The sequence below is a fragment of the Giraffa tippelskirchi genome, chromosome 2 (assembly GCF_054371585.1).
Source record: "Giraffa tippelskirchi isolate mGirTip1 chromosome 2, T2T-mGirTip1v1.2.pri, whole genome shotgun sequence".
Taxonomy (NCBI): Eukaryota; Metazoa; Chordata; class Mammalia; order Artiodactyla; family Giraffidae; genus Giraffa; species Giraffa tippelskirchi.
In genome coordinates, this window is record NC_137276.1 from 216450738 (window position 1) to 216522826 (window position 72089).

The following is a 72089-nucleotide window of genomic DNA, read 5'->3' on the forward strand; positions in this document are numbered from 1 at the left end:
CATGGAACAACAGACTGGTTCCAAATCAGGAAAGGAATATGTCAAGGCTGTATATTCTCACCCTGCTTATTTAACTTATATGCAGAGAACATCATGAGAAATGTTGGACTGGATGAAACATAAGCTGGAATCAAGATTGTGGGAAAAATATTAATAACCTCAGATATGCAGATGACTCCTCCCTTATGGCAGAAAGAGAAGGACTAAAGAGCCTCTTGATGAAAGTGAAACAGGAAAGTGAAAAAGTTGGCTTAGAATTTAACATTCGGAAAACTAATATCATGGCATCTGGTCCCATCACTTCATGACAAATAGATTGGGAAACAGTGGAAACAGTGACAGACTTAATTTTCTTGGGATCCAAAATCACTGTGGACAGTGACTGCAGCCATGAAATTAAAAGACCGTTGCTTCTTGGAAGAAAAGTTATGACCAACCTGGACAGCATATTAAGAAACAGAGACATTACTTTGACTGCAAAGGTCCGTCTAGTCAAGGCTATCGGTTTTCCAGTAGTCTTGTATGGATGTGAGATTTAGACTATAAAGAAAGGTTAGCGCCAAAGAATTGATGCTTTTTTGAACTGTGGTGTTGGAGAGGACTCTGAGAGTCACTTGGAATTCAAGGAGATCCAACAAGTCCATCCTAATGGAAAAAATTCCTGAATGTTCATTGGAAGGACTGATGTTGAAGCAGAAGCTCCATTACTTTGGCCACCTGATGCGAAGAGCTGAGCCATTGGAAGAGACTCTGGTGCTGGGAAAGATTGAAGGCAGGAGGAGAAGGGGACGACAGAGTATGAGTTGGTTGGATGGCATCACCGACTCAATGGACATGAGTTTGAGTAAACTACAGGAGTTGGGGATGGACAGGGAGGCCTGGCGTGCTGCAGTCCATGGGTTCATAAAAAGTCAGACACGACTGAGCAACCGAACTGAACTGAATACAGTTAGATTCTTTATCAGAGTCTGCATTCCTTACTGGGACAATTTAAATAAATTTAATACATTAAGATTTATTCTCTGTAGTTTACATTTCTATAGTTTCAACACACACATAGTAAAATGTATCCACAACTACAGTATCATACAGACAATCTCATCATCTTACAAAATACTTTATGAGTAAGACTTGTTCAACTTCCCCTCTTCCCAAATCCCTGGGAACCACACTTTATTCAATGAGTGCAGGTTCTTGTTGCTTCACATCCATACCAACAAAGAGTATTGTAAGTTGTTTTTGTTTCTTTTTTAAAACTGTTTAAGTAGGTATATGTAGTGCCATATGAATTTAAATTTTCTTGATGACAAATGACATTGAGCATTATATTACATATGTATTTGCAGTCTATAGCATTTTGGCACAATTTTGGTAAATTTCAAAGAACAAAAATTAAAAAAAATAACAGCTAATATCATTTAGGTACAATGGCATAAATTAGCTTTGAAGCATAATAAGCAAAGGCTCTTAATCAGACATCAATTTTATTAAAAATAGAAACATGTAAATTAGTAGTTTCAATCACATGAGATAACTAAAAATAGGAGATGGTAAATTTGTCCCACTTTATTGAATCTCTACAGAGTACTTCAATGTGAGTAAATCTCACAGCCTTTGTAAGACATACTTTATAATATAGTAACTATAGTTATTTTGAAGGTCAAATGATCATTAAGTTACTTTCCTAAGAGATGTCATGTACTGCTACGATAAAGGACTACTTCAGTTGGAACATAGCCTTTGTCTGGCTACTGATCTGTTTTTAACAAGAACTATTAAAAACTACTTGGCCTATATTAAGTTAAATACATATTTATAGAAGGCCAACAGCAAGGAGAAAGAGATTAAATAAAAGTCAAACTTCCATATAACATTTGAAAAAAGATCTCTTTATGGATTTAAGTTGTTCATTCATTCATATTTTACTTAGCAAAAATATTTTAAGTGTCTATTTGAATTTAGACACATTTAGAATTCTTTTTTAATGACTAGGTTATCCAGTTCAGATATTATTGTATTTTTATTTCTTAAAAAAAATAGTGTCATTCAATTCATTATATAGTTAAATATGTGCATTTAACAATAGATTACACAATATACTGTGTATCTAGTCCTTTTCTCCTGGAGGAGGACATGCAGCCCACTCCAGTATTCTTGCCTGGATAACCCCCATGGACAGAGAAGCCTGGCAGGCCACAGTCCATAGGTTCACAAAAGAGTCGGATATTTGGCATGCACACAGGCAGTCCTGGTCTAGGTCCTAGAAATTGACAGTAAAGAGGACAAACCCCCCACTCTTGGAAGTTTACATTTTAGAGGAAGAATAAGGACATAAATATGATTAATACATAAAATATGTATTATGCTACATGGTAATATATGTTAGAGTGTGGAGTTTGTATGAAAGATTTTTGTCCTGTTAATATTTATATTTAACATGGTGTCATGGGAAGTGTTAATCCAAAAGTTAAATTTTCAGTAAAGACCTAAAGGTAATGAGAGTGCTATCCTTGTAAATATTTAGAGGAAGAGGAAGTGCAAATGTCCTGAAGCAGCAGTGTTTCTGAGGCCAGTGTAACTGATGTAGTCCTTCATGAGAGGAGATCACTGCTGCTAAGTCACTTCAGTCCTGTCCGACTCTGTGCGACCCCATAGACGGCAGCCCACCAGGCTCCCCCATCCCGGGGATTCTCCAGGCAAGAACACTGGAGTGGGTTGCCATTTCCTTCCCTAATGCATGAAAGGGAAAAGCGAAAGGGAAGTCGCTCAGTCGTGTCCGACTCCTAGCGACCCCATGGACTGCAACCTACCAGGCTCCTCTGTCCATGGGATTCTCCAAGCTAGACAATGTCAAAAGGATAAGAGCCCCACTATTTCCAAAGTGAGAAAGAAGACATTAGACATTTTAGTAGATACCTGTTGTGCTCAGATATATGTCTATACAATAATCATGCAGAGTACTTTCCTGAGAACAGGCTGAAGGATACAGAAGAAGACTATGAGAGATCAGATTATACATTACTATACTAATAAGGAAAAATTGAAATGGCCCACAATTGTGGGGTGGGGCTAAGAAGAAGCACCCAAATATTAGATATCTTCTAACATTTTGGCCTCTTTACTGACAATTTCCAGTACCTAACCATCAATTTGATAGAATTTTCAAACAGATCAATCTAAGAGAGAGATTTAATAAAATCACCAAGGATTTTAACCTGAGTAATTAAAAGAATATATATGCCTTCAATGGAGACAAGAAAAATTGAAGAAGAAGGTGTGGGAAAGAATACCTTTGACCACATTATTGAATTTAAGATGCCTATGTGTTACACTATTGGAGATGTTAAATCAGACATACATATTATACATACTTGCAGTTCAGGGAAATTGGGCTTGAAATATGATTTTGGAATAGTCCATATATTTTAAAATTAAATAATTGTATAAATATATAAAACAATAGATATAAAATAGTGTCTCAGCTCTGGAGAGACTGAGAGCTTATTTCAATGCCAGGAATCTTATCTTTCATCCCATAATGTATAGGCATTTAGACTTTCGTGGTATTTTTTTAATAGATCCTATATGTTTCTCTCATTACTACACATTTAATGCTTTGGTGATAGATGTTTTCTGGGCCAAAGTTACTAGTGAATGATAGATTCATATGTGAAAAATCCACTCCAGAACCAGTGGAGTAGCTCATTCGTGTCTGAGTCTTTGCGACCATGTGGACTGTAGCCTACCAGGCTCCTCCATTCATGGAATTTTCTAGGCAAGAATACTGGAGTGGGTTGCCGTTTCCTTCTCCAGGAGATCTTCCCAACCCAGGGATTGAATCCAGGTCTCCCGCATTACAGGCAGACACTTTACCATCTAAGCCACCAGGGAAGACAGGAGTGCTACCGATTTGTCTTTGTTTCTTCCCTTTGTATTACTGCAAGCAGTTTTAGCAATTATACTTCACTGATTTGAGAGAGTCAATTCCTAGGTAGGTTGATAAGAAGTCCAGGGTACCTGAGGAGGAGAAAGAGGTCTGGGATTCTTAAGGAGGAGCTAAGGGTCTGGAATTCTCAAGGAGAAGGAAAGGACACACATTTTTTTTTTTTCTATATTCCTTAGTAAGGATTATATAACAACAATGTATCCTGCTTGAGAACAGTTTCTCTTTCTTGAAAATCTTCTCTGACTAACCCTGTTATCTTAAAATGTATATTATGGCAGTGGGTCTGGTAAGATTTTTACAACCTTGAGACATTCTTTTGATTTATTTTAATAACTAATTTTAAAAAGTATATAACTCCCTTGCTTAGACTAGCAACGAGGACACTCCTCCCTCTTCTGATATCTATGTCCCTTCTGATGTCTATGTCTTTCTCTGTCCCTTTTCATACTTTAATAAAACTCTGCTACACAAAAGCTCTTGAGTGATCAAGCCTGGTCCCTGGTACCAAAACTAAATCTTCTTCTTTGGAGATCGCAAATCTGACATCATTCACTGTAAGCTATCAGAGTCTAAGCCACAATTATATCTAGATTTTAATTAACCAACTGAAGTTAACTTTATCCATACCAATAATTATAACATTGTGTACATTTTCAAGCAAAATTGCAATCTTTGGGGTATAAAGCTGATGAAAGGAACACTTAATGCAGGCATTAAAACAGGAAAGAAAGAAGATAATAGTGGCTATGGAATAAGAAAGCAACAAGAGCAACACAAATGTCCCCTTTTAAAAACTGTGGATACTCCATCTGTGATCTGTAGCTGCCAAAGAATATATGATAATTTTATGTAAATGTAACACTACATACATTTAGCCTGTAGCTGTCATATGTTCTTTGGTTCCCAGAAGGGCAGGCATCCAAATATGGAAAATTAGGACCATGATGAGAATATGGTAAGTGTAGAATTTTTACAGTTCCTTGACCTTCTTAAAGTTGATTGTTTTCACAATTCTTAAAATAATTTAAAGTCACTTTAATAATTATATAGTGGCAGATAGGATGAGTTGTCTAATTTCCTGTCTATAGACAACAGACTTTTTTTTTTTTCCTATCTAATGAGGACTTGTTAACAATGTGGATATATAGAAGATAAACTTGATGAAAGTACAATATGGTGATCCTACTTAATATTCCATAAGTTCTGAAGCTGGAATGAAAAATGTCCACAACCACTGGATATCAGGGATTTGGTGGAATTGAGAAAATAACTTCCTCTCTTCTACCCATGCTTCAACCTTCTTTATGGAAAATAATAATCATAATCATAATCATAATAAGGTGTGGATGGAGTGCTCTAGGGGCTTCCCTAATGGTTTACTGATAAAGAACCTGCCCGTCAATGCAGGAGACACAGGAGACACAAGTTCAATCCGTGGAAGATCCCCTGGAGGAGGGCATGGCAACCCCCTCCAGTATTCTTGCCAGGAAAATCCCATGGACAGAGGAGCCTGGTGGGCTATGGTTCATGTGGTCACAAAGAGTCGGACATGATTGAACATGAATGTAGCATTTCCAAACGTTGTGGCTTCCCTGGTGGCTCAGACTGTAAAAAATCTGTTTGCTATGCACAAGATCTGGGTTCAGGCCCTGGGTCGGGAAGATCCCCTGGGGAAGAGCATGGCAAACTACTCCAGTACTCTCACCTGGAAAATCCCATGGGCAGAGGAGCCTAGACGGATACAGTCCATAGGGCCACAAAGAGTTGGACACAACTGAATTGACTTAGCACAAAGGGTGCTATGATTCATAAAATATCCTTGACTTGAAGATTAAGAACATATGATTTCTTGTGACCAATGTGGAGTAACAGAAACCAGATTTATTTATCCACTTGAATAATAAATAGGACAAAACATATAAGTAAGTAGCTCTTATGTCCTTGGTTATTAGGCAACAAAGAACACTGAACCATGAGAGAAAGGAAACAGACAAAATATGCCTAATGATTGTCCAATTGTATTGCCTAGAGAAAGTTTATAGGCCAAGGTACAGAAAGGTGGAACCCAGGATGTCTCTGGAAGTCTACCAGAGGTGAGAAGACTGAGGTGAGAGACCAAGGAAGCCAATACAGTGAGCATTTACAAGGAAAAGTACAGGAAGAAAGAAAGCTGCAAAGAAAGAAAAGTCCAGATTTCTCTATTAAAAGCACCACCCAGAGTACTCAGTTGAGTATAAATCAACACATGTATGTGAGGAAATTCCCTAAATTGAGGAAAGAACCACCTGAAAAGATTAGAAGGAACAAAGTCTGAGATTTAAAGAACAAAAATAAGCTTTCTCCCAACAGCCAGAGAAATTCTCCCTGGTGTTTTGCATTTGAGAATTTCTATCTCTTAATGACAAGTTAACTGAGCACAATATACATGGATCTCCCTTCAGTTTAGGCTCTATTTCACTCTCTTTTGTCATGTAATACAGCTGTGAAACATTAGGGAAAAAAAAAAAGCCATCCTTTATTCTGTGAAAAATAGGCATTTCTACATGATATATTATAACTCTACTTATGATTTACTTTCTATAACTTCCCCAGGATATATATTTAATTTGAAAGTTCTAATTCAGTTTTACATGCTATGTGCTAAATTCTTGATTTGAATTTCATTTTAGATGACTTCCTTCTATTATATAAAAATCATTGTATTTTCTATGTCATTTATTATACTGAAGACTGTTGGTCTCTCTTCCATAGCACTTTCACTTGTCTGATTTCCTAGTCTTTTTCTAGTTTTTCTTCCATATTAACTGTATTAATATGCATATCCCCCTCCATGCCTTTGATTAGATTTTTGCAATGAATTCTGCATTTTTTGTGGTTTCTGTTTGGACTGAAATCTCTATTTTCATCTCATCAGATCTTTGGGTTAGTATGCATGTTAGCATGCACTTCTAATTTTATTATAAGAGGCACCTCAGGGAACTTTTCTGTCACTTGACCCTTCAAAATGTATTCTTAGTCCTTCTTTTGCAAATTAATATATTTTTTCTTTTATAGTAAGTGTCTATAGTTGCCATATTATTTATTTCCAGACTATTTACATTTAATCCAGAAATTTTAAAAGACTATGCCTAGATATAATATTTACTCTAACATTGATGCACTAACATTTCCAATGTATAACTATTTTACTTACCTACATTCAGAAGTATACATTTTGAGAAATAGTGTTGCTTTTGATTTTTTCTGTTTCTTAAGAGTGGGAATGAGACTGGGAAGAATTCATTGGGAAGTACCTCTAAATGTTACTTATAAATAGGGCTCTATTTTCTCTTTTTAAAAATCTTATTAAAGCACCTATAACAGTGATCAATGGGAAAATCTATCTTATTGCTTTGACTTTCCACTTGCATTCACAACTCAACATAGTGCTCTGTAAGATAAAGGAATCACTTTATACCATCACAAGTTCTAAAAGTCTTTCTGCATTTGTTGACATTTGGTATAGTCTTATTTATATAACAAAAGAAGTCTCAACACTTAAACTTATAAATAAATACATATTACCTCTAATATTTAGAAATATGGATAAGGATGAAATATTTGAAACCAAATAATATAGTACATATTGGAAACTCTTGACTCAAGAAAAATCTTAGTAAAAGCAAGCAACTACATACAGTGGCTTGAACATGGAGATGTAAAGGAATGAATGGTATATTTTTCATTACAAGAAACCAATGAAGTATAATTAAGCACTTATTTAGACCTGAGTGTCAATGCATTTGTATCTTCCCTTTGAGTTTTAATAGGGAGCTGATGCTGTGGACCATATGTACATATTTGTAAATAGCAAACATTAACTTGCTTTGCAGAAACTACTACCATAATGTTAAGTATAATTTTTATTAGTCCAGGCTCATTATCTTAACAATTTCTCAGAGAATAATATTCTCCATGAGATGATAAGAGCCTACATCCTATTAATATCAAAACCTTAAAGATTTAACATATTAACTGAGCAATACTGCTGCAGATATTTTTGTTGATCTTTCCTATTGACAATCATAGCCTCAGAAATTTGATATATAATGGAACAGTGTCAAGAGCTTAGCAAAACTACTCCATGGTATTGCTGCCTTGGCAACAATTTTATTTAACCAGTTGGGCTGCAAGAACCTTAAACTGACATTAACAAACTTGTGTTAATGCATGCATGAAAACACAAGCAGAAAATAATAGCCTGCAGAATAACAAACAAATGTAAGTTCTTGATATGACTTTCCCAACACCCCTTATAATCAACAGTCTCTTCACCCTCCCAGTGCCTTCCCTCTCTCATCCCCATGCTCTCCTTAGGTAAGATCCTTAGGGGACCTGCTGAAACCCCATTATTTTGGTTTGAATTGACAATAAGGCCTTCCATTCAAGAATCCCAATCAAAGCATGTGTCCCAGGTCCTGCTCTTTTCTCTGTGGGTCTTTTACCTGGACCTTCCCATATGGTCCCTCAAGATATGGTGGGTACTTCCTCTAGAATCTGTGACTGATAGACTTCTCTATTTCAAATTTACTTCTGGCCTGATGATGAAAAATGACTCACCATCCTGTACCTTATGCTCCACTTAACAAGTGTTAATTTGACAGATTCATAGCAAACATAGAGTAGTCAAATAAATTATAGTTTTATGTTCTAAATTTAATAATAAATTTAGTTTGTGAGAAATATGAACATATATATTTCTGGTTATGAACATAAACTGTCAAAATGTATATATATAAATATATATATGTATATACAGCTAAAGGGCAGTGTCCCTTCTTTTTGAAGCTATCTTTAATCTGTCTGAGATTAGCATTCATTTAAAAAGCATTCATAAAGATTAACACACACATATAATGCATGGAAAACACTGTATGTTAGAAAACTGAAATAAAACATCAGTTCAGTTTAGTTTAGTCGCTCAGTCGTGTCTGACTCTTTGCGACCCCATGAATCGCAGCATGCCAGGCCTCCCTGTCCATCACCAACTCCCAGAGTTTACCCAGACCCATGTCCATCGAGTCGGTGATGCCATCCACCCATCTCATCCTCTGTCGTCCCCTTCTCCTCCTGCCCCCAATCCTTCCCAGCATTAGGGTCTTTTCCAATGAGTCAACTCTTCTCATGAGGTGGCCAAAGTATTGGAGTTTCAGCTTCAACATCAGTCCTTCCAATGAACACCCAGGACTGATCTCCTTTAGGATGGACTGGTTGGATCTCCTTGCAGTCCAAGGGAATAAAACATCAGTATTTACTAATTTGTATCAAATTTCCATTTATGAAGAATTGAAGATAATAAAATAAAGTAAAACAAAATAAATGTGGAGTGTAAGTAGCTATATTAGTAAGAGAGAAAATATAATGTCTGAGAGGAAGAATAATACACAATTGTAAATGTCTTAGTGAAGATGGCAATACTTGGATTGAACACACACACACACAAAAATAGGAATAGGATGTGGTTAAATATGAAAGTAGTGGAAAAAAAAAAAGTGTCTCCTGGTATTTGGGAACTGATCTGACCATAGCTCCTAGACCTTGGTGTTGTTAGAAGGTCCTTGGCACCCATGGATAGCCTTTAGGGTTCTCTTGTTGAGTGTGGACAATTTCACAAAAACTGTCAACTAATTCACAGTGTGCAACATTAATGAAATGAGACCAAAGTTAAAACCTCAGATAAAAACAAAGTCACTGTTCAAATGCCTGAAGATATCAAACACTCGCCTCTCCTTAAACTCTCCCCCTCTTCTTGATAGCATACACACAGAGCAAATCCTGCTTTAGGAACCATTCCCAAAATCACCTCACACAAGCCCAAATTCTATAAGCATTTCAAACAACGTATCTGTTACATTTCTCATTATCCTCTGTGGTGCATGTTCTTTCTTGCAGTGAACTGCTATACCCAACTTTGAATATAGGTATTGTTCCAGTGTTTTTATGTCCAGAAGACATTGAGGGCACCTGGGAAATATTACTGAAGCTTTTAGGATGCTTTTGATTTAACAATGAGCATGGTATCACAGGGGCTTCCCTGGTGGCTCAGATGGTAAACAATCTGCCTGCCAGTGCAGGATACACAGGTTTGATCCCTGGGAAGGGAAGATCCCCTGGAGAAGGGCATGGCAACTCACTCCAGTATTCTTGCCTAAAGAAACCCATGGACAGAAGAACCAGGCAGGCTACAGTCCATCGGGTTGCAAAGAGTTGGACATGACAAGTGATTTAACACACACATACGCATATGGTATCACTAACTGCATCACTATGGATTCTAAAACCAAAGGATGAAACAGTTAAGGATTAGAAAAAGTTAATGAAAGGATCATTCACTTCTGGATGATAAGAGTAGAGAAAACCAGATAGGGAATTGCAAGGCGCCCTGGAATAGTAACATCAGAAAGCATTTATCACCTCGAGACTTGAAAGGGCAGAGGAAGCTATTTCTGGTCCCTAGTGCCAAGGATATAGGAACTGCCTATCTGAAGCTGTAGCCTTCAGTAGAGAAACTTAGTCATTGCTAAATAATTCTTAGGTGACAAAGGAGAAGGGTAAAAATATCCCTAACTCTCTTCTCTTATACACTGTAATCACTGTCAGTACTTTTCATTGACCAGACCCTGGAGAAGACAAAGCTAAGAAATTATTGGCAATTCTGTATGTAAATCATTAATTAACAGGGGTACATGAAAGTTTGGATGAGATAGAGATTGTAGATATTAGACCTAGAGGATAAACAGAGAATACCCAGCAATCTAATATAAGAGGCTTAAACAAAATATGTTGATCTTTTCACCTATGTATAACTTTTCACCTATGTATAACTCTATTCATTGGCGGACCAATTTTCCTGAGTTTGTGACCAGTTCAATCACATAAGGCACAAAACTGAGAAGGGGACAGATTTGGTTGAATGCTATGATGTCACCATCTTACAGTTCTTAATAGTATTTATTTTTTTCTTTAGAAAGTTTTGCTTTAAAGGTGAAGCTCTATGGAACATGAATCATGCAACTGACTGGTGAAACCACACAAAATATGTCTGTCTGTCACTCTGCCACTGCATTCTTTGTCACCTGTTCCCACAAGACATTTGTGATGTACCACAAAGTATGGAATTCCAGTGCATCCACAATATGTGAGAGCAGGTAAGACAAGGGAAACCTAAAGTATGTTAGACTACAATTAAGTGTACAATTAAAGTATGTTATGTCTACAATTAAGTAAGGGCATTAATAGTCCAAAGAGGCTATACTTTCTATCCAGGCAAGAACTTGCTTCAAACGCAAAAAGAAAGCAATGATATTCTAAGCAAGATATATGCCTAAGGAAACCTATCATATCTTTTCTCACTCATGTCACTTTTATGATTAGCCAATTATATACAATGAAACCCGAAAAGTCAAAGCTATGTTTTTTTCCAGTAGTCATATACAGATGTGAACATTGAAGCATAAAGTAGGCTGGGTGCTGAAGAATTGATGCTTTTTTGTATTGTGGTGGGGGAGAAGACTTTTGAGAGTCCCTTGAACTGTGAGGAGATAAACCAGTCAATCCCATAGGAAATAAACTCTGAATATTCACTGGAAGAACTGATGCTGAAGCTGAAGCTCCAATACTTTGGCCACCTGATGGGAAAAACCAAGTCATTGGAAAAGACTCTTATACTTGGAAGGATTGAAGGAAAGAGGAGAAGGGGGCAACAGAGGATGAGATAGTTCAATGGCATCATCGACAAAATGAACATGAGTTTGAGAAAACTTTGGGAGATAGTAAAGGACAGTGAAGCCTGGCATGCTGTAGTCCATGCGGTCAGAAAGAATCAGACACGACTAAGCGACTAAACAACAACAACATACAATGAAAATGGTAACATAGAAGGAAAGGGAAAGACAAGATGAACCATAGTTCTTTTCTTTCAGTTCTCTTCTATTTATTAGTAAGATGAAGGGAGAGGGTATTGGTAGAGTGCACACATATCAAGAAGTGAAGTCCAAATTACTGAGTTAGTTTTATGCAATGTTTTCATTTAAATGGTAAGAACAGAATAACAATGCATGTACAAGTTATGGGACATGAATTATGTCATTTTAGTGAATGCAAATGCTAAATGCTCTTATATTTGCAATTAAAACTGAAATTGTATAAAGAATAAATTGGATATGTCATGCTAAAAATTTTAAGGTTTTTCTTTATGTTAAGTTACAAGTAGAAAACCTCAAGACAATAATAGAGAGAGACTAGGGGGAAAGAGAAAACTTTGTATTTTATTACTTTTAACAACACCTTTTTGCTATTCTATGAAGAAGGTAGTCTCAATTTTTTATTTTTTTAAATTATTCAATTATTCAGTTGCTCAGTCACATCCGACTCTTTACACCACAATGGACTGCAGCATGCCAGGCTTCCCTGTCCTCCACCATCTCCTGAAGCTTGCTCAAATTCATATCCATTGAATTAGTGATGCCATGCAACCATCTCATCCCCTGTTGTCCCCTTCTCCTGCCTGCGATCTTTCCCAGCATCAGGGTCTATTCCAATGAGTCAATTCTTTGCATAAGGTGGCCAAATTGTTGGAGCTTCAGCTTCAGCATCAGTACTTCCAATGAATATCTAGGACTGATTGTCTTTAGGATTGACTGGTTTGATCTCCTTGCAGTCCAAGGGACTCTCAAAAGTCATCTCCAACACCACAGTTCAAAAATATCAATTCTTTGGCACTCAGTGTTCTTTATGGTCCAACTCTCACATCCATACATGACTACTGAAAAAATCATAGCTTTGACTATATGGACCTTTGTTAGGAAAGTAACGTCTCTGCTTTTTAATATGCTGCTCGGTTGGTCATAGCTTTTCTTCCAAGGAGCAAGCATCTTAATTTCACAGCTGCCATCACCATCTGCAGTGATTTTGGAGCCCAAGAAAATAGTCTGTCACTGTTTGCATTGTTTCCTCATCTATTTGCAATGAAGCAATGGAACCGGATGCACTAGTCTTAAAAATTTTGCAGTCACATCTTACAGCAGCTGCAAAAATGTATAGTATCTCTATCAGCTTTCTAGTGAAACACGTGCCTTCCTCTCCCCTCATGTTTGAAACATGATCATAGAAGCCCCACGACTGTTTTCATTCAGAATTAACAAAACACAGGAAGAGAAAACCACTTTCTTCACACATAATTTTCTCTTCTATCAAGAGGAAAACTCTGTTTCAGAATTCTTGCAGTCATCCACCCCTTGCTTGCAGAAGGTGATTCATGTTCTAGTGAAAAGGAAGACAATAGTTTGAGGGCCTGACACTGTTAATTTCTATGGAGTGAGACACCGAGAGCCATAAAAAACCAAGGACAAATTATTTTGAGAAACTAGCAACAGCGTGTGCCACACTATGAATACCTATTAACTTACACACTAAAATAGCAACTTGGCTGGTGATGTTAGCAATTTCTTTCAGTTGACTTTTCTTTTTTGCCAATTGATAAGCACTATCTCTAGATTTATTTATATATTTAAAATCACTGTTAAATGGCTTCCATCCACAGTAAATAAATTAGAACTTTATCATTTTTATAAATGCATACAAGGCATAAAAAACATAACTTCTGAAAGTGCAAACTTTTATAGGCACATTTTTCAGTCTTTAATACTTTCTAAATATTTTAATGTATTCAGTATCTGACTTTAGGGCTTCCCAGGTGGCTTAGTGGTAAAGAATTTGCCTGTCATTGCAGGAGACACAGAAGACACAGATTTGGTCCCTGGGCAGGAAGATCCCCTGGAGAAGGAAATGGCAACCCACTCCAGTATTTTTGCATGTAGAATCCCATGGACAGAGGAGCCTGGCAGACTACAGTCTATAGGGTTGCAAAGAATCAGACAAGACTGAGCAACTGAGTACATACAGCACAACTGACTTTCTAAAAATGCCTCTTTTTTTTTGGTTCACAATATCTCATACCAATGAACAAAAGGAAACGAGATCATCAATTTCCTAACACATTTGTCAAATTAAATATATAATGTTTTACTCTAACTTGCAAAATAATAGAGGGCATTGTTGATGTGTGTATTATACATTATGAGACAAAGTGCTTGATAATTTCATTACTTCACATTTGATATAATGGTCACATACTGCCATCTCCTGTTTACTAAATAAAAATAAACACACACACACACACATACAAACATACACACATCTTTGTGCATGCATACAGAGGCTCAGAGGGAGAAAGTACAAATTTAGGGACTTTGAGATGACAAGAATATTCTAGAGAGAGTTATTTTTAAAACTGAGTTATTGTAGAAAGAGGTCATTTTCAAAGCCAGAACTGACTAAAGAAAATGAAACAACTTTTTAAAAATTGAATTTTGTTGTTGTTTTAGTTGTAAGACTAAGAATTTCTTAAAAAGTCAGGATATAGCATATTAAGATATGCTAGGTGGCAAAAAGTTATAATACAAGTCCATTTTCCCTAAATCCTGAACAGGAAATAGCAGCTGAGGCCTGCATTTGTAGGGTTTATCTATACTACAGGGGAGAAGTAATCAGTCCTTTTAAGCCTTAAATCAAGAAAAAAGGTCTTACCACATTCCTATTAATCTCAGACACCATTTTATTGAAGTTGAGAGCATCCTTGTTGCACTGCAATTCTATGAGATAGGTAAATTCCCCATCTGAAGCACATTTCGTGCCTGTATCCTAGAAAATACCTGCACAGGTGTGCAGAGCATCCATGCTCTGAATATCCTTTTCACTGTCCAGAAGATTTTAAAAGAACTGTCTCTAAAGAGAGCTCCCCATGTGGCACAGTGGCAAATGCAAGAGACACAGGAGATGTGGGTTTGATCCCTGAGTCCCGAAGATCCTCTGAAGAAGGAAATGGTAACTCACTTCATTATTCTTGTCTGGGAAATCTCATGGACAGAGGACCCTGGTGGAGTACAGTCCATAGGGTCTCAAAGAGTCAGATACAACTGAGCATGCAGGCATAGGCACATGGGGGTTTCTAAAGAACCATTAGAGCTTGACTTTAAAACACTTTAATGTTGCCTGATATGCAATTTAGAACAAATAATTCATGAGCTTTGTCATGAATTAACAATACAATAGTAAAAATGGATTAATTAATTGTGATCATTTGCCATACAAAGCCTCATATTTTCCATATTGTCCACTTCCACTAGTCTATCAACTCTTACAGGTATAAAATTAGGGCCTTTGAACATACTACATGATTTGCTCATCAGTTTTCAGAACTATTTCTCAAAAGATTTGCACCAATCCAATCCCTTTGCTTCTTATCTTTTTGAAACTATATAGCCACCTACCACTGTGATTTCATTTATATTGTTTTCCTTGCATATTACTAGGAATCATAGAATATACTTCGTTTTACTGTTTTAATTTACTTAATTGCTCTTTGTTTTTTTTAAACTGAAGTTTCTTCTTATTGCCTAGCTCTTTGCTCAGTTTTGAGAAAATGCCAGTGGGAAAGATTACCAAAGATTTCCTGCAGTTTTCCTAATTTTCCCTTGTAGTACATAAAGTATTAGTCACTCAGTAATGTCTAACTCTTCATGAACCCATGGACTGTAGCCCACCAGGCTCCTCTTTCCATGAAATTCACCAGGCAAGAATACTGAGGTGGATTGCCATTCCCTTCTCTAGGAGATCTTCCTGACCCAGGGATCAAAGCCAGGTTTCCTGCATTGCAGGCAGATTCTTTACCATCTGGGCCACCAGGGAAGCCCCCTGTAGTACATAATCACTGTTTTATTTTTGTTGCTCTGATGCCTTTACTTTTTTTTTACTGATACATGTCATTCCCATGGTAATTGTATTTACTTATCAAACTTTATTTTGCTATTTTGACTTATCTGGCAGTATTTCTTCTTTAATGATTATATACACTCTTCAATCTTTTACAAAAGTATCTGTGAATGGTGTTGCAGAATCTACATGTCATGACATTTCATATGAATACTGAGCATTACATGAACATCAACCAAAAAACAATCAACAAACAAAACAGCATCAACATAATCAGAAGAAAATATATATTCTGGTCCAAATTATGGTCCCAATGCCACTCACCAGTATTATCTATTACTGCGTCTTGCATTTCTGTCAATCTGAATTAACTGGTATTTTTTATATTCCATATTTTTATTTCTTACTTTTCTGACCACAATGAATGGCTTGTGGGATCTTAGTTCCCTTACCAGGGACTGAACTCCTGGCCAGTAGCAGTAACAGCTCTGAATTCTAACAACTGGACTACCAGGGATTTTCCAGATGCCATTCAAATGAATATTTTTTCTTGAATCCCAAAAATAATATTCTTGCTTTCCTTTGTTTTATCTTTTCTTCTTTTTGCTTTTATTCTCATTTATTTCCTGTATTTCTTTCTTTCCTCCATCCTTCTTTCATTTATTCATTAAATATGGAGTGCCTACGTTTGTAAGACATAGCAATGATGAAAATGTAGAATATTTCTGCCAGCATAATATTGGGAAGACAGATGATTAAAAATACGCCAATAAATATCATAATTTGATAAATATTCTATGAAAAGGGGCTTCCCAGATGTTGCCAGTGGTAAAGAGCCCACCTGCCAATGCAAGAGACTAGAGACACATGTTCAATCTCTGGATCAGGAATATCCCCTGGAAGAGGGCATGGCAACCCACTCCAGTATTCTTGCCTAGAGAATCCCGTGGACAGAGGACCCTGGAGGGGTACAGTCCAAGGGTCCCAAAGAGTCAGACATTATTAAGCAACTTAGCATGCATACATATGAGAAAAATAAATCTGAGTAAGACCTACGAACATTCAGATCAAGGAGATTTTTGCTTTTTGTGAAGGGTGACCAAGGGAAAGCTAAAAGAAAAACTACAATGTAAACACAGACTTAAAACAAGTGAATGCCCAAATGAGTTAGATATCCGAGCAAGAGAATTTTACACAGAGGATTCTTAGGAGGAATATTCATTGGAGTTAAGATGGACTCTATCCTGTCTTCCACATTTTGGGTAGAAAAAAATGGTGCAATGAGCTATTATTATTATTATGGAATAAGTATATTACCCAGGTGTGGAATGAATAAAAAGTAAAGTTATATTACTTAGGATGGGTTAAACAGTCTATTTCTCCCTCAAGTATATGGGCAGGAAGCTTGTCCAAAGCCAGAAAAAGAAGTTCCTAGACTTATAGACCCAAGACTTTTCCTCTCCTCTTGATCTGCACTACTCTACAGACAGTCCCAAATGACTGTTCTTGCTCTCACCATTGAGGGTCACTGTAGTCACCAAATGGAATGGTACACTTTGTCCATTTTAGGTCATAATTTGGTCTGCATTCATTGCTTGCACTCTAATCCACATGAGGTCAGAATCTACACCTAAGGCAATACCTGAAGAGAAGCTGAGAAAAATATGTTTAGGTAGGCACCCATGGGCCCATGGGAAACATGCTGCTGCTACTGCTGCTAAGTCGCTTCAGTCATGTCCGACTCTGTGCGACCCCATAGACGGCAGCTCACCAGGCTCCGCCGTCCCTGGGATTCTCCAGGCAAGAATACTGGAGAGGGTTGCCATTTCCTTCTCCAATGGGAAACATAGAGATACAGAAAATGAGTACCACATTTACTGCAAGATAGTTACCAGTTCTTGTCACACTATACACCCATGATGATTTAATAATAATCATTTTCTAACTGTAATTATAGTCTAAACATAGAATGGCATATCTGTTTAACACTTTGATTTTATGTATTCATAATCAGAATGTGAGCTGTAGTAGTTACTATTGATGATGTTTGTTTACTTTTTGCATATAAAAATTTACTCAAGTTTTATGTCCTAATGTATACTCAGTTCAGTTCAGTTCAGTCACTCAGTCATGTCCGACTCTTTGCGACCCCATGAATCGCAGCACGCCAGGCCTCCCTGTCCATCACCAACTCCCGGAGTTTACCCAAACCCACGTCCATCGAGTCGGTGATGCCATCCACCCATCTTATCCTCTGTCGTCCCCTTCTCCTCCTGCCCCCAGTCCTTCCCAGCATTAGGGTCTTTTCCAATGAGTCAACTCTTCCCATGAGATGGCCAAAGTATTGGAGTTTCAGCTTCAACATCAGTCCTTCCAATGAACACCCAGGACTGATCTTTAGGATGGACTGGTTGGATCTTCTTGCAATACAAAAGGTCTGTTTCATGGGTATTTGAATGAAAGGTGTATTGTTTCTTTATAGAAAACGTGATTCACACGTAATTATTAAATACAACATGTAATATACATGAGTGAACAAATCAAAGATTGATATTTGTGTTTGGAATATATTGGATACTATATTTGTTGAAATTGTGGATGTTTAAAGAATCATTGCATCATATATATTAATACAAAAACTTGAGTATCTCTATTATAAGCTATGAGCAAATTAGTTAATAGTCATATTTTAGTTTATAAGATACTAATTTGTACAGACACTTCACAAATGCATTTTCCAATGAGTAAGGTTAATATTTTAGCAGTTAAATCAAGTTCTGCAGCCAAGATCCTATTGCCCAAAATATAATGTTTTGTTAATTCCTTTCTAAACATATTTCATTGTCATAAAAGAATGAAAAAATTCTCAATTATTCTACCTTTTTATTTTGCACAGTAAAGGAGAATTCAAATCCTGTATACACAGTATGTAGTTCTGAAAATAGTGAAGGATAAATAAGATATGATGTAAAGTATTTGCAAAATAGTTCTAAATCATTTATTCAATGAATGAGAAAACCTTCTACATACTAATTAAATATCTAAATTTATAATTTGTTCTTACTTGTTATTTGCTTCCTGAATTGTTTATTCCCAGTGAAATACTTCTGAGGTAAGTTGTATGATTCAGTGACCTTTAAAATAAAATTGAAATATTTGATTTTGCAAGTTTTCTTTACTTCTCTCTCTCACTGCATGGAGTCTATAAACCCCAGTAGAATTAATTGCCTAATTACAGGGAATAAAAAAGAATGCTTTGAAAGATTTAAATGTGTATTTCCTGCCGTGGAGATTGTACCTGACCACCTGACCTACACAGTTTGCACCCATTAAAGAAAGAAAATAAGCATCTACTTGGGTACACAATTTTAACCTCATAATAAGTATAACACAAATGCTCCATAATTTTAAGTCATTTGTATTCTAATAACCAAGTCTGGAGCTGCTGTAGTAGTTAATCCTTATCTATAACCATTTATCATTTTATAGATAAGCTCCAACTTTATTGTTTTAATTGTTTTCTTGGTACAACTTAAGTGTGTAGAAGGAAATTAGGCAATAAAAAAACATTAATCATAGCTGGATCTATAGCACCATGGAAGAAATTTGCCAGCCACAAGATCTGAAGAATTTTATGAACAAAACTTACAAACAAAGTTCACGGAAATAGACCTGGGAGAGAAATATATGCCTTCTAATGAAGGCATATCTGTTAAATTAATTTATATTAGAGTATAGTTGCTTTATAATGTTATGTTAGTTTCTGAAAGTCGCTCAGTCGTGTCTGACTCTTTATGACCCCATGGATTATACAGTCCGTGGAATTCTTCAGGCCAGAATACTGGAGTGTGTGTGTTAGTTGCTAAGTTGTGCCCGACTCTTTGTGACCCCATGGACTGTAGCCTGCCAGGCTCCTCTGTCCGTTGACTTCTCCAATAGGTTGCCTTTCCTTTCTCCAGGGGATCTTTCCAAGCCAGGGATTGAACCCTGGTCTCCTGCATTGCAGGCAGATTCTTTATCCTCTGAGCCAACAGGGAAGCCCACTGGAGTGGATAGCCATTCTCTTCTCCAGGGGATCTTCCCAGCCCAGGGATCAAACACAGGTCTCCTGCATTGCATGTAGATTCTTTATCACCTGAGCCACCAGGGAAGCTGATGTTAGGTTCCATTTGTATTGCAAAGTGAATCAGTTATACATATGCTTATGTACCCCCTCTCAAACATAGACAGTGTATTAATAAGACATTCCTTTGCCAACAAAGGTCCAGCTAGTCAAAGTTATGGTTGTTCCAGTAATCATGTACAGATGTGAGAGCTGGACGATAAAGAAGGTTGAGCGATGAAGAATTGATAATTTCAAATTGTGGGGCTGGAGAAGACTCTTGAAAGTCCCTTGGAATGCAAGGACATGACTTAGCGACTGAACGAACACTAGCTCAGCTGCGGACAGGAACAGAATTCAGTGTGCTTGAAGTCATCAGCTACGGTGGATGAAAAATGATAAAGCCACTAACTACAGAGTCAAATTAGATGAATTTTGTTGAAAGGAAAAGATGTCAGTGTAAGTCATGCCACTTTCTGCCATTTGTAAGACAATCTCAGTAACTGTAGAAAATGGGACCATGGTACAAAGGGGATATTGTTGATAGCTTAGACTAGAAGTGAGACAGTAGGAGTCTCACTAGACATCTAGGCGTGCATTTCAAATGCCTCAAAATGCTTTAAAAATGAAAGTCGGTCATAAGATTAAAACAGGCTGAAGATTGAGACTGAGTGGTGCAAAAAGAGAAATAAATCAGAAAAGAAACACAAAAGAGAGAGGCCATGGTTCAGGAAAAGTGCTAACAAATTCTACACAGAAGCTTTTAAAACCAGAGTAGAAATTTAGGCACAAGGAAGGTTTAGTATCAGAGATTATTAACAGTGTTATGCGAGTGGTTTAAATTCTTTTCCCAGGATAAGAAGCAGTACACTTTATTTTGAAAAATAAGCAGAGGTATCCAATGCTGGAGAAGGAAATGGCAACCCATTCCAATATTCTTCCCTGGAGAATCCCAGGGACGAAGGAGCCTGGTGGGCTGCCGTCTATGGGGTCGCACAGAGTCGGACACGACTAAAGCGACTTAGCAGCAGCAGCAGCAGCATCCAATGCTGTGAGATGTTAAAAAGACACTTTTGTAGCAAAATGTAGTAAAACTAAGAGAAGAACATAACAATCAAAAATTTAGCAAGAAATTCATCTGTGCACTGGCACTGTTTTTTTGGTGCCCATTTCCATTCAGTCAGACTTTTTAGTTATAAAGAGTCTCTCAATGACTTTTCCTATTTTATAAATCTGTGGCCATTAAAGCAATCAATCTATTATACTTATTTGCTGCCTTTTCATCAGCCTTCTACTCTGTCTTAATTGAATAATTTTTCCAAATGATGTAAAACTGTAGGAATTTAAATGGCATAAGGTTTAAAAATGTTTGATGCTTGAAGTTCCAATCATGGCTTCTGAAGAAGTGTTTTCAAATCAAACTGAATTAGAAACAAAACATTGAATTAACATTTTTTGTTTGTTTATATGATATCTTTAAGTAATCCCCCAATTCTGGAGGGAAAGTAGGGTCGGAACTGAGGTAGGCACTTCACTCCAAGTTGAAAACTACTTATTATCATGATGATATGAGATTTATTTTTTCTTTGAATAAATAAGATCTAAGAGGAAAAATCGGAGAAGGCAATGGCACCCCACTCCAGTACTCCTGCCTGGAAACTCCCATGGATGGAGGGGCCTGGTAGGCTGCAGTCCATGGTGTCGCGAAGAGTCGGACACGATTGAGCGACTTCACTTTCACTTTTCCCTTTCATGCACTGGAGAAGGAAATGGCAACCCACTCCAGTGTTCTTGCCTGGAGAATCCCAGGGACGTCGGAGCCTGGTGGGCTGCCGTCTATGGGATTGCACAGAGTCGGACACGACTGAAGCGACTTAGCAGCAGCAGTAGCAGCAGCAGTTGACCTGGGCTTCTAAGGTCACACATTGGTAAAGAATCTGCCTGGCAATGCAAGAGACATGAGATGTGGGTTCGATCCCTGGGTCGGGAAGATCCTCTGGAGTAGAAAATGGCAACCTGCTCCAGTATTCTTGCCTGGAAAGTTCCATGGCCAGAAGACCCTGGTGGGCTATAGTCCATGGGGTTTTAAAGAGTCAGACATGACCAAGCAACTGAACACACACACAGAAGCAGTTTACCTAGGATGAACATCACAATCTGGTTTAATGTTTACTCAATAATTAAAAGGTTTCTTTCTTTTCTACCTTTGTGGAGAGGTTTACAGGGTTGCAGGGGAATATATTGTTTTAATTAAATTTTCTATATACTATATACTTTGGCCACCTCATGCAAAGGGTTGACTCATTGGAAAAGACCCTAATGCTGGGTAGGATTGGGGGCGGGAGGAGAAGGGGACGACAGAGGATGAGATGGTTGGATGGCATCACCGACTCGATGAACATGGGTTTGGGTAGACTCCAGGAGTTGGTGATGGACAGAGAGGCCTGGCGTGCTGCAATTCATGGGGTCACAAAGAGTTGGACACGACTGAGCGACTGAAATGATATACTATATATCATATATATATATATATATAGTTTTTTTTTCCTGCTTTAGTAAGTACTTGGGAATTTTAGTCACAATTATTCTCCTAATAATCTCTGAGGGAGAAATGGAGAAATGGGTTATTGCAGCTCAAAAATTATCTGAACCAAAATTGTCATTGTTTCTCACTGTAAACTATGTTCAGGGTACAGGTTGATCTCTTATGAATGTGATTAAATCATTATTCTTAATGATTTACTTTGAAAGACAAAAACCTTCATCTCTTCTCCACATCTGATGCATTCTATCAGTCTCCCATTTTCCATCTGCAGTTTGTGTTTCCTAGTATCTAGTAACTTCAACTGTTGTCAGCAGTGCCAAACTTTTAGGGTTAAAAGCTTGGCAACAAGCATGGTATGTGTAGTTTTTAAAGGATAAGCTAATGAATTCCATACACACAAATATTCACACATGAACATTCATTCAATTACGAAGATCTCTCCAAGAAAAGGAAATAGCATTTTCCAGTTTCTTTATATTTTGATGCAGTCTTTATCATGCTCATTGACCTTTTGGAATTATTAGAAATTGTCCATAAACAAAGGTATATGAGATTAAATTATATTTAGCCATGTCTAGCATAAGAGTCAGGTATCTGTTGGTACTCTCTTGATGCTTTTTATAAAGGAAAGTTTGACAGGTCTTTGGTCCTTCTTATTTATGGTAGTTTTAGGTCTCCAGATTTTGTATCTAAGCATGCAACTATCACTTAATTTCTAGAGGTGAGAAATGCACAAATAATGTATATTATTTGTAATATAAATGAGATGTAACACTATTACCCACATTTTATTGAATGTTTGCTATTTACCAGTGCTAAAATAACTTTTTCTACATTATTTTACACAGTCTGAATGGCTTTCACTGACCAATGAACTGCATATCATTATGACTCTAGAAGTATTAGAAGTTGTAATTGAGAATCAAGTGTCAGAGTCAAGGATTTCTACAGTCTGACTACAAAGCCTATACCTTTAACCCCTATACTTTAACAAAAATATTTGGGAATTAATGGCAAGTTGGAATAAACAAATTAGTTCCACATCACTGCTATGATCTCAATGTTTATGTCTCCCCCAAATTCATATATTGAAATCTTAATTCCCCCAAATGATATCAGTAGGTAGACCATTTAGGAGATGCTGATGTCGTGATGTTATAGGATTAATGCCTCAGGAAAGAATCTCCAGAAAGATCCCTAGCTCCCTCCACCACATGAGGACATAAAAACTCTGTGACCCAGAAAAGAACCCTCACCAGGCATGCCTGCAACCTCAACTCAGAATTACAGCCTCTAGAACTGTGAGAATTTTGTTTTGTTTTGTTTTTGTTTATAAGCTTTTCAGTCTGTGGTAGTTTGTTGGTGATATTCAGTTGCTCAGTTATGTCTGACTCATTGCAACCCCATGGACTGCAGCATGCCAGCCTTCCCTGGTAGTTTGTTAGAACAGCCAAAAAAGGATGGAGACATGATGTAACACAAATTGCGGTGACTGATAGTTTTGTCCTTCCGTAAGGTGGCTCAAAACACTGAGAAGCAGACAGCCATATGGTTAATATCAGTTATAGGAGATGAAGTGAAGTGAAAGTCTCTTGGTCATGTCCGAATCTTTGCGACCCCATGGACTATACAGTCCATGGAATTCTCCAGACCAGATAATTGGAATGGGTAGCCTTTCCCTTCTCCAAGGGATCATCCCAACCCAGGGATTGAACCTAGGTCTCCCACATTGCAGGCAGATTCTTTACCACTGAGCCGTAAGGGAAGCCAACAGAAAAATGATGGTGTAGTTGTAAGAATGCGTGGAATTTGGATACAAGGTCTAGTGATATTATGGAAAGTGAAAGTGGCAGAGAAGAAGCCCAGTATGCTAATTTTGTGGATTTATGAGAGATAATTTAATAAGCACAGAAAAGAAGGATAAAAGATTAGAGTTAGCAGATTTTTTGTGTGCGTGATTTAGGTATTGAGATGCAAATAATTTGTTTTGCTTCTATTATTATCATTCAAATAATCACCAGATCACAACTGTTGTATCTATGTTGTGTAAAAGGCCACACCATATGTGACCTATTAAAATATTTATCTAAAAGTCTGTGCTTGTAAGTTAGTTTTATTCCTCACTCAAAATTATAATCCAGGTAGACAAAAAATCTCCAGCTATCAGGAAATTACTTGTCTAATATGCATTGCAGTTAGGTAGTGTTAAATATACTAACACTTTAGCAGAGGTTAACAAAGATAATAACAAGGTAAGTAATAGCCTCAAAGTTTCAAAGAGTAAAATTTCCATTTAAACTGTTTCTTAGGATGAGCAAGATTTTTTGACGAAAAATGATAGGAAACGATAGCATTTGCTGCAGAGATTACTCCAAGGACCAATATAGCGATTTAGAGAAGAGTATTGCAGTTAAAGGAACTGATGGTGGCTTGGAAATGGTAGAGATCATGTGGTGTGTTGAAGTTTTGTAAGAAATTCACTTAATCACCTAAGTATAGGCTTATACTTGGACTTCCCAGGTGGCTCAGTGTTAAAAGAATCTGCCTGCCAAGTAGGAGACTCTGGTTGAATCCCTGAGTGGGGAAGATCCTCTGGAGAAGGAAATGGCAATCCACTCCAGTATTTTTGCCTGGGAAATCCCATGGGCAGAGGAGCCTGGTGGGCCACAGTTCATGCAGTCACAAAAGAGTCTGACACAACCGAGTGACTGACTAACCACCAAAGTAATGGATAGGCTTATTTAGTACCTTTAAATGTCTGAGACATGAATATATCTGTAATGAGGAAGAATCAGAGAAGCTTGTAAAATATCAAAATATACATGAAATATTTAACTAAAATGACATTCTTTTATTTTTACAAAATAAAAATTTGTGATTTTATATCAGCTTGTTTAAAGATTATAGAAACTTTATTATAATAAATTTCCTGCTGTCATAATTTCTTATAAGTAATATTGTCCAATGGTCTCCCTCACCATATAAACAATTACTTTGATATCATTAGGATTTGTTCACAATTTCTTAAGGTCTGTGGGGAAAAACAAGCCAGAATAATGACTGTTCACCCTGAGTCATTCCTTTATACTACAGTAGAGCATGAATAGCAATAAAATCACTCCAGGAAGATGTCAGCAAACCACAGTTCTAATGTAGTTGACTGAACCTCTTCAATGTGGTTGAAAATGATAATGAAATATTGATCCAACCATCCTATTCCCGTTTCCCTATTTTCTTCTTTGTAGAGAAGTGTATTATATATAAATCGTGATCAAGGTGCTGAATTACCTATAGAGTTTTGCAAAATTATTAATAAATAATAACACTAATCTCTTGCCATGAAAGCAACACCTACTTGGGTAGGGGAGCCCATTTTTCTTAGTCTGAATGAGAACATCTGTAATTGAACTATATCTTTGGGGTCTGACATGATGCCTATATTCTACCTTGTGTACTAAGTCTAGTTTATTTTGTATCCCCTTAGAGAATATATTATGTTAATACTGATCATCATAATTATAACTCTCAGTTTGCTCCTCTAAGGAATAATAAACCGCCAGAAAATTGTCTTACTTTGTGAACTTGCTATATTATCCAGGTAACTCCGAGTGAGTGAGTAAAAGTCACTCAGGTGTGTCCAACTCTTTGCAGCCTGCCAGGCTCCTCTGCCCATGGGGTTCTCCAGGCAAGAATACTGGAGTAGGGTGTCACTCCCTTCTCCAGGAGATCTTCCTGAGCCAAGGATCAAACTCAGGTCTACTGAACTGCAGGCAGTCTTTAAAGTTTTTTGAGGAACTTATAAATAAATATCTTTGAATGAATAAAGATATTTTAACTTCTTAGTTTCCAATGTTATGATTTTTTTTTCCTTGACTTACTTTACTGTCTAGGATTTACAGTACAATATTGAGTAGAAATGGTGATGATGGATATCTTTGCTTTTCTTCCATTCATAAGAACAGGGTGTCTAATATTTGAGATATTAACCATAATATAAATGGCAATTATACATCTACCAAATTTTGAAATTCACTTCTGTTATGGATTGACTGTATACCCCCCTGCCCCGAAATGAATATATTTATGTCCTAATTCCCAGTACCTGAGAACATGACCTTATTTGGAAATAGACTTACAGATATAATTAGTTGTTTAGATGAAGTGACTGTGGGGCTTCCCTGGTGGCCCAGTGGTTAAGACTCTGTGCTTCCAATGCAAGGGCCGTGGATTCAGTCCATGGTTGGAGAACTAAGATCCTATACGTCATGGGGGAGGCCAAAAACCAAACCAAAACAAACAAACAAAAAAGATGAAGTGATATTGGAATAGGGTGGGCCTCTAATCCAACACAGCTCTTGTCTTTATATAAAAGGGAAATTTGGAGATAGATAGGGAAAACAACTTATGAAGACTGGATTTTGCTACCATAAGCCAAAGAACCACCAGAAGCTAAATGAAAGACCTAGAATAGATCTTGCCCTGACATCTTCAGAGGCAGAAAGTCCCAGTTTATACTTCTGTTGGCCAGATTTCTGTCCTCTGGCCACCAGAACTGAGAGGCAATACATTGCTACTGTTCTAAGTCTCTAGGTTTGTGGTAATTTTGTTACAACAGTCTTAGCAAACTAGTATGACTTACATTCCTTGTTTTCTGAGATTTCTTTTAAAAAATTATGAATAACTAATTATTTTTAATTTCTGTTTCTATTGAGATAATGTATGAGTTTTCTTCTTTGTGCTTTTAATGTGGTGAATACTATTAAAATACTATACTGTGGTGAATACTATATTCACTTGACTTCAAGGAGATCCAATCAGTCCCTCCTAAAGAAAATCAGTCCTGAGTGTTCATTGGAAGGACTGATGCTGAAGCTGAAACTCCAATATTTTGGCCACCTGATGTGAAGAACTGACTCATTAGAAAAGACACTGATGCTGGGAAAGATTGAAGGCAGGAGGAGAATGGGATGGAGAGGATGAGATGGTTGGATGACATCACCGACTCGATGGACATAAATTTGAGTAAGCTCTGGGAGTTGGTGATGGACAGGGAAGCCTGGCATGCTGCAGTCCATGGGGTCACAGAGAGTCGGACACGACTGAGACTATACAGCTGAACTGAACTGTACTGATACTATCGTTTGGTTTTCTAATTTTAAATCAACATTACATTCCTTAAATAAGCTTCACTTGGTCATGAAATATTGTTTTTTATACATGTTTTAAATTATTGTTCTCATATTTATTTGAAATATCTTTGCACTTATGTTAAAGTGCAATAGCATTCAGTTTTTGTGGTAATATCTTTGTAAGGTTTTACTATTGGAGCTTTTCTGACTTCATAAAATGATTTGGGAATTATCATTACTGATTTCCTGACATTGTATATTATTCTAGTTCATCCTATTATATATGACAGAACTTAGCAGTAAAGCAAAGTGGATCTGAAAATTTATTTGAAAAAGATTGTTTCAAATTAAAAATTCACTTTGTAATAGATAAAAAATTATTAAATTTTTCTAATTCTCCATCAGTTAGCATAAGTAAATAGGCTATTGCAAAAGTTTTTTTTTTTTAACCCCATCTATTATGTTAAAAATATTGCTATCAAATAGGTTATAATATTATTTTTTATTATGTCTGTGTCTTTTCACACACTGATAAAGGTACTTAGAATATTCTGTGTTTTTCTTAATATCTGTATTCTAATGAGAGAAATTTTAATTTGTTATTTTTTTTTCTATTTGCTTTCTCTTTCATTGTTTTCTACTTTTAGTTTTACTATTTCTTATCTTCTCACTGTGTGATTATTTTTCTTTTTTAGTTGAATGCAGATGTTTAAATTGTTGATATACATTTCAGCTTTTGTATTATAATTATTTAAAGATCTTAAAATCCAAACAAACATTGCTTTGGTGACATGTTCACATTTTGATATGCTGTCATGTTATGTTCAGTTACATTGAATATTTTCTAAGTATTTTCTATTTGTTTGAGTTTTCTTCTTTACCCCATGAAAAAGTATTAGTAGTGTGTTGCTCAATCTCTAAATATTAGGAATTTTCAGATAATTTAGTGTAATTGACATGATAATACTGTTAGAGTAGGAGAAAAAAAAAACATTATTTCAATCTTATGGAATTTACTGAAGCATTTTATAGCTCATAATATGAGTGAAATTGGCAGTACTGGTAAATAGCCCATGTGAAAAGAATGTTAATTAGGACAGTCTTAGTTGCAGTGTTATTTAAATATTCTAAATTTTATGCTGATTTATTCTTGTTCTATCAGTTACTGAGAGTCTGCTATTAACATATCCAAATACAGTTGTATTATCTATATTTCTCCCATTAGTTTTGTCAGTATTTCTATAAGACTTTTGCATCTATGTTTAAGTGTGGCATCTATGATGATTTGATCATTCACCTAAACCCAGGCATCCTAGATTGTGAAGTCAAGTGGGCCTTAGTAAACATCACTATGAACAAAGCTAGTGGAGATGATGGAATTCCAGCTGAGCTATTTCAAATCCTAAACGATGATGCTGTTAATAGTGCTGAACTCATTATGTCAGCAAATTCCAAAAACTCAGCAGTGGCCACAGGACTGGAAAAGATCAGTTTTCATTCCAATCCCAAAGAAAGACAATGTCAAAGAATATTCAAAGTACTAGACAATTGCACTCATTTTGCACACTAGTAAGGTAAAGTTCAAAATCCTTCAAGTTAGGCTTCAGCTGTATGTGAACCAAGAATATCTAGATGTACAAGCTGGATTTAGAAAAAGTAGAGGAACCAGAGATTAAATTGCCAACATTCATTGGATCATAAAAAAATTAAGGAAATTAAAAAAATATATATCTACCTCTGCTTCACTGACCATACTAAAGCCTTTGATTGTGTCGATCACAATGAACAGTGAAAAATTCTTAAAGTGATGGGAGAACCATTACAACTTACCTGTTTCCTGAGAAACATGTATGTGGGTCAGGAAGCAACAGTTAGAACCTTACATGGAAAAACTGACTGGTTCAAATTTGGGACAGGAGTACAATAAGGCTGGATATTGTCACCATGTTTATTTAACTTCTATGCAGAGTGCATCTTGGGAAATGCTGGGCTGGATAAATCACAAGCTGGAATCAAGTTTGCTGAGAGAAATATCAACAGTTTCAGATATGCTGATAATACCACTCTAATGGCAGAAAATGAAGTGGAACAAAAGAGCCTCTTGATGAGGCTGAAAGAGGAGAGCTTCAACATTCAAAAAACTAAGACCATGACATCTGGTCCCATCACTTCATGGCAAGTAGAAGGAGAAAAAGTAGAAGCAGTGACAGATTTTATTTTCTTGAGCTCCAAAATCACTACAGACAGTGACTGCAGCCATGAAATTAAAACACATTTGCTCCTTGGAAGGAAAGCTATGACAAACCTAGACAGCATATTAAAAAGCAAAGACATCACTTTGCCAACAGAAGCCCATATAGTCAAAGCTATGATTTTTCCAGTAGTCATGTACAGTTGTGAGAGTTGAACAATAAAGAAGGCTAAGCACCAAAGAGCTGATGCTTTTGAATTGTGGTGTAGGAGAATATTCTTGTTAGTCCTTTGGACAGCAAAGAGATCAAATCAGTCAATCCTAAAGGAAATCAACCCTGAATTTTCACTGGAAGGACTGATGCTGAAGCTGAATCTCCAATACCTTGGCCACCTGATGTGAAGAACTGACTCCTTAGAAAAGACCCTGATGCTGGGAAAGATTGAAGGCGAAAGGAGAAGAGGGTGGCAGAGGATGAGATGGTTAGATAGCAACACTGACTCAATGAACATAACTTTGAGCAAACTCCTGGATATACTGCAGGGCAGGGAAGCCTAGTGTGCTGTGGTCCATGAAGTCACAAAGAGTTGGACACAACTTAGTGACTGAACAACAACTATGTTTAAGTGGGATATTATCTAATTTTCTATAGTTATTACATGTAAACTCACTTAAAAATAACTCATAATATTCCATGTTCTTGAGGTTTACTTTGTTTGACTTAATATAACTTGATACTTTGCTATCTTAATATGCTTTTCTTAAACTGTTTAATTTTATTCATTCAACTTTTTCATTTTCACTGTATTTCAGCTTTTATTCAAATTGTGTTTTTGTAAAACTACATATATATAAATTTATATTCAGTTATAAATTTCTAGCATTTGAATAAAAATTTTCTTTGCATTAATATAATTACTAGCATGGTACCATTTAAATCAATTGTCTTTTTATTAGTTTTCTATTTATTATAAATATTGTTTTTTCATCATTTTCTCTTTTTATGTCTTCTTTGAGTTAGTATGAGTAGAATATTACAAAGTCTTTTCCACTTTTTATTATTCTATTTTATCTAAGTGTTTATGTTTATCATTGTTATTTATCTTAAGCTTTGTGTTTTGCTGAGCTTCTTGGAATTGTATTATAATTTTTTTTGCTAAATTTGACAATTATTTAGGTATTATCTCCTCAAATAACTATTCTACTAGATTTTGTATCTTCACTCCTTAAGGGACTTTAATTTTACTTATGTTAAACTGATTTGTCAAAAATATCTTGTGGAAATTTTTGCAGGTAAGTCAATGTCTGTTAATGGCTTCAACTCTTGAATTTGGTCACATTTCCCTGTTTTTTTTTTTACAAAAAGCCTACACAGTTACCCTTGTTTGTACTCTGTGTATATTACAGTGGTAGAAAACTGTGGTAAGCTTATCTTTGAACTGGATCTAGACTATGTAGCATCTTTATAAGTTCAATATTCCATTGGTTTCAAATAAGATGAAGTTTTCTTTTTAGTAAGGCTTGACATCTAAAACCAATTGACTTTGTAGATGTCTGTATATTTTACAATATAAATACAAGCTCTTTAATCTGTAGGAGATGTCTGTCTGCTTTACAGTGAACCTATGAGATTTTGTTTTCACTGTGGTAATCACTATTCTTTCCATCTTCAACTTCCATTTCCAGTCTTCTGTGGGAACCACAATATACTAACAAAAATCCATGCACCAAAAGCTGATGCTCCTGAACTCTTTTTCTCTGCAACAGCCTTGTCACTGCTAAAGGCTTGCAGTACCTCAGGAGATTTCTCTTGTCTTCTTTACCTGCCTAGAGCCTTCAGTGTGCTGTTGATATATATCTAGTAAAAACCCCACGGGATTGAAACGGTGCCATGACTGGAGGACAATGGAATTACAGTTGGCTCTCTGTATTAGCAGGTTCCACATCCTAGGATAAAACCAACTGCAAATCGAAAATGTTCCCCCCAAATACTTTTTCCAGAAAATTCCAAAAAGTAAAACATTAATTACCTGCATTCTGGCAACTATTTATATAACATTTACATTATATTAGATATTATAGGTAATCTAGAGATGCTTTAAAGTATATTGGAGCATACGCATAGGTTATATGCAAATATTATACCATTTTATATAAGGGACTTGAGCATCCACAGGTTTTGGTACACACTGGAGATCCTAAACACAATCGCTTTTGAATATAGAGACAATTGTATACTCTGTCATACCAATCCAAAGTTAAAGATTAGCATTCATTAACAATCCGAGAGTTTTCTTACTCTCTTTAATGGCAGTTTATTCCTTAATCATGACCTTAGAGCTGAATACCACCTTGGGTCTCCTCTTTCTTAGAAGGAGCTTATCTGTTATTTCCCCTTTGTTATGAGTAAACAAAGGGGAGTAAACACAAAATCGTGTCTGACTCTGCGACCCCACGGACTGTCCACGGAATTCTCCAGGCCAGAATACCAGAGTGGGTAGCCTTTCCCTTCTCCAGGGGATCTTCCCAACCCAAGGATCGAACCCAGGTCTCCCATATTGCAGGCGGATTCTTTACCAGCTGAGCCACAAGGGAAGCCCTATGAGTAAACAATTCTCTCTTAAACCTTTCTATAACCTAATATGTGGTTATAGAATGCCTTTTGTATGCAAGAAATGCTTTTGTACCAGAATTCTATATATAAAGTAATTAAGCCACAACATGATATGCTAAACATATTATTAAACACTTTTCTAAATATTATCAATGCTTCTTTCACATATATGTTGTCATCTACATATATTGCTACAACAAAAGACTAGAGTGAGTTTTACAACGGCAAGACAATGCAAAATATTCAAATAATTTTTGAATAATCAGTATCTCTGATGTTTTAGTAAGGTAGAATAGCATATGAAATTTTTCTTTGTCCCACTCTTTATGAGATTATATTTGGGGTATATATGTACCCTGATATCTTCATATAACTAGAATCGATTCCTGTGAACATATGGGAGCATAGACCACCTTGAAAATCTTTGTGCTAATAGTCTCTGTTGAAAAGGAGTAAGAAAAGAGCCCAGGAATGTTTTACCCACATATACATATGTCTCGTACTCTATACTCTGCTCTTTTTCAACTTCTGTAGGGCATCTGTTACCACTTCCTCCTTTTATGATGGTTATGCTTCTCTTCAAACTTTTGCAACAAAAGAGCACTATACACACTTTTCCTTTTGCTATTCTCCTGGGATATGTATTTGAATAGAGCAGATATTTTAATATTTTGTTATTAGTTGCAAGAAAAATATATTGAATGAATATATTTCAATATATTGAAAAATATATTGAATGAATATATGAAGAACCACAAGATTAGTCATAAAATATAGGCTACTACATCATACCCTTGGAAATTACACAAAGTACAACAGTAAGATCAAGAAGTCCCTCCTTCTAAATAGTCAAAAACAATACCTTTGTCATTTTTATTTTGCATTGGAAATTTGGGGGTATGGGGAGAGTTTAAATAATGGAATAAATAATTGGTTCATGAAACAGTAAAACAGGTTGTTTCAGTACTGACTGAACCACGAGAGCAACCTTATCTATTGCAGAGTTATTTGAAGTTATTTGGAGAAAAAGAGGGAACAAGAGAAATAATGAACTATTTCATTTAAATTTTCATAACTGCCATGAAAAATAGGTAAATTGTGGTCATATAATAATCTGTTCTTTAGTAGACTTTTATTATAAATAATCTTATTTTATGATAGAAATCCCAAGACTATTAAAAAATTCCTTATTTGGTGAGCTAAGGGTAATTAAATGAATGAACTTCATTAATTCATTCATTAAATAAATAAATGGAATGGAATTCTCCAGGCAAGAGTACTGGAGTGGGTTGCCATTCCCTTCTCCAGATCTTCCTAATCCAGGGATCAAACCTGGGTCTCCTTCATGGCAGACAGATTCTTTTTTCATCTGTGCCACCAGGGAACCCCAAAATGAATGAACTAACGGTAATTAAATGAATATCTAAGTATAATCCTTATCCCATTGTTAAATTCTATGATCCTTTGGACTTTTCCTTTAGGTTTAGTAAAATATAACATCAAATGAATTTATATAACAAGATTTCAGAATCACCAAAAGAATTTCCTATACAACACTTATCTTGTTTCTGTATGTATTTTACTATGAATTACTAACAACCTCAGCACTTTTAGCAATAAGACAAAGCATGACAGAAAAAGAATGAAGTTTTAAGGGGGTAATCAGATGTCTTTGAAAAACAGACACTTAAAAAGCTTGAGGAAGCTTTAAATGAATGAAAGCTGTAAGAAAACTGTCAGTGACAGAAGGCAGGCTATTAGATATTGAAAGGTTAGGCTGCTCAGGAAAGAGAATTGGTGAGGCTGCAGGTGACATTCATTCCTGAAAATCAGTGATGTCCTTGAAGACACATTGTGGCTGTTTTGCCCGTGGAGATCAGGATGCCTGGCCATGACCATTCTGGTAATTCATCACTATTGCAAGGGCACCCATCTCAGAGTACTATCAGTGTGGATAATTCAAGCACCGATGAAAAATTGTAGCATGTTCTAGTGTTAGATGCTTAGAAAATATCAGGAATTTTTTCTTATTCAATGAATTATAATAATTTTTGATATGTACTATGTGCAAAGTTTCTGTGAGATGTAGCTTGATCATATTTCAAGATTATTTTGCCCCTCCACAATTTAGCATTGTCAGTAATACAAGAGGGGTGGAACTGTGATTTTAATGTAGCAAGGACAATAATAGATTATTTGAGTTTTAAACTAACTTCCAGGTTTCCCAGGTGTCTCAGAGGTAAAGAATCTGACTGCAAAGCAGGAGATGCGGGTTCAATCCCTGAATTGGTTAGACCCCTGGAGAAGGAAATGGCAACCACTCCAGTGGGTTATTCTTGCCTGGGAAATTCCATGCATAGAGAAGCCTGGTGAGTTATACAATCAATGGAGTTGTAAAAGTCAGACATGACTTAGTGACTGAACAATAACAACAACAAAAACTAAGTTTCAGAATGTAAACATATTAATAAGATAGAAATATACAAATTATCTTTACTTCTAAACAATTGGGGTTTAGATAGTACTTTTATTAATTTTAAATAATTAATCTTATTGGAAGGTAAATTTTTAATAACGTTTAAATAAATTTATTTATTTATAATAATCTATAAAATTATAAAATAAATTCACCTTTAAAATATTTGTGAATGTTTAAATATTAGAGAATGAAACTCTCATTTATTTATGAGAGTTCTAATAGCCAGGGCCCTCCAATATACATGAGAATCTGAATTAAAAAATCAACATTAGACAAAACCCCCATAAGAAATGGAATTTACAACATCATTAATCATAGCCACGCTAAGATTCAATATCACCTCTAGAGCATTTATTTTGGGAAACAGTTCTTAAATTGTTACTATATGTACAAGTCATAGCTACTTGTTATATTTAAAATATCTTTCTTGGGTGTGGGATGGAGGAAAAAAAACCACAGGAAGACAAAGGGAAACATTTGGAAGTGACAAACATGTTTATTACCTAGATTGTGGTGATGATTATATGTGTATATATATTCCCAAAATCACGAAATTGTGTATATTAATTATATGCAGTCGATTTTATACCAGTTATACCTGAATAAAGCTGGAGGGGAAAGTATTCTTCTTGGGGCAACAAAGACTATTTAAAAAACAATGCATCACTTTTTTTTTTTTCAACTTAAACACTATTTCACATATCACACAAACAGCAATTGAAGAGATTATAAAGTTTATTCAAAAATATAAACGTAAAGAATGTACTTCATTTCATAATGATTAGGTACTGTTTATATATAACCAAAGACCGCAGAAATTATCTAATAACTAATATAAGGCTATAAAGGTTATTGAGAAAAAGCACATGAATCTTAAAGTAAAAAAATAAATCAGTAATTGCTATAACATAAAGATAGACCCATGGATTCTAAATTGTAGCAACTACCACCTTGAGTTATACTATGAAATCTTTGGTATTATAACTGATCTTCAACTGTGAAATTTCTCCTTTAAATATAACTAACTGTATTTCCTTAATGATGCTTCACTTCAGTTCACTCGCCCAGTTGTGTCCAACTCTTTGCGACCCCATGGACTGCAGCATGCCAGGCCTGCCTGGCATCAATCACCAACTCCTGCAGTTTACTCAAACCCATGTCCATTGAGTCAGTGATGCCATCCAATCATCTCATCCTCTGTCATCCCATTCTCCTACCTCCTTCAATCTTTCCCAGCATCAGAGCCTTTTCAAATGAGTTAGTTCTTCACATCAGGCGGGAAAACTATTGGAGCTTCAGCATCAGTCCTTCCAATGAACACTCAGGATTGATTTTCTTGAGGATGGACTGGTTGGATCTCCTTGCTGCCAAGGGACTCTCAAAAGTCTTCTCCAACACCAAAATTCAAAAGCATCAGTTCTTCTGAGCTCAGCTTTTTTCACAGTCCAACTCTCACACCCATACATGACCACTGGAAAAACCATAACCTTGACTAGACAGACGTTTTTGGCAAAGTAATGTCTCTGCTTTTAAATATCTATCTAGGTTGGTCATAACCTTCCTTCCAAGGAGTAAGCATCTTTTAATTTCATGGCTGCAATCACCATCAGCAGTGATTTTGGAGCCCAAAAAATAAAGTCTGACACTGTTTCCTCATCTATTTCCCATGAAGTGATGGGACCAGATGCCATGATCTTAGTTTCCTGAAGGTTGAGCTTTAAGCCAACTTTTTCACTCTCCTCTTTTACTTTCATCAAGAGGCTCTTCAGTTCTTCACTTTCTGCCATAACGGTGGTGTCATCTGCATATCTGAGGCTATTGATATTTCTCCCTGAAATCTTGATTCCAGCTTGTGCTTCATCCAGCCTAGCATTTCTCATGATGTACTCTGCATGTAAGTTAAGCAGGGTGACAATATGCAGTCTTGACGCACTTTTCCTATTTGGAACCAGTCTGTTGTTCCATGTCCAGTTCTAACTGTTGCTTCCTGACCTGCATACAGGTTTCTCAAGAGGCAGGTCAGGTGGTCTGGTATTCCCATCTCTTTCAGAATTTTCCACAGTTTATTGTGATCCACACAGTCAAAGGCTTTGACATAGTCAATAAAGCAGAAATAGATGTTTTTCTGGAACTCTCTTGCTTTTTCAATGATCCAGCGGATGTTGGCAATTTGATCTCTGGTTCCTCTGCCTTTTCTAAAACCAGCTTGAACATCTGGAAGTTCACGGTTCACGTATTGCTGAAGCCTAGCTTGGAGAATTTTGAGCATTCCTTTACTACCATGTTAGATGAGTGCAATTGTGCAGTAGTTTGAGCATTGTTTGGCATTGCCTTTCTTTGTGATTGGAATGACAACTGACCTTTTCCAGTCCTGTGGCCACTGCTGAATTTTCCAAATTTGCTGACATATTGGGTGCAGTACTTTCACAGCATCATCTTTCAGGATTTGAAATAGCTCAACTGGAATTCCATCACCTCCACTAGCTTTGTTCGTAGTGATGCTTTCTAAGGTCCACTTGACTTCACATTCCAGGATGTCTGGCTCTAGGTGAGTGATCACACCATCGTGATTATCTGGGTCATGGAGATCTTTTGTGTATAGTTCTTCTGTGTATTCTTGCTACCTCTTCTTATTTAGACCATGAAGAAATCTAAAATTAGTCATGGAACGTTGCTTCCTGGCACTGCTTTTATGCATAAAAGAGTAACACTGTCCCTACGCTCCCCACACAAAATAAACAAATAGAAAGATGGACAAAATATAGAAAACATGTATTTGATGCTGAACAAAAGGCAGGAGGTAGAGAAAGGAAAGCAATCAGGTCACTTTTACCATCACCCAGGTCTTCTGGCTATATGAAATATATGTGCGTGCTCAGCTGCGTCTGACTGTTTACAACCCTATGGACTATAGCCCGCCAGGCCCCTTGGTCCATGGGATTTCCCAGGCAAGAGTACTGGAGTAGGTTGCCATAGGGACTGCATGTTATATATGTATGTGATATATGGAGTCCAGTTCAGGAAGGGATCCAGCAAAACAGGGACCATCAATTTCACTCAATTGATGAAACAGGTATCAGAGTTGAAAAGGACAATTGAACTATAATTTATGGAGTTGAGCTACTTGGTTCAGACAATTCCCAGAAAGTAATTCCAGATATGTGAATGATTCACCTTGGAGATTTTAGTTTACTACCAATCTGATTATGCACCCTGAGGCCTGGAAAGCACATCTTCCAGGGAAAGAAAAATTACTAGGGAGTTTCAAGTCAAAAACTTCCAAGAGATCACAAAAAGATAGGAAAGATCCCTTTTAAATAATAGCATGTTCATCAGAGATTCCCAAAAATCCATACCTAAGAAAGTGAAAGTGAAGTCGCTCAGTTGTGTCCAACTTTTTGCGACCCGGTGGATTGTAGCCTACCAGGGTCCTCTGTCCATGGAGTTCTCCGGGCAAGAACACTGGAGTGGATTGACATTTCCTTCTCCAGGGTATCTTCTCGACCCAAGGATTGAACCCAGGTCTCCCACATTGCAGGCAGACGCTTTACCCTCTGAGCCACCAGGGAAGCCCCTTTTTTCCATACCTAAGAAGTGTGGTTAATTAACTTGAGAACAAAAGCTGTTCTACACCTATTCTAAGAGAGCTTACAAATATACATTTAAAAGTTCAAACTGATCTTCAAGCAATTTATCAGAATAGATTTCAATATTAAAGACTATCACAAAATCCAACAATCAACACTGTACAATTTATAATATCTGATGCCCAAAACAAATAAACAAGCAGAAAACTATGATACAAAATCAGGACAAAAATAGTCAATAGGAATATAAACAGAAATGATAAAAATAATAAATGAATTTAATGGAAGAGAAAAGAAGGATATAAGAATCTCCAAAAATAAATTCTAAAAGAAAATAGTACACCTGAAATTTAACAGCACTTCAGGCACTATTGAAGAAAAGATTTATTAAACAGAAAACATAAAAAAAAATACAAAACTAAAGCACAAGAGAAAGAAAGAAAAAAGGTGACATAAGTGAATATACATATTCACTGAAAAATTAACCAGACCCTCTTTAAACCTAGAACAAATCAAGCATTCAAATATATGCATTACCTAAATACAAGAAAGAGAAGGGCATGCACAAATAGTGAAGCAAAAATGCCTGAACACTTTTCAAATTTGATGAAAAGTCTAAATGCAGAGAGTCAGGAATCTCAACAAACCCAGACCAAGATAAACATACAGAACACCACACCAAAACATACAATATAAAATTACTGAAAGTCAATACTAAAAAGAAAATCTTAAAACAGACAGAGGTGAAAAACCCATTATGTATAGAAAAATACAAGAATGAAAGCATGCTTCTTATCTGAAATGATATGGGTGAAAAGAGAAAGCACTGATCCTTTTATAATGTTAAAGAAAATCACTGTCAATATCTAATTCTGTACCCAGACACATATTTTTCAAAAATGTAAGCACTAAAAACTTTTCAAATAGATCAAATGGAGAGCATATATTGCCAGCAGACGTATGTGAACACAAACTGTCATTAATCATGAGTGATAGGATCACTTTCCCCTACACTGTGAAGATGATCACATCCCCTACACAGGATGTCATTCTGTTCAACGTGGTACTGGATATTCCAGGAGTGCCATAAAACAAGAAAAAGAAGTATAAAAGAAAAGGAGATTAAAAACAAAGAAACAAAACTGTCTTTATTTGTAGAGAGCAGGATTATTTACATTGAAAACGATCCTAAGTTCAGTTCAGTTCAGTTGCTCAGTCATGTCCAACTCTTTACGACCCCATGTATTGCAACACGTCAGGCCTCCCTGTCCATCACCAACTCCCAAAGTTTACTCAAACTCATGTCCATTGAGTCAGTGATGCCATCCAACCATCTCATCCTCTGTCATCCCCTTTTCCTCCCACTTCAATCTTTTCCAACATCAGGGTCTTTTCAAATGAGTCCTATAAATCTACAAAAACACTACAGAACTAATAAGCTTAGTATTTTGCAAAATACAAGGCCAGTAATTCATATCAGTTCTATTTCTATATTTCAGTAGCAAATGATTGAACATTTAAAAATTTTAAAGTATGCCATTTATGATTGAAACCCAAAACACAAACTACATATAGACAAAATTAACAATATAACTCAACTAAAATATAAACATTTATAAAGCACTGATAAGCTAAATTAAAACACAAAGTAGAACAGTGTTTGCAGGGGCTGGAAGAGGGGGAAACCGTGGACTTGCTGTTCTACAGGTACAAAGATTCAGTTATATAAGAAAGTGCCTTAATCGGCTCTGGCTGCAGTAACAAAATGATATATGCTAGGTGGCTTAAACAACAAAAAGTTTCTTCTCACAGTTATGAAGTCTCAGAAGTCGAAGATCATGGTGCTGACTGATTCAGTGTCTGATGAGACTCCCTTCCTGGCTTGCAGAATGCTGCCTTTTTGCTAAATTCTCACATAAGGCCTGAAAAGTTATCACAATTATCACATATATCATGCTTCACACATGCTAAGCTCTTTTACAACTAGTATTCAATGAACACATTATTTATATAGTTAAATCCCTGGTGGCTCAGATTGTAAATAATCCGCCTGCAATGTGGGAGACCTGGGTTCGATCCCTGGGTTGGGAAGATCCCCTGGAGAAGGGCATGCAACACATCCCAGTATTTTTGTTTGGAAAATCCCCACGAACAGAGGAGCCTGATGGGCTGCAGTCCAGACTCAACTAAGCACAGCACAGCTACATTAAATAAATGGTGACAAACCTGAAACTTACGTTTCTACTTCATCTATTTTCATAATGAATAATAACTACTTGTAGAAACTTTCATAAAGTATATTTTTACATATTATTCTTCTTTTAATATAAATGTGTTCAATATAAATAAATTAGTAAACATAGGATCACAATGTAGATCCATTTCAACTGTGCAAAAGTATGTATTATTTTGCTTTTGTACAATGTTTTTATTGTTTAAAGATATAACTAAAATATGTCATAGAGTATATACAAAAATATGTAGAAATCTATATAGAATAATAGTGATTATGATGTCTTCTTATGCAATGTGCCCATAATGTAACAATATTTGGAGATTTTGACTAAGGATATATCATTGTTTTTTTCCATGCAAATTAATATTCTATAGATATTTGTGTGAATTATTATAGAAGCATGCTTAATGGTTATTTTCCACTTCATGGAAACTCCATTAATGGAATCATTAATGATTTTTTTAAATTCCATACTGTTTTATATCCAGACAGCATCAAATTCTGCACTACTATGGACAATGTTGGAATAAACAACTTCATAGTTAAATTGTTGCACACTTTTATAAATATATATTGAAATACATTTCAAGAAATTTGACTCCATGTCAATGGTTACGTTTATTACAATGTGGTTTAAGACAGCCTTCCAGAAATGTTATCTCAACTTCAATCTGCAGCAATATCATTTGAACGGTTCTAATACCTTATTTCTTTATAACACTCCATAATAAACTCATCTTATTTGATAGATAAATCTAGCAATTGCAAGAAATAACATTTTCAAGCAGATGTCTAGATATGCTGAAATATGGATAATTTTCCATTGGATTCCTTTCCTTAAGTAAAAATATCAAAAACGACATGCAATTAATTTTTCTAGTTTATTTGTTACAACAAATTATTTGTGGAAAATAACCAGAGAGAAGTAATTAATCAATATGAATAAATGCTATCACCTTTGAAAAAATGAATTATCATAATTGACCTTTCTATTCTCCTCAGAATGCTGAAATTTTGAACACCTTCTTATTAAGAATAGTACCTCCAATGAAACAATTCTATTCACAATTTTGGATGAAGAGATATTTTTTCCAAGAAAATAAAACTTAAGCATCTAAAATAATATAGACTGAAACAAAGTAGATAATATTTTAATATATACTGTTGAAAATTCCTAAATTTTTTTGTTATAAATTAGGAGACACATATATCCATATATACTCAAATATTTGTATATAGCTATATTATCTGAACAATAAAATTATTGTATTATCAATAGTTCCTTTTCTAATCAGGAAGCAAAAGAGAAGATTTGAAAAATCTTCTAGAAAAACTCAAAATGAAAAATGAGATAATACAAATATATAACAGTACTAAACTTGTTTTGCAAGTATTTCATTCTTCTCATTCAAAATTTAAAAGAATAAATTGAAATCCATACTATTGTTATAAAATAAGAAAGGATATACTACCACCTAGCGGTTAATGGATTTACTCTTGGGTAATATTTCACCTGCATATATTCTTAGAAACTGTACCTCAAGGGAGGCTGGTGGCCAAACATCTTAGAATTAAATAATTTTACTAAATATCTATCAAAAATTACTTAATTATTAAGCATATTGTTAGCTATTTTATGTTTTCTTGCTTTCACCTTAAAAATATGAGCACTTTGTAACAAGAATATGAATGATGAAGAGGGATGATGTGGCTGTATAAAAGAATAAAATAATATCTCAATTTAAGAATCCAGTGAAGAGCCTTCTCTACTTCTGTAGAGAATGAAGTGACTAATTTTTAGATATCATTAAACATACAAATATTACATTTAGACTATTATCTTGAGTAAAGAAATAAATTTATTTTTTTTACATACTGGTAGAAATTGAAAATAGCTATATTATAATAATAATCCAATTGAACACTAAACATTCAACTAATCATTTAAAGGAAAATATTTTAAAGACAATTAGGGACAAAATAATTCAAGAAAAGGAAACAAATAGGGAAATGTTTTCATGGAATTGATTTACATCTATTTTGGGTTCTGTAATGAATTATGGATGTTTTCCAAGTTTTCTCTTTTCCCTTTGTTAGTGCTTGTGTGTAAGGTTGTATTCGTGTGTGAAAGTGTTTATTTTGTTTTATATAATACTTAACATAATTATTTTTTATAAGATGTCTTCTATTCAAAATTTCTAAGCCATATATATATATATAAGCACTGTATGTGGAGTTATCTTTTTTTTTAAATCAAAGTAATATCAAATCACTTAACTAAAATTATTAATTTAACTAAATATTTAAATTATGTTTTTACCATTTAGCCATGGGCTCCATTCAGTTATCTGTGATTTTTAAATTTGAATCATATAATACTGCAGGAGAGAGGAGATGAGGTTTTTTTAATAAAGACTCCTTATACAATCACTATTATATCAAGAATCAATATTGTGCCACAAAATCCTGGAATACAGAAGTCTTGTTCTTAGGTCAACTGTAGCATTCAATCAGTACCAGGACATTGGTATAAGGAAACAAGAAGTCAAACTTTCTTTTTTTTTCATTAATTCACCAGATACATGATGACTACATTTTAAGGGCATCCAATGTGCGCTTAAACATGAGAATGCAGCAATGACAAACTGAATTTAACTGGCATGATCTTTGTTCTTAAGGAATTACTTCTTTTTGAAAATCATAGTCACACATAAGAAAAATGTCAGATTAAAAATGGAAAGACTTGAACTTGGGTAAAGAGACAATCATGAAATAGGCAGGAAGCATGGATCCTAGACATCAAGAAAGCATGCAAATTAAAAAAAAAAAAAGAAAACCAGGTATTGTCAAGGGAGAAGGGTAGCATAGGTGAATGAGCAAATATGTCAAGAGATAGGAACCTAATGAGAAGGAGCAGAGGCCAGAAATTGTATGACTGTACAGACCAGATACAAAGTTTACATTTTTTTTTGAAGGATTGTTTTTTAAATTTCTGCTTTCATAAATGGGGACAAAATATCAATAAAATAAAAAGATACAGAAAGAGGAACATATTTTGATGGGAGTGGGGAGGAAGCAAATTCAAAGCAAACAGGTTGAGATGGAAGACGTCTATGTACATTTTATTAGGCAAAAGGACTATGAACGGAGTGGACAGTGGGTGATTTCATTTAAGCAGTTACAGCTGTCAAATAAAAAGACCATATGACTGTTATTTAAAGGTTTGTGGCAACTCTGCAAGTCTATCGGTGACATTTTCCCACCAGCTTTTGCTCATGTCTTGTCTCTGTGTCACATTTCAGTAATTTTCAAAGTATTTCAAACATTTTCTTTATTATAGTATTTGTTATGGTGTTCTGTGATCAGTGGTACTGTGAGCATTTTTAGCAAGGTTTTGCAATTAAAGTATACACCTCTTTTAGGCCTAATAGTCTACAAGTTATATTTAATAATCCAAAATTCCATGTGATTCACTTTATTGCAATGGTCTGGAACCAGCCCTGTAATGTCTCCAAGGTATGCTTATAGTGAGACTATCTAATATTTGTTGTCTCTTAACATGATACAAATAAAAACACACAACAGCAATTATTGAAGTGACATTTTTACATCCTCCTCCATAAACACTTACTCTTCAAAAATATTCATCCTGCATGATATAGAAAAATCTATAATTTTACTGCTGAGAAAAATCCACAGTGTAGACTGATCCATAATGAAATTGACTTGGGCCTATGGAAATAGTAAAAGAAAAACCAAAGCAACAAAGTGTTGGGAGTGGGGAAAATGGTTTATTCTGATTTAAAAGAAACAGATGATCAATACATACCAATTGCAATATATGAATTTTGATGGATGTTAAAACCAAAGAAAATATAGGCAGCACTGAGTCAATTTGGAAATATAAACTGAATATTTGATGATGTATATAATTAATAAAAATATTCTCAAGGTGAAAATGGCATCGGTATTCTCACTGTTGGCAAATCCATGATGAATTATTTGGAGATGATATGTTATGAAGACTACACTTTATATAGAGTGGGTTCAAGAAACCAAAAAGATGTGTTGAGTGAGTTGAGTGAGTTTGGATGTATGCAAATGTCCATGAAACCAGCAGTGCAATCAAAGTGAAAGACATATTTATTACCTGCAAAGCTTTGCTTGGGTCTCTATTTTTTTTTTTTTTTAATTTGGTTAGCATACTTAACATGAGATATACCCATTAACAAAATGAACAGGCAACTTACTGAATAGAAGAATGTATTCGCATATCATATATCTGGTAAGGGGTTAATATTCAAGCTGTATAAAAATTATCAAATTCATATCGTTAGGTAGCAAAATACAAACAATCCAATAAAAAATGGATAGGAAATCTGAATGGATAATTTTTCCAAAGAAGACATACAGATGGCCAACAGATACATGAAAAGATGCTCAACATTGCTAATTATCAGGAAAATGCAAATCAAAATCACCTCACAGATAACATCTCACACTTGTTGATAACACCTCACACCTGTTGGGATGTTTATTATCAAAAAGATAAGAAATAACAAGTGTTGGCAAGGATATGGAGGAAAGGAATCCTTGTGCACTGTTGGTGCACAGTCACTATGGAAAACAGTATGGAGCTTCCTCAGAAAAATAAAAATAGAGCTATCATATGATCAAGAAATTCCAATTTTGGGTACTCCTGGGTGTTCATTGGAAGGACTGATGTTGCAGCTGCTGAAACTCCAATACTTTGGCCACCTCATGTGAAGAGTTGACTCATTGGAAAAGACCCTAATGCTGGGTAGGATTGGGGGCAGGAGGAGAAGGGGATGACATAGGATGAGATGGTTGGATGGCATCACTGACTCGATGGACATGGGTTTGGGTAGACTCCGGGAGTTGGTGATGGACAGAGAGGCCTGGCGTGCTGCAATTCATGGGGTTGCAAAGAGTCGGACACGACTGAGCAACTGAAATGAACTGAACTGAACCGAACTGAATCCAAAAAATAAAAATAAACACAGTAACTTGAAAAGTTACATGCCCTCACATGTTCACTGCAGCATTATGTACAATAGCCAAAAATGGAAACAACGTAAGTGTCCATCCACAGATGAATGCATAAAATAATGTGTGTGTGTGTATATATATATATATATATATATGAAGCATGCATGTGTGTTTATATATATATTCATATATATAAAATGGAATATTATTAAATCATAAAAATAATGAAATCTTGTCATTTGTCAACACATATGGGCCTTGAAGGCATTATGCTAAGTGAAATAAGTCAGATAGAAAAAGAAAAATACCATATAATATCACTTATATGTGAAATCTAAACAAACAAACAAAGCTCATAGAACGGATTGGTGACTACCAGAGGCAAGCAGAGCATGTGGTTGTTGGAGTGAATTTGGGTGTGAAACAGGTGAAGGGAGTCAAAATGTACAGACATCCAGCTGGAAGTTATGAGGATAAAATATACCACTTGGCAATGGTAGTTAAAAATACTTTATTGCATATCTGAAAGCTGCTGAGAGTAGATTTAAAAGTTCTCACCACAAGGAAAAAAAAATGTATAGATAAAAAGAGACCTTCTCAACAATTTCTTTTAGTGTATAGTCCAATATTGTTGATTATGGGCACTGTGCTGTACATTTTATCTCTAGAACTAGTTCATCTTACATTACCAAAACTATACCAATTGAACATTGGTATAGTTTCTCCCCATTTTTCCCTCCCAATGGTTTCTGGTAGCCATTGTTCTTTTTGCTTCTTATTTGAGTATTTTAGGTTTCTCATACAAGTAGTATCCTGTAATATTTATCCTTCTGTCCCTGGTTTATTTCACTTAACATAGTCCTCCCACTATATATGTAGTCGTATCTTATTGTAGCCTTAATTTACATAAGCTCTGTTGTTTAATATAGTTAAACAACTTCTGATATTTTTACTGGCTCTTTGATTATACATTTTTGTGGCATGATCATTAAAACCTTTTGCCATTTGTCTATTGGATTGCATGCCTCTTTCAATTGATTTTTAATATATATATATATTACTGATATAACTTCTTAGTTTTATATGTATTAAGAATATCTTAATTTTAAAATTTTCTTTTTATCTACTTGGCATTTTTGATAATAGTTTCATTGTTTTACTTTCAAGTTAAAATCTGTAATTTGTCCAGAACTGATTTTCCTATATCATGGACAGTAGGATTGTGAATTTTTTCCATATAGATAAACACATCAACCAACATTATATGTATTTAAGAATTATAACTTTAAACCTGACCTGCAGTATCATCTATGCCATAAGTTGACTGAATATATATCTGTGGGTTTCTGTTTGTACCTCTGTTTCATTATTTTACACGTTTTTCTTTGTCTATCTTTGTCAGACAGTGCATTAGACAGTGCTAGAGAGGATTAGTGAGATAATACTGCTGCAATTATTCTAGATTTTTAATAGGGCGTGATATTTGGTAGTCTGTATTCTCAAACTTTGTTTCCCTTATCATTTAAGAGTTCCTTTGTATTATTCACCATTTTCATTTCCAAATGAGACATCTGATCTCTGTTAAATTTTACAATCAGAACATATTAAGATATTGAATGAGATTGCATTGGATATAGACAAGCAATTGGGCATAAAGTACATTTTTTACAATACTGAGTCAATCAATCCATAAACAGAGTATATTCCATTGTTTTTGAGAATGTATTTAATTATTCTCTGTAATGTATTGGATTTCTTTATAAAGTTATTATTTTTTTTTTCATTTGTATTTAATAAAGATGAATTCAAAGGTTAATGCAAGTTAACAAGTTGTTTTATTTTGGGAATTACATTTTCTAAGTGTTTGTGCTGATATGTTGAATTAATATTTTTAAATCAATCTGTATGTCATCAACTTTCTCAATTCCCTTATTAATTCTAATGGTACATCTGTAATTTATTTGATTCTTTTATGTACATAATTATGTATCTGTAAATAATGAATGCAGAGTTCCAAAGAATAGCAAGGAGAGATAAGAAAGCCTTCCTCAGCGATCAGTGCAAAGAAATAGAGGAAAACAACAGATTGGGAACGACTAGAGATCTCTTCAAGAAAATTAGAGATACTAAAGGAACATTTCATGCAAAGATAGGCTCAATAAAGGACAGAAATGGTATGGACCTAACAGAAGCAGAAGATATTAAGAAGAGGTGACAAGAATACACAGAAGAACTGTACAAAAAAGATCTTCACGACCCAGATAATCACGATGGTGTGATCACTCACCTAGAGCCAGACATCCTGGAATGTGAAGTCAAGTGGGCCTTAGAAAGCATCATTACGAACGAAGCTAGTGGAGGTGATGGAATTCCAGTTGAGCTATTTCAAATCCTCAAAGGTGATGCTGTGAAAGGGCTGCACTCGATATGCCAGCAAATTTGGAAAACTCAGCAGTGGCCACAGGCCTGGAAAAGGTCAATTTTCGTTCCAATCCCAAAGAAAAGCAATGCCAAAGAATGCTCAAACTACTGCACAACTGTACTTATCTCACATGCTAGTAAAGTAATGCTCAAAATTCTCCAAGCCAGGCTTCAGCAATACGTGAACCGTGAACTTCCAGATGTTCAAGCTGGTTTTAGAAAAGGCAGAGGAACCAGAGGTCGAATTGCCAATATCCGCTGGATCATCGAAAAAGCAAGAGAGTTCCAGAAAAAACATCTATTTCCACTTTATTGACTATGCCAAAGCCTTCGACTGTGTGGATCACAATAAACTGTGGAAAATTCTGAAAGAGATGGGAATACCAGACCATCTGACCTGTCTCTTGAGAAATCTGTATGCAGGTCAGGAAGCAACAGTTAGAACTGGACATGGAACAACAGACTGGTTCCAAATAGGAAAAGGAGTACGTCAAGGCTGTATATTGTCACCCTGCTTATTTAACTTATATGCAGAGTACATCATGAGAAACGCTAGGCTGGAAGAAACACAAGCTGGAATCAAGATTGCTTGGAGAAATATCAATAACCTCAGATATGCGGATGACACCACCCTTATGCCAGAAAGTGAAGAAGAACTAAAGAGCCTCTTGATGAAAGTGAAGGAGGAGAGTGAAAAAGTTGGCTTAAAGCTCAACGTTCAGAAAACTAAGGTCATGGCATCTGGTCCCATCACTTCATGGGAAATAGATGGGGAAACAGTGGAAACAGTGTCAGACTTTATTTTTTTGGGCTCCAGAATCACTGCTGATGGTGACTGCAGCCATGAAGTTAAAAGACGCTTACTCCTTGGAAGGAAGGTTATGGCCAACCTAGATAGCATATTTAAAAGCAGAGACATTACTTTGCCAACAAAAGTCCGTCTAGTCAAGGCTATGGTTTTTCCAGTAGTCATGTATGGATGTGAGAGTTGGACGGTGAAGAAAGCTGAGCACCGAAGAATTGATGCTTTTGAACTGTGGTGTTGGAGAAGACTCTGGAGAGTCCCTTGGACTTCAAGGAGATCCAATCAATCCATCCTAAAAGAGATCAATCCTGGGTGTTCAATGGAAGGTCTGATGTTGAAGCTGAAACTCCAATACTTCGGCCACCTCATGCGAAGGGTTGACTCATTGGAAAAGACCCTAATGCTGGGTAGGATTGGGGGCGGGAGGAGAAGGGGACGACAGAGGATAAGATGGTTGGATGGCATCACCGACTCGATGGACATGGGTTTGGGTCGACTCCGGGAGTTGGTGATGGACAGAGAGGCTTGGCATGCTGCAATTCATGGGGTCGCAAAGAGTCGGACACGACTGAGCGACTGAACTGAACTGAATCAGACTCAAATACATTTCTGTACATTATTAGGAGCAGAAATGGGATAGATGAGCACTGCCAGTCATTAATGCATGGGTATAGCATTTAATGAGGAGAAGGCAATGGCACCCACTCCAGTACTCTAGCCTGGAAAATCCCATTGACTGAGGAGCGTGGTAGGCTGCAGTCCATGGAGTCGCTAAGTGTCGGACACGACTGAACGACTTCACTTTCACTTTTCACTTTCATGCATTGGAGAAGGAAATGGCAACCCACTCCAGTGTTCTTGCCTGGAGAATCCCAGGGACAGGGGAGCCTGGTGGGCTGCCATCTATGGGGTTGCACAGAGTTGGATACAACTGAAGCAACTTAGCAGCAGCAGCAGCATAGTGTTTAATGAAGGATGCATTTAAGTTGGTGGATACCTTCTGGAATCCCCCAGAAATGTTCTAGGAACCTATCTCTTCTGGAATCTGGGTAAGATAGCTCTGTGTTGTCTCATAGAGGTTTTTATTGTGATGGGTCCAGTTAACCAAGCAATAAATTTCTCATAAATGCCTTCGTTACTGGTCTTTTTCCTTTTCCTCTCTCACTTTCTCTTTACCCCATCACCCCTTTCTATCATTCCTGAATTCACCTCCCAGTTAATCTTCATGCATGACAATTCTTATCAAGTACTATTTCTGAACACAATCTAATAAATATAATACAAAGCTGAAGGCAGATTTAAATTTATATACGAATCTCACAGGATATTTACAAGATTATTGAATTTAGGAATTTAGAAATTAATGAATTTAGTCTTAGAGGAATTCTTTGAGAAAAATGCAGGCCCTGTCAATACTTTTGCCTACTTCCTAGCAATTATGGAAGACTATCAATTAGAGTAAGAAAGAAGACAGCTCTACAATCTTTATTTTTTCAAGTTAAAAGTCATCATTTTTATTATGAGATGTAGAAAACCTGTGTTTTCTTTTAATTATAATGGACAATAATTTGTTTTAATAAGCTGTCACTTTTCCCTGTTGCTTCTTTTGAAATATATTTTATATCCCCCATTTTTTGCTCTTGATTATTTGTTTTTAATTGTCAGAAAATGTTCAGTCTTATAAAAATTGTGCAATTCATATAAGGCACCTCAAATGATTTTAGAATAAACTGGAACATAAACAAACAGCTAACGTGTTAGAAATAGGAACATAAAGAGCATTAGACTATATGATTTACTCTCAACTATTTCCTGTCAGGGATCTAGGACATCATCTACTCTGTAACTCTGTCAGTGTATAAAATGCAATGACTGTTTCATAGCCAATTTCTTCAAATAATATTTATGTCTCTTTTGGAGGAAAAAATATGAAGAAGTTAACCATCAGAACTCAAAAGCACTTAGAAAAAGACCAGAGCAGAGATAAGAACAACATTTCAAGCAAAGCATCTTTGTTGCAAAATAACTTGAATTTTAGCTCAAAGACTTAAAAGTTACATTGAATAATTTACAGGTTGCTTGCTTCAGTTCTTCCTAATTCACCTATGTTGTCAACAACAGCAAGAACTAACAACAGGCAATGAAAAGAGAACACATATATATTATAATATATATTTTAATAGTATTTTAATATCTGGGGAAAAATTTAAAATATTACAAAAACTTATTTACTTCCCCTCCACCTTCACTCCCTGCATTCATTTAAAAAAATGAAAAAAAACAAAACAATCAAAATACATACACATAAACAAGAAACTTAAGACTATTGCTCCAGAGTTCTGAACATATTTTTCTAGGTTTATTTGTATGTCTTAGTTGGAATTTTAATTAGAAGATGTCATTATTATACACTGAACTACTATATATAATACAGAAAGATACATTTCTGCATTTTTTGAGGAAAAGTGACAACAAAGCTTATTTGATAAAAAATATACAACAGCTCCAGGAAAAGTACACAAAGACATACCAGTGTAGAATTTCTCTTTTTCAGTATGATTCCAGAATCATCTACTTCCAATAAATGCCAGTATGTTACTCAGAATCATCTGTAATTCCATTTTTTAAAAGAATTGCATTGCTAATTAACACAGTAAACCTTGAGAGAATGTTTTGAGCTGGGAGAGAACACACAGTGATAGAGACGGAACACTAGGTGTGTGAAAGACACGTTCACAGAACTTTAGTACATTCTCAATACTTATTACATCTGAACTACATCCAATTCAGAACTGAATGCTGGACAAAGTGAAGGATGTGATGAGTAAGATTAAATAGTATCAGCCTCCTTACAAACACCATGCATCTCAAAGTCACCAAAAGCATCATAGCCAGATGCTGTCTCAAATGGAGCCCTATGGCATTAAAAATAACTTTTCCTCAAGTGATTACCTGAGGTTATCTTGGCTTTGCTCCAAAAATCTCCTATTAGCAATTGCTTAGCCTGCATAAAAGACATAGATACGCTGCAGATGCTTCAGTTACTCTGTCAAGTCACAGGGGATAGATACATGACTGAGAAAGATGTACAGCAAGAGAGCACTTTCCACTCGGAGCTCAGCTCAACGGCCATGTTTCAAATGAACTCCTTCATGATTACCCACAATCCTTTGTTCTCTAGGTCTTTCCAGCATGATGTGAATGTAATGAAAATAATATTCGCTGTCGTATTCAGAAAGTTGAAGCTCTTGTGAACTAAATTATGGCACAAATATAGAGAATGGCCTTATACCTGAGGTGGTATGTTTTAGTCCCTGTCGTGTGAAATCAAACTTCTGATATACTCTGTCAGAATAGGGGAAAGAGGCATTCAAGATTAATTGCTGTATGTCTGATTCTAACACCAGTGAATTGACCAGATCCGCTTAAAAGAGGATATCCAGAAGAAAGAAGAAAATTGTAATTGTGTCATAGAGGTGTCACCATCCCTGCATCTTTTTAATCTTTGGTGGTAGTACTGATACCACCACATGAATGCGCATGCACACGTGTGCACACACAGGGATCTCTTATTGCTTATAATTTACTATAATCAGGAAGGAGGAAATCTGATGATTTCTTCTGAATACTATATAATAAAAATAGTTAGACCTTAATTCATGGTTCATGGTTTGGAATAACAAAAACACGGGCCTACTATGAAGGGTCAGTTTAGTCAAAAATTGGTTTATAACTAGATGCTTGTATGCATCTCTTTGTGATATCCCAGGTAGCATCTTAGATTCCTAACACTGGCATTATTTTAATTTTTAAGATTTTTTTTTTAAGCACCAATAATTATGCTTTTTTTGTAAACCTGTTACACAGATTAATACCCAAAAGTTAGAGACTGGAATAAATGGAAAAATAATCATATGTTCTTAGTGTTACAGGATCGTTATTATCTAATATTGTCTTTTTAAGGGACACTGAAGATTAGAACTGACTCATATTTGGAAAATTGATAAAAGGCCATTACTCTTTAAAGCAGATGTTCACAAACTGTAGCTGATGGGCCAAATCCAGCTTAATACCTGTTTGCAAAAAAAGTTTTAATGAAAACAGTCAACTGGTTGCAAATTGTCTATGGATGCATTCACACATCAATGGCAGAGTGGAGTAATTTTAACAGAGGTCATAAGGCCTACATAGTCTAAAATATTCACTATACAGAATAATTTTTGTAATCTCTGCTCTAAATAGTTAACTGGAATCCTACTTCAATTAGTTATAGATTTTCTTTATATAAGCTAAATTATATTTTACTCTTGCTATCAGTTTAATGTCTAGATAACTAAGGACACAAAGCAAGGTATCTCTATGAAATATACCAAGTATTATTCAAATTTCTTAATCAAAGAAACTTCTAGGAAACTATAAATATTCCCAGGTTCACTATGTTCTAAATCAGGTTCTCTGATTTAGCATCCCTATGATAAAATTAAGATATATGAAATTTGTCAGGAGTCATAAGTGATGATTAGGACAACTTTGGAAAGAACATTTGGATAACTTTGGAAAGAAGACAATTTACAAATAACTACTTATTAAGCTTGCTTTACTATTAAGCATATTAACCATAGTTAAGCAAATCCAGGTTCAGGTAGATAAATGCCCCCAACTAGGATTACTATTAATATATTTGAATGCTCCTATCCCTACTAAGTTTAGAGAGGTTTTTTCCATTATGTCTTTTTGAAATCATACTCCCTGAGATTCTCATGAAACCAAAACCTGTCCTGACCTGATAGACATACTGGACAGGAAAACACAGGATTTTTTCACATGTAGATTTTTTTGTTTTGTTTTAGTTTATGTTTTTTTCTGCTTGAATATATGCGGTTTGTGTGTGTTTGTGTGTTAATGTGCTCAAATGTACTACAGTTGCCAAAGACTTCACTGTTTTCAAATTCAATACATTTTCCTGTCCATGATAACTTGGCTTTTCAGCAGTACTTGACTCATTTATGTAACAATAATTACCACACAATCTCATTATTTTAATCCCTAAAATCTAAAATTCCAGTTCTATTTGTATATCTCTAAATATTTATATAATCTTGCTACTTACATCAAATCTACCTATCATTAGTCTAATCTAAAGTCATTGTCATCTCCCCTTTTTAAGTTGATTCACATGTTTCACCCTTGTATGTCAGTGAGGTACACAGGTGTAGTCAGAATCTTTCTTTTGAAATCAATAATAATAATAATAATATTATATGTTTACATGCAATCCTCCCATGGATTCCCATTGCCCCTCAGACAATGGTCCAAATGCCTTAGTAAAACCTGCGTTAGACTCCAATTTTTTTCCCGCCCATCTTTGACTCTCGTCATTCTCCGCTCTCCTTCTTGCTCAGTCATCATGTACACTGCACCATCTCTCAGACAAGGGCTACAGATATCTGCCTAGAAGACCCTTCTGTTTTTGTCCCACTACATTCATTTCAACTACCTTCTGCTTGAGATCTTCTAAAATAAAGGTGTAGGACTTCCCTGGTTGTTCAGTAGTTAAGAATCCACCTGCCAATGCAGGGAACACGAGTTCAATCCCTGGCCCAGGAAGATCTCACATGCCATGGAGCAACAAAACCCATGAGCCCCAACAAAAGAAGCCACTGCAATGAGAAGCTCACATACCACAAAGAAAAGTACCCCTGCTAGTTGCAACTAGAGAAAGTATGTGTGCAGCAAAGGAATATCCAGTGCAGACAAAAAATAAAATAAATAATATTATTTTTAAAACACATGTGTAAATAAGAAGACTCTGGTATAATACCAATCACACTTGAAATGCTTTATTCAGTGTCAAAAACTCCATAAAAGATGAGAACTTGCTTGCCCCTAGCTCCCAGATAATTAGCTGCACAAAGTAAGTGACAATATGTTTGTGCTGTATGGGATTTTTTTCCCCAATTGTCTTATTCATATTACTATTTATTTACCAAAGCTCTGAAGTTAAATTTAGTATAAATGTAACACATGAAGTTCAAGTATTCCCCACTGACCAACTAATTTAATAATTTTAAGAACTGAAATCTGTTTTCCTTATAATGAGTTGAACCGGATTTTTTTTCTTTTTACTCTCTATTTACTATGTTTTAAAATGTTGATGCATTTCCTATACTGATTTAACAAATTAATTTGTACTAAATAATTATTTAAACAAGATACAATTGCAAGTTCAGGCAACTTACAGCTATTTGGTATAACATCTCACAGGTGCAACTGGGAGCTGTAAAAATTCTCTAATAAATATTCAGGGAATCAGCCTATGAAGACACACGAGAGACTGCTCAAAATAAGACTAATGCCATAGCCCAGTAAGTCTCAGTTCTTTTCCTCTAACTAGGATTGTGAGGTTCAGATTCAAAACACACAAACTAAGATTATATTAGAAAAACAAGTCACTATAGAATTTAATAGTACACAAAAAGATTTACTGTATTTTCTAACAGTCACTCTGTATAGCTATAATAGCAAAAAGTAGATGTTGGTTGTCATAAAATTCCCAGTGAATACCATTTCTTCAATTTAATAAGACACACAAGAAAGCAATTAAAGTAACTTTATTTGGAAAACTATCATATGTTGTTTCATTAATAATCTTTGTATACATTACATTACTCTGCTTGTCCTTAGAAATAAATTACTGTAATCTCACAGGTAATGGTTACAAAACAATGTGCCAAAACCTTTGTTTCTTAGCCTTGTTGCCATAGAGTAATTGGTAATTACAGGTAAATATTATGCTTGCATGTGACTTCCCAGGTGGCACGAGTGGTAAAGAATCTGCCTGCTAATGCAGGAAACTTAGAAGATGTGGATTCTATCCCTGGGTCAGGAAGATTCCCTGGAGGAGGGCATGGTAACCCATTCCAGTATTCTTGCCTGGAGAATCCCAAAGACACAGGAGCCTGGTGGACAAGAGTCCATAGGGACACAAAAAATAGGATACGAGTGAAGCAGCTTGGCATGCGTGCATTATGCTTACACATTCCTTTCCCTGACCACTTTCCAAATAAGTTGTTTTCCAGAGTGAAATTTGGTATGAGAATATGTAGCAGAAAATGCTAATCCCTATGCAATTTTATATAATGTTTACAGAAAATTTTGATGGGCAATTGATTGCAAAAAGAAAGAGAGGCACATTTATACTGTAGTTAAAATTAAGGAAAGATGAGTCTCAATAAAGTTGTTGGTGAAATTTACCATGTTAGTCCTTGCATGGAGTGAGAACTTACACATGCATTAGTGGGTAGTGGAGTAGAACCAGTTTTCTTCCACCTTCCACAACCAAGGTAATATTTGTTCAATGTGCCCAGATATGGGAAAATAAAAGTCAATGATAAAAGATGTTAACAGAAGAAAGGAACACAGCTTCATTTTGCTGGAGCTTAGATACAGGAAAACAGTATCTACATTTCTCTTTCTCTCTTTCTGTGGCATATATATTTTTGTGGCATAATTGTTATATATAGCAAAACAAATTAAGCCCCACAGCCTTATGTAAAACAATTGTTAAAGAGCCTAGTGTGAAAGGGAATGGTGACGGGAAATTTAACAAAACAGTTGCCATCTTTTAGCATTTCAGTATGTTAAGTGACATTAATCTTCATTTTCTTTCACATCATAGTGAGATCTCAATAAAGCAAGTTTATTAAAAGCATATATATTACTGAACTGGTTGTGGTTTTGTTTTATCTTTTAAATTAATTTTTATTATAGTTGGTCTACAGTGTTGTGTTTGTTTCTACTGCACAGCAAAATGAATCAACCATACATATACATATACATGTATCCCATCTCTTATGGATTTCCTTCCCAGTCAGGTCACCACATTGCATTAAGTAGAGTTCCCTGTGCTATACGGGATGTTCTCATTGCTGTGCTTAGCCGCTCAGTCGTGTTTGACTCTTGGCCACCCCATGGACTGTAGCCTGCCAGGCTCCTCTGTCCATACTATTTCCCAGGCAAAAACGCTAGGGTGGGTTGCCATTTCCTTCCCCATGTTCTCATTAGTTGTCTACTTTATGAAAGTGAAAGTTAAGTGTTAGTCAGTCCATCATTTCCGACTCTTTGTGACCCATGGACTGTAGTTCACCAGGTTTCCCTGTCTGTGGAATTCTCCAGGCGAGAATACTGGAGTGGGCAGCCATTCCCTTCTCCAGTCTATTTTATACATAGTATCAACAGTGTATAAATGTCAATCTGAATCGCTCAATTCATCCCACCCTCCCCTTCCCCGTTGGTAATCATATATTTGGTCTCTATAGAAATATAGTATATATTAACACATGTATAGGGAATCTAGAAAAAATTGTAAAGATGATCTTATTTAATTAATTGGTTTGTTTTAATGAGTCCGAAATGCAGTACTTGGATGCAATCTCAAAAACGACAGAATGATCTCTGTTCGTTTCCAAGGCAAACCATTCAATATCACGGTAATCCAAGTCTACGCCCCGACCAGTAATGCTGAAGAAGCTGAACTTGAACAGTTCCATGAAGACCTACAAGACCTTTTAGAACTAAAACCCAAAAAAGATGTCCTTTTAATTATAAGGGAATGGAATGCAAAAGTAGGAAGTCAGGAAACACCTGGAGTAACAGGCAAATTTGGCCTTGGAGTACAGAATGAAGCAGGGCAAAGGCTAATAGAGTTTTGCCAAGAGAATGCAATGGTCATAGCAAACACCTTCTTCCAACAACACAAGAGAAAACTCTACACATGGACATCACCAGATGGTCAACATCGAAATCAGATTGATTATATTCTTTGCGGCCAAAGATGGAGAAGCTTTACACAGTCAGCAAAAACAAGACCGGGAGCAGACTGTGGGTTAGATCATGAACTCCTTATTGCCGAATTCAGGCTTAAATTGAGGAAAGTAGGGAAAACCACTAGACCATTCAGATATGACCTAAATTAAATTCCTTATGATTATACAGTGAAAGTGACAAATAGATTTAAGGGACTATATCTGATAGACATAGTGCCTGATGAACTATGGACAGAGGTTCGTGACAATGCACAGGAGCCATGGATCAAGACCATCCCCATGGAAAAGAAATGCAAAAAAGCAAAATGGCTATCTGAGGTGGCCTTAAAAATAGCTGGGAAAAGAAGAGAAGCGAAAAGCAAAGGAGAAAAGGAAAGATATTCCCATCTGAATGGAGAGTTCCAAAGAATAGCAAGGAGAGATAAGAAAGCCTTCCTCAGTGATAAATGCAAAGAAATAGAGGAAAACAACAGAATGGGAAAGACTAGAGATCTCTTCAAGAAAATTAGAGATACCAAAGGAACATTTCATGCAAAGATAGGCTCGATAAAGGACAGAAATGGTATGGACCTAACAGAAGCAGAAGATATTCAGAAGAGGTGGCAAGAATACACAGAAGAACTGTACAAAAAAGATCTTCACGACCCAGATAATCACGATGGTGTGATCACTCACCTAGAGCCAGATATCCTGGAATGGGAAGTCAAGTGGGCCTTAGAAAGCATCATTACGAACAAAGCTAGTGGAGGTGATGGAACTCCAGTTGAGCTATTTCAAATCCTGAAAGGTGATGCTGTGAAAGTGCTGCACTCAATATGCCAGCAAATCTGGAAAACTCAGCAGTGGCCACAGGCCTGGAAAAGGTCAATTTTCATTCCAATCCCAAAGAAAGGCAATACCAAAGAATGCTCAAACTACTGCGCAATTGCACTCATCTCACATGTTAGTAAAGTAATGCTCAAAATTCTCCAAGCCAGGCTTCAGCAATACGTGAACCGTGAACTTCCAGATGTTCAAGCTGGTTTTAGAAAAGGCAGAAGAACCAGAGATCCAATGGCCAAACTCTGCTGGATCATCGAAAAAGCAAGAGAAATCCAGAAAAAACATCTATTTCCACTTTATTCACTATGCCAAAGCCTTTCACTGTGTGGATCACAATAAACTGTGGAAAATTCTGAAAGAGATGGGAATACCAGACCATCTGATCTGTCTCTTGAGAAACCTGTATGCAGGTCAGGAAGCAACAGTTAGAACTGGACATGGAACAACAGACTGGTTCCAAATAAGAAAAGGAGTACATCAAGGCTGTATATTGTCACCCTGCTTATTTAACTTATATGCAGTATACATCATGAGAAACACTGGGCTGGAAGAAACACAAGCTGGAATCAAGATTGCTGGGAAAAATATAAATAACCTCAGATATGCAGATGACACCACCCTTATGGCAGAAAGTGAAGGACTAAAGAGCCTCTTGATGAAAGTGAAAGAGGAGAGTGAAAAAGTTGGCTTAAAGCTCAACGTTCAGAAAACTAAGATCATGGCATCTGGTCCCATCACTTCATGGGAAATAGATGGGGAAACAGTGGAAACAGTGTCAGACTTTATTTTTTTGGGCTCCAAAATCACTGCAGATGGTGATTGCAGCCATGAAATTAAAAGACGCTTACTCCTTGGAAGGAAGGTTATGGCCAACCTAGATAGCATATTTAAAAGCAGAGACATTACTTTGCCAACAAATGTCCATCTAGTCAAGGCTATGGTTTTTCCAATGGTCATGTATGGATGTGAGAGTTGGATGATGAAGAAAGCTGAGTGCTGAAGAATTAATGCTTTTGAACTGTGGTGTTGGAGAAGACTCTTGAGAGTCCCTTGCACTGTAAGGAGAATCAACCAGTCCATCCTAAAGGAGATCAGTCCTGGGTGTTCATTGGAAGGACTGATGTTGAAGCTGACACTCCAATACTTTGGCCACCTCATGCGAAGAGTTGACTCCTTGGAAAAGACCCTAATGCTGGGAAGGATGGGGTTAGGAGGAGAAGGGGACGACAGATGATGAGATGGTTGGATGGCATCACTAACTCGATGGACATGGATTTGGGTAAACTCTCAGAGTTGGTGATGGACAGGGAGGCCTGGTGTGCTGCGATTCATGGGGTTGCAAAGAATTGGATACAACTGGGCGACTGAACTGAACTGAATGATTACAGATTTCTTTATAAGGAAGGATCTCAGCTCTCCCAAAATTCTCCTTCCCAGGTGTCTATGGAACTCAAGACAGACAGATGTCTGAGGTATAGTCCAATGACACTCCTCATATATCACAGACATGTTTCCTACTCTTCATGCAACCTTTATATTTTCCTTACATAAAGATAACTCTGGCAGAGAGGTAGAGAATGAACCAGAGACGAAATGCATGGCAGAAATCCAAATGATAAATTATAAAGGTTAAATGAAGTTAAGGTAAGCAGCAGTAGAAATAGAAATGAAGGATTGTGGACAGATACTAGCAGTAGACAAAGGGCAGTATAGCATAACAGTTAAATTAGGCATCAAACTGGAAGCTTGATAGCTGTGTGACGTTGGGCCACTTATGTATCTAATCTTTGGTTTCCTTGTTTCTAAAATGGGACTAATATGTCCACCTACTTACTTAGTTTTATTATGAAGATTAAATGAGTACATGTATGAAAACAGAATTGACCAAATTTGGTTAACTGTTGAGCTTCATGAGGAAAGGAACTATGCCTCCATATGCAGACTTTGTAACAAACTTTGAAAATGTTTACAGAGAAAGCAGAAAATAGAGGTTCTAATTAGTATGAGCTAAATGTCATTTTTACTGAACTTCCAATATCTCTACCATTTAAAGCTGCCTCAGTAGATTTTTTTTTTTCTACCAAGAAAAAAAAATGTCTTATAGATTCTACCTTAAGAATTCAAACTCTTCTGGAAAAATATGTGTGTTCAAACCGGAGAGAGTCCTCACAGACATTTTTCCATTAAACTAAGAAAAAATGAAGTATATGAAATTTCTCCTTAGAAAAAGGATTTCTGCTTTAGGCCCTAGGTTCTTTTTGATCCTGGGAAGGTATATATGCTAATTTCCATGGCTGCTTCAAATTTTTACATTACTTTTTCAGAAGTAATAATAAAAAGGAACCTTATTGAAAGTGAATAAATTACTTTAAAATAGAATGCATTTTTGCCATAAATATTTCTATAATTGCCATGGTTGTGATAAGAGGGTTAATATCAGAGGTTGAGACCTATGCAATAGCTTTCTAAATAATTATTCAAAAGGAATATAGACTTTAAAAGTGAGTTTGTGTGATAATGATTTTTACATTTACTAAGTTTTGTGATAGAGAATTTTTTTCTCGGAACCACTATTTTAGTCATTCCATATGTACATTATAAATACATTTTCCTAATCATACACCATTGCTCTCAGTTACTTAAGATTTTCAAAGTTGATGTCTTATTTTTGCTATAATGTTTAATTTTTTATTTAAAATATCATTGCATTTTCCTCAAAACACCTTGTTTCTTTATGGACTTTGAATATCATAAGCACAGACTTTTGTTTGGAGAAACTTGCATGAATAACTATGGTCTCATTAAAATGCAAAGTCTTCAGAGATTTTCCTAATCATCTGATGATTTTCTAGTTAAGTGAGTGCAATGTCTTTCATCATTCTCAGACTGAAGAGCAATATTCTTTTCAATGTATGTAAAATACACAGAATTTTAAGAAAGTCTCCATCCTCTGCCACTTGATGGTCACAAAAATAATTGCTTGGCAGTTTCCTCTTAGGATTCTTCTATATAAAAATGTATAGATTTATAGTTACTCAATCTAAAGAACTCTTGAGTATAATGGTTTTTGGCCTACTGCTTTCTGAACAGCCTCAGATTCATACCTGTAAATGGTAAAATCTAGTTATGTGTATGCCAAGTTTCTTCAGTCATGTCTGACTCTTTGTGACCCCGAGGACTATAGCCCACCAGGCTCCTCTGTCCAAGGGATTTGCCAGGCAAGAATACTAGAGTGGGTTGTCACGGGGATCTCCAGGGGATCTTCCCGACCCAGGGATTGAACCCATGTCTCTTGCAGTTCCTGCATTTCAGAAGGATTCTTTACTACTGAGCCATCCACTGAGGAAGCCCCAATATCTAGTTATATAGATCATTAACTTGTCTGTGCTTGAGATGTAGTTAATACCAGTAAGCCTAAATCATTTCACCAAGTCCTTGATCCAGCATGGAATCTTCATTGAAAACATTTTCTGTAATGTATTTTCAAAGATAAATAATTTAAGCTCACGTGAATATTCTCACAAAATAACTAATACACTTTTTTTCAGAACAAACTTCCAAAACATGATTCCATTTTTTTCTGTTTAAATAAATAGACATGTGAAAATAACAGCTTGAACTGTGCAGTGTGTTGCAATAAAGAGTCCCCATGGACCATCTCTGACATCAGCATGATAACACAAAATAGTTCTTCTAATCCTGGGCCTTTAGCATTCTGGAAAATTCAAATCTTATACACTTGCCTACTTTATTTTTTCTCTTTACACTAAAATCAGAGACAAAGGAGTCTAGAGATGGGGCAGATCAGTCAGATTCAAACTTTTTGTCCAGAATAATACTAACAGCACAATCTTCTGGAAGCCAGACTCTTCTGAATTATATCATTTAATCAAATAAGAGGTTCACTAGACTCAGAATCTATGTTTAGAGAAAACAATGATTCCTTTGCTCTAGTTCTTCTTTGATTCCTTTCTTCAACAGATATAATTTTCTGAGCCACAAAAGTTCTTATGTGCCCAACAATAAATTACAAAACTCTGAAAAACATGATTACTGTGGAACCACAAGGCCTTGTATTACCGTGCAAGGTCACATGTCAAGACATCCAATTGTGTGGGGAGACATTTAACAGTCTGCATTTTCTCTTATCTCTGTATCCCTACATAACTGCTTTTACACAACTACTTCCCTTAATCAGAGTTTCCCTTGCCTGAATAATTCCTAACATCTTTAGGTCACTCTAACATCAGTTTCTTTGGTACACAAAACCTTGCTCTATGCTCGTGGAGTGTCTGCTTCTCTCTCTGCCCTGGCACTAATCCCACTCTCATCATAGTTGTCTACTTTTCAGCTTTCCTATCAGACCATGGGCTTACTAAGGTTAGGGCATGTCTCATAGTGGGCACCCAATAAATGATTGTGGGAAAAAAACATGAAATACAAGAAGAGCAGAAATTATACAGAAATTGAAAAAAAAAATCAACTTATCATTAATATAGCATACACTATTTACTTTATTTAATTTGTTACGTTATTTTGTTATTGTTATAAAGTACAATGTAGATCATTTTTCAATCAACTTTATTAAAATTTGTGAGACTCCTTTGCATTATCTATATTAATTCAATTATGTATTATATTCTATGTGCATTTGCTGCTATTCTGTCATAATATTAGGGAGTACAAGGGAATTATTATCAAATACTTTTAAAATTAAAATAGATGGAAAAGCAGAAATACCTTCATGCCTTAAAGAAATGCTCAAATTACGGGCTAGTGAAAAAAAGACAGCCAAACAGTAAACTATAGAACATTAACATTGAACTTAATTTTCTAAACTACAATTTAAAAATACTCCCTTAATATCTTATGTGTAAAAATGCTATATTTGTCAAAGTACATCTACATGTACAATATGGAGATATGTGCTTTATTTTCATCACTGCGATTGACTTGATAAGCTGCCAATAATTTGGATGGTAATGAGCAGGCAATTTTATATCAAGTGAAATCAGTCAAGAATTCATATAACATTTTGTACCTTCCTTCTCAGAATATTAAGCTAGACAATATGGTGGAGTTACTGAACGTGTTCAAATATGAGGTAAATTTCTCTAATGATATAAGTATGTAACATGAGAAGAATTTGAAATGAAATTAATCAATTCCTCGTTACTTCAAAGGCACTTATATTACGAAGCAACACATTGAAACTAAGGCAGACAACCCAATAGCTTTATTACTTCAAATTATCTGACATTATTTATAGTTTTAATAAATTTCTTAAATGATAGTATATGAAAACACAGACTTGTATCAAATATTGTATTGTTGTCATGAAGGGAAACATACCTGAAGAGTCAGTAAGTTTTTGATGTACTCTTAATTCTAAAATCCTTTTATATATATTATTTTCTCAGAAAAGATAATTTTTAAAGTTATATAAGTTATATAAGAGCAAAGTTGTTTTTTTTTTAATTTTCAATCTGTACACACAAAGTTATCACTGCTGTTTATGTTTTCTTAAATCATCATTTATCATTCCTGCTAAAACAGTTAATCATCTTGTTGTTGTTGTTCGTTGGTAACTCATGTCCAATTCTTTGTGACTCCATGGACTATAACCCACCAGGTTCCTCTGTCCATGTGGTTCTCCAGGCAAGAATGCTAGAGTGAGTTGTTGTCATTTCCTTCTCCAGGGAATCTTACTGGACCAGGGATCAAACCCACTTCTGTATTGACAGCTGAATTCTTTACCACTGAGCCACTAGGGAAGCCCTAATTATCTCCCAGATATGACTAAATAGCTGTTCTCCTGAAAATAAGTTAGTCTTACTTAAGAAGAAACATTAAGAATGTTAAAATATAATTAAGTGTAGAAGCTGATAGAATCTGAAATTTAATACTGTTTTACAATTAAGAATTTCTAGTAAAGTGTCCGGAGAAGGCAATGGCAACCCACTCCAGTACTCTTGCCTGGAAAATCCCATGGACAGAGGAGCCTAGAGGCTGCAGTCCATGGGATCGCTGAGTCGGACACAAATGAGCGACTTCACTTTCACTTTTCACTTTCACGCATTGGAGAAGGAAATGGCAATCCACTCCAGTGTTCTTGCCTGGAGAATCCCAGGGACGGGGAGCCTGGTGGGCTGAGGTCTATGGGGTCGCACAGAGTTGGACACGACTGAAGCGACTTAGCAGCAGCAGCAGCAGTAAAGTGTCAGTACACGATTTTGCAAGATCATAGAGACTGAAAAGTATATTAAATAGATTCGACTCTTGAACAATGTGTGGGTTAGGGGCACAGACCCCTCCACGTTAATTCACGTTTAACTTTACAGTCAGCCTGTTGCATCCTCCCTTCCACATCTCCAGATTCAATAAACCTCAGATCATGTATTGAAAAAAAATTCATTCATAGGTAGAGTCAAGCAGTTCAAGCCCATGTTTTTCAAGGGTCAATCATTATATTAAATAATATCTCATTTTGAGAGATTAGCTTGAAATAAGTAAGCTGATTCCACATATATTTAGTCATTCTTTCTTTCCACCAATAAGTCCACAGAAATTGTTCCAGACACTATGCTTAGAACTGCAGACTCCAAGAGGAATTCAACGAAGTACCTGTTCTCAAGCAATTTATTTTTTAATACAAGAGACAATTTCATAAGCAAATTATTATTAGAATAAGTCAATACTTCAGAGATAGATACAATTTAAGAAACCTCTTCATTGTCTTCACCAGAAGACAATGCAATATTATAAAATACAACAAAGATTAAAATAGGGAAAAATTAAGTTGGGTGTTTACTGTATTATTTTTTCTTCTTGCTTGCCAAGCATATTCATGTTGAAGGAATTTTGAATAATTCACAAATTATACTCAATCAGTAGCTGGAAGCATAAGTGTAAATTCCATGTCTGAACTGAGATATGGTTTGGAGAAAAAAAATGTACATGAATGACAAACCTAGTTCACAACTTGTTAGTTTTGTGAATCTATGCAAGACAGTTACTTAGCTAAGACTCAATACCTTAAACTAAATGATAAAAATGAAAGTAGGCCACAAATACATTAAGAATTTCCTCATTGACAAGAGGGGGTTACGCTGGTAGTTCTGTGGTAAAGAACCCATCTGCAAATGTAGGAGTTGGTTGCTCACTCAGTCATGTTGGACTCTTTGCAACCCCATGGACTGCAGCACATCAGGCTTCCCTGCTTTTCACCATCTTTCCGAGTTTGCTCAAATTCATGTCCATTGAGTTGAAGATGCCATTCAACCATCTCATCCTCTTCACCACCTTCTCTTCCTGCCCTCAATCTTTCCCTGCATTGGGGTCTTTTCCAATGAGTTGGCTGTTCACACTGAGTGGCCAAAGGATTGGAGTTTCAGCTTCAGCATAAGTCCTTCCAATGAATAGTCAGGGTTAATTTCCTTTAGGCTTGACTGGTTTGATTTTCTTGTTGTCCAAGTTTCCTATAAATGCAGGAGACTTGGGTTCAATACCTGGGTTGGGAAGATCCCCTGGAGAAGGGAATGGGAACCGACTCCAGCATTTTTGCCTGGGAAATCCCATGGACACAGGTGCCTGGAAGGTTATAGCCCCATGGGGGTCACAAGAGTCAGACATGATTTAGTGACTAAACCACCACCACCACCATTGACAAGAGGGGATTCTTCTGTCACCTTGGATCTAGACTGCCTTTGACCAAACTGTGCAGCTGAAATAAATTGATGCCATGTCAGTTCCAATTCCAAAGAACTGGCAGCAGCAACTTGCTCCTTAGAAGCCCCAAGTCACTGTGTATATACTGTGACTGCCCTGATGAGTCACCAATATCAACTGTCCAGTCAGAGAGGCTCTGTAAATACATGGAGAGGGCTGGGGGTGCAGATGAGTCTGGCCTTCCCTTTACCCAATGATGCATCTGTCATGTGAATAAAGCCTCTTGTAATCTCCTTACTAAGACCAGCCACCAGCTGAATATTACCTAGTTATGTCAGGTGCAACAAATAATTGCTCAGCCTGAATATCTAACTCACAAAATCTTAAGATACAAAAAGGTGAGAGGGCTTCCCTGGTGACTCAGTGGTGAAGAGTCTTCCTCCCAATGCAGGACACAGGTTCAGTCCCTCATCTGGGAAGACCCCACATGCCGCAGAGCAACTAAGCTCGTGTTCCACAACTATTGAACCTGTGCTCTAGAGACCAGTAGCCACAACTACTGAGGCTCATAAGCCTAGAGCCTGTGTGCTGCAGCAGGAGAAGCCACTGCAATGAGAAACCTGAGCATCACAATGGAGAGCACTCTCCACTTGGCACAACTAGAGAAAAGCCTGCACAGCAAAGAAGACCTAGCACAACAAAAATAAATCAGTAAAATTATTTTTAAAAGTGAAATTCATTCACTGTATTTTTAACTGAAAAAATATTAGAGCACCTTGGAATATTTTGAGAGCTATATAAGATAATATATTTGAAAGTTTAACATCATGATGGAATCCTTAGAATTTTACTTCCTAATTAACTGGCTGGTCAATATAGTGGATTCAGTAGAGTAGAAAGAGCACAGAGTTCTGAATGAAATCCTGATCAGCACCGGTATTACTAAGCTGTTGGCAAAAGCAAAGACAGAAAGATAGAGAAAGTAAATAGGGGTAATCAAAGGGAAAACAGATTTAGAGAAATCTGATAGTAAAGAAAGGCCACAGTTAGGTGGGCAGGGATAGAGGTAACTCCAAATGCCTTGACTATAAATGAAAATTAAATGGGAGGAGAGGAGACAAAGATGTTACCTACATGCAATGTAGAGAATGCAATTCTCTCGTTTTAAAAGCAGATGAGAAAGAAAAAATAAATATTAAATGGGTATAAATTTATGTTTTTAAAGATAATACCAATTCAGTCACCTATCCAAGTGAGAACAAGGATCTGAAATGAAGAAGTATTGACAGTTCTATAGTAATAAATCACTGTGGTATTGGCAAAAGAATAGAAAAACAGATCAATGGAACAGAGCAAAGAGCAAAGAAATAGATCCATGTAAATATAATCAACTGATCTTTGACAAAAGAGAAAGGTGATGCAATGCAGCAAACATAGTCTTTAAAAACTGTGTTGAACAAATAGACACTGACACGCAAAAAAGTAAATCTAGTTAGAGACTTTACACTCCTCACAGACTTTAACTCAACACGATCACAAACTAAATGTGAATCACAAAACTATGTCTCCTAGAAGATAACATAGGAAAAAATTTAGATGTTTTTATGATAAGTAATGACTATTGAAGACTCTTTAGAGTCCCTTGGACTGCAAGGGGATCAAACCACTCAATCCTAAAGGAAGTCAACCTGAATATTCATCAGAAGGATTGATGCTTTGACCACCTGATGAGAAGAGCTGTCTCATTGGAAAAGATCCTGACACTGGGGGAGATTGAGGGCAAGAGGAAAAGGGGGCAGCAGAGAATGAGATGTTTATATAGCTTCACTGACTCAGTGGACATGAATTTGAGCAAACTCCAGAAGATAGTGAAGGACAGAGGAGCCTGTTGTGCTGCAGTCCATGGGGTCACAAAGAGTCAGGCACAACTTAGCCACTGAAGAACAGCAAATTTTAAAATATAATACCAAAGGCATAATTCATGAAAAAAGAATTGATAAGCCTAACCTCATTATAAAACTAAAAATGTCTGCTCTGTTAAAGAAACTGTCAAGAGAATGAAAGGATAAGCCACAAATTGGGAAGAAAAAAAAAAACTTGTAAAAGACTCTCATGATAAAGGAATATTCTCCTAAAATCCAAAGAACTCTTAAAATGCAACAATAAGCAAACAATCCAATTGAGAATTGGCCAAAGATCTTAATAGACACCTCAGCAAAGAAGACATACAGATAGCAAATAACCATATAAAAATTATATGTCATCAAGGAAATGTAAATTAAAGCAACAGATTATACTATGCAACTATTAAAATGGCCAAATGTGCAACATTGATGACACCAAATACAGATAAGAATATGAAGCAATAGAACTCTCATTTTTTGCTAGTAAGAATGCAAACTGGTAGAGCTGCTTTGGAAAATAATTTGGCTTTTTCTTACAAACAAAACATATCTTTCCATATGATTTGGCAATCACAGTCCTTGTTAGTTACTCAACTAAATTAAAAACTTATGGGCACAGAAAAACTACACATGGATCTTTATAGCAGTTTATTTTAATTGCCAAATCTTGTAAGCAACTAAGTGTCTTTCAGTAGGTGAATGGATAAATGACTGCTGCATTCTGACAACAGAACGTTGTTCAGCACTAAAAAATGTGAGCTATAAGGCCATGAAAAGAGACATGGAAGAAACTTCAATCCATATTACTGAGTGAAAGAAATCAAACTGAAAACACTGCACACTGTGTGATTCCAATATATGACATTATGGAAAAGGCAAAACTAGGGAACTGATAAAAAGGCCAGTGGTTACCAGATATTAGGAGGAAGGAGAGATGGATAAGTGAAGCACTGATCATTCTTAAGAGAGTGAAATGACTATTTGTAATACTATAATGATGAATAGATATAATTATACATTTTTCCAAATCCATAGAATATACAACACCAAGAGTGGACTCTAATGTAAACAAATTATGAACTCTGGATACAATGATGTCAGTGTAAATCCATCAGTTATGGCAAATTTGCTATTCTGCTACAGATGTTGATAACGGGAGGAGGACCTATGCATGTTTGGGGCAGGATGTATATATGAGAAATCTCTGTACCTCGCTTTCAATTTTTCTGTGAACCTAACACTGCTATTTTTTTTTTTTAACTAGTAGTTCTACAAAGAGTGTATCTGACTCATCTTGAGTCCTACCTCACATTCACTTGGCTCATTTCAAAATTGTACAGTAAACCCATGGCTGATTCATATCAATGTATGGCAAAAACCACTACAATATTGTAATCAGCCTCTAATTAAAATAAATAAATTTAAAAAATTGTACTTGCTGTTATAACAATCAGTGGCATTCCTGAGTAAAGTGACAATACTTACGGCCGCTGTATTGAGTGTCTCATGATTTCTTCCCCTAGGTATCTACAGTGTGAAAAATTATAAAACTGTTTTGGCATTCTGTATCATGAGCAAACCTGAGTAGGAAATTAAAACTCCTTGAGTTAAATTTTGAGCATTTGGGTAAGAAAGCCAATGGATAGGCTTTCTCTTCATCTTTTTTCTGTTGGACAGGCATTTATTTTTTTAATATTCATTTATTTATTTGGCTGTGTTGGATTTTAGTTGTGGCTCATGGGCTTCTCATTAGTTGTGGCACATGAACTTACTTGCCCTGTGGCATGTGGGGCTTAGCTGCCCTACGGGATCTTACTTTCCCAACCAGGAATCAAATCCACATTCCTGCACTGGGAGGCAGATTCTTAATCACAAGGCTACCAGGGAAGTCCCTGGACAGACATTTCTGAAGTGCATTTTACTTGGTTCCACACTATGTCCTCAAAAAGCCAAAGTAACAATGGAATAGAATTTTTCAGGATGTCAAGATGTTAGATAATGATGAAGTGAGAACTCGAGGGTACAGAGGAAAGATCCTCAAGGAAAATCTGATTGGGTAGTGTCCAGTAACAATGCAAAGCAGTAAGCTGATGGAGAAGATTAACTGTGGGTGCAGGTCAGCCTTTAGTTTTCAGACAAGTTTGTGGTTAATAACCTTAACCACTATTAAAGGAAACATTTGAATATAAGCATTGGATTAAGATATGAGACAGAATGTGTCTAGTTTCAGACTGAGAGAGCTAGGTGGTTTGTTGGTAGAGAATGTGACCTACTCTTGGATTCAGCATTGCAATAAAAGCCTTGTGTAAACTCACAAGCCTTGCGTAAACCTTGTGTTAGGACATTTGTAGACAGATTGATAACTCTGCTCTAGGTGAAGTTAGCAAGAAGTTTTATGGGGTGAGATCTTGGGGATTTTAGTGAGGGAGAAAACATATGATTATTAAACAAAATAATTGTCTACAAATAAATTTTACCTAGTGATATAGTGTCTAGTAGAGCCTAACAGAAAAGACATATACTTTTTATAACATTCAATATTATATGATTGTAACAGATCATGTAGCTAATATATTTTTAACCATACTATTTGATAGTGATACTACATTCCATCCATAGCTTACAACAATGTATCTTTACAGAAATATACTTGAGGTTCTATATCAAGATTATATATCTCTCCCAATTCAAGCAAATTTTAAAAGGGTCTTCTACTCCAAAGATCCTTCAAGTAGTGTGCAATAATCTTCTCGTATAACTCAAGATGTTTACTTTTAAACAATTAACCCAGTAATATATATATTGATGGAACATGCTTAAGAACTCAAGTCATCTAGTAATGAAGGCATATTTCTCACAACCAGGCCAAAAAAAAAAAAAAAGCAAAGGTTATCAACCAATCAACAACCAAAAACTCACATAGCTGTTAATGACACAAAGATTAAACACAAGGTTAGAGGAAGAAAGTGATGAAGAGTGACCTTGTCTGCATAAACAGTTACAGAAAAAGCTTGTCTTCTAGCCCTCAGACTGGAGTGTAATCAATTTAAGTATATCTTTTTCTTTCTTCTCTTGATATTTACTTCTTCAAATTTTTACTTTCTATTCTCTTTTAAAATATATTGTAATATACAGTATCAGTGTTTTCTCTTTGATTGAATAGAATTTATATTAGAATAATTCAACTGTTTCTATAATAGTTTGTAAAATGATAAGAAATACACTTGTGTGTGTTCAAAATTCTTTTAGAGAGTAGATAACACCTGGGATGTGTGAATTCTGAGACTGATATATTTTGAAATAATGCTGGATACTGCTACAGGCTGTGTAAATTGGATTTGTAATTGTGTGGTTCAGGAGCTATGGTGAACTTAATAGCTTCCCCATCATTATTCAAGAGTTTCTCCCCTATTGCGTGCTTAGTTGCTCAGTGTCCAATTCTCTGCTACCCCATGGACAGCAGCTCTCCAGGATCCTCTGTTCATGGAGTTTTTCAGGCAAGAATACTGGAGTAGGTTGCCATTGCCTATTCCAAGAAATCTTCCTGACCCAGGGATCAAATCCATGTCTCCTGTGTCTCATGCATTGCAGGTAGATGCTTTACCCACTGAGCCATCAGACAGACAAATACAAACATTCACAAAGTCTTTCTCATAGTTGACCATATACTGTCAGTGCTTTTCCAAATTAGTAAGTAACTGAAACAATGTCAACCAACATCAGGCCAGTCACTAACTCTGTTGTGACTTTCTATGAGGACATTGCCCTAGTAGGAACAATAGTTAATGAGTAGGTCATTGAAATTCTTCCTTGGGGTAGAAATTATAGCCACTGTCAGGTGACAAAGCTAATTTGTATATTGGGATCCACAACATAGAGGTCACTCCAGTAATCTGTCTACATCACAGATCTAAACCTAAATCACTCAGCATGTATAGGAAATACCTTCCAAGAAATCTTAACATACACTTCCCTTCAACTCAGCTGTAGCTGG